This window comes from Aythya marila, assembly GCF_965140915.1.
Source record: "Aythya marila genome assembly, chromosome: 1".
NCBI lineage: Eukaryota > Metazoa > Chordata > Aves > Anseriformes > Anatidae > Aythya > Aythya marila.
The window spans coordinates 98,195,280-98,267,368 of record NC_139042.1 but is presented as its reverse complement, the minus strand read 5'-3'; the positions used below and the strand labels follow the sequence as shown (position 1 = coordinate 98,267,368).

General features: G+C 37.5%; 1 protein-coding gene across 3 annotated transcripts; it reads left to right on the top strand.

Annotated features, from left to right (window-relative positions):
* The first annotated feature begins 53,344 nt into the window (after positions 1 to 53,344).
* Positions 53,345 to 71,019, top strand: LOC309889609 (protein EURL). 3 transcript variants are annotated; one of them, XM_082782490.1, is made up of 5 exons: positions 53,345 to 53,380; positions 53,615 to 53,745; positions 65,726 to 66,262; positions 69,504 to 69,566; positions 70,039 to 71,019. In XM_082782490.1, the coding sequence occupies exons 2-5, from the start codon at positions 53,622 to 53,624 to the stop codon at positions 70,197 to 70,199; spliced, it is 885 nt and encodes a 294-aa protein (XP_082638616.1). In that variant the 5' UTR covers positions 53,345 to 53,380; positions 53,615 to 53,621; the 3' UTR covers positions 70,200 to 71,019. The 3 variants fall into 3 exon arrangements, with proteins under 3 accessions (XP_082638616.1, XP_082638617.1, XP_082638615.1); XM_082782491.1 differs by lacking the exon at positions 53,345 to 53,380 and having other exon boundaries at positions 53,387 to 53,745; positions 65,726 to 66,115; XM_082782489.1 differs by lacking the exon at positions 53,345 to 53,380 and having other exon boundaries at positions 53,387 to 53,745.
* The last annotated feature ends 1,070 nt before the right edge of the window (positions 71,020 to 72,089 follow it).

Below are 72,089 nucleotides of genomic sequence, written 5' to 3'. Positions count from 1 at the left end.
TATAATACTATATTATATTATAATATTGAATGGATAGTGTACATTTTGAATTACAATTAGTTGTGTTTTTTTCAGATTTAGCAACTCTAGATACAGCTGAGCTTCAAATATATGATTAAGTTATTAAGGATCTAAAATACTGTAATCTAAAAGAACCTTGCTCTGGGATAGATTACAGGATGATGCAGCTCATTATGTTTGCTGGCAACACAAAGGGGAAAGTAAACTGATGTCAGCTGCTCAGAAGAAGTTTCTTTCTAAAGAAGAAAGGGGCCCTTTTTCCCAATCAGTGCAAACATGAGGGGACCTGTATATGTAAGATTCATGCCATGAAATGCCATGAACAGATGGAATGAAAAGAATGACTACGCCATGCAGAGAAGATAAAGAAGATATGTGTCATATGTTCAAAGGAAATGTTTCCTTTGAAACATTTTTCCAAAGGACTTTGCTAATCTTTATAAAATACCATTTTCCAAAATGAAAATAATATTTCAAAAACATTAACTGTCTGTTTCACCCAAATTTCACAAGTCATCCAGCAATTATTCCACAGAAATTGGATCATGATCCTCTGTGTAGCTGTGAAGTTTTTGATTCAATTCCAGCAACAAAACCATCACCTTCTGTAATCACTTGCTGGACTATATTTTACATCAGAATGCTGCACAAAGCTAACCCCTCCCAAATCATGCTTGAAGTATGGACCCCAGGAGGGCACAGCAGGTGTTTCCAAATTTGTAAGTATAGTAGATCTTTGTTTGTTGCATAAATAATATTTATTTTAAAATGGCTGAGCTTTGAGCTTCCATGTAGCTTGGGGAAATTCTGGAAAGTAAAGAGATTATTATTATTATTATTATTATTATTATTATTATTATTATTGTTGTTGTTGTTGTTGTTGTTGTTGTTGTTGTTGTTGTTGTAATAATAGTAATAATAATAATTCAAGGAAATGTACTAAAAGGTGCAGCATGGTGAAGTAATTGCAAAGGTTCGGCACAGAAAACAGGTATCTGAAAGTCGATTAAGACCTTATTTGTGTTCTGTTTGTTCATTTTCAATATATCTCTCTCAGACCTTTGTCTCCATTGTGCTTTACAATGGCTTTACAGCCATTGTGGTCAATCAGTAAGCCATCTTCAAGAGTCTCAACACCTTAACATAAAGCAGTGAGTCAAGCATGTGGTTTCAGCCTTAATTCCACATTTTCTGACTCTAGCAAACTGTATCCAGTTATACCCTTAACCTAATTTCAGCACATTTTGTTGTACAGGAATATGACTTTACATTCTGCTTGTCAGTTGAGTATAGAAGAGTGGAGTAATGGTGTTTTAAAGTATTGTGAATCATGAATAAATGGTGCTGGAATATGCAAAGATTTTTCTTCAAATTTCAGTTATTGGGAACCTTTCATAACACTAACCCCACTGCAAAATGTGAATATTGCATAGATTAATCATTTTGATTATTAGGTTGTACTCTTTTCTGCCTCATCAGGGTTTGATCCTGAAAACCCTGCCACTAGAGATGCTCAACAGAAGAGTCCAGTACCCTTGCAAAAGACAAATTTTGGTTAATTTCACATCTTGTTACCTCTAGGTTTCATAAACAAGGGCATAGGCTCTTTGTAATTAAATATCATTACTATGTTTTTCTTAAGTAAGTTTGGCAGAAATTCATTTCACTAACTTTAGACATCTAGAGGTACACTGAACATGAGAGAACTCTTTATCTAGGTTCCCTTGAGAGCCTGTGGAAAGTCAGGAACTTCTCAGCAGCACTTCTTCACATCTGTAGCATGTATTACCCTGGCAAGGGATGAATCACCTGCTGGAGGTGCATGTACCTCTTGTCAATGATTCATTTTAGCCCTGAATAGGCTGAAAAAACATCTTCAACCAGATGTTTAACTTTTGGACAGGCTAAAGTCTGATGAATCCCATCTGAAAGCACAAAGTAGTCTTTGCTGTTTATTTTGCTGTATTTTAAATCAGAGGAGAAAGAGAGTTTACTCAGTAAGACCTAGTTCAGCTATTGTCCCTGGTGACTTCATTTTATGTGCACATTATATATGTGCCCACTTATGTGAATGGTACTGGTTATGAGGCAGATGATTCAGTCTCCCAGAGGATGTATATATGATACCTTTATACTGAAAGCAATCTGAGACAGGACCTCAGAGCTGGCTGAGATGGTAGTAATGCCATTCAGATAAATGTTTTGTGCCATACAAGCCCATAAATGTAGCTGAAATTTGTAATGATAATCAAATTAGCTTAGAATTGGTTTATTTTCTTTTGCCATATTTCATGTCTTTGATGTCAGTCCCATTCCCATATGCCATTAAAACAAAAGATTTTCCAATGCATAAATGTGGAATTTTTGGTAGCTATAGTAGATGTATGTAATATTAACTGGCATCAGCAAAAACGTATGTATAATTCCATTGTACCCAAAAGACAAGGAACAGAATTTACAGACAACAAAACTAAGTAAGCTGTGTAGCAGTAATTCCCTTTCTACTTGATCTAAAATTAATATGGATGGAGGTAAAATGAAACACAGAGGAAATGAGCACCTAAGGGACACACAAAAAAAAAGGGCCCCTACTGAAACACTGTGTTGATAAAGGAACCTGAGAGCTGAACATAAGACTCTAGACTTCATATTTATTTCATGCAAACACAAATATAGGCATTATTTCATTTTTATATAATACAAAATAAATGCAGCAACATAACCACTGTAAAGGGCTCCTAGCAAAATTCTTACTGAACCAAGTGGTAAAATCCCATTATTTTAATAGCATGTTTGTAGTGTGCCTGAATTTCATTTAATACTACTTTTTTTTAGTGGCCCTATGCTTTACTTAACACACCAAGAGGCAAATCATGCAAGACAGAACAAAAGGATATACACAATAGTTGGGTGTTTGTGCTACAAAACCATACAGAAAAGCACAGACCTATATGAAACATTCCATGCTCAAACTGAAGGATAAATGTTCATAAGCAGTGAAGAATAGAAACTTTGAGCCAGTGTCAGCTCAGTTAAGTATAAATCCCAGTTTTGATGATGTTCTTTTTAAGTATTGGTCCTACTAAGTTTTATGAACAAGAGATTGTTAGGACAGGTCCTCATCCTTGTGCCTTTGTATACTGCAGACACTAATTTTCTGAATAATCTAAATTACACTGTCATTTAAATTAATCTTGTAAAAGACATTCATATAGGGCAGGCTTTTGTAGTCATCTGCATGTTTAAAGATAAAAGCTAGTGCTATGCTAGCAATGAAATACAAACAGTCTTAATCAAGTTTGGTGACTAAATCTTTACCAAGTCAGAAACATTTAGAGACCCAGCCTATATGGTCTTGTTTCATAAACTGCAGCTGTCATTCCCTCAAAGCAGTACAATAGAAATAAAATATCCTCAACATAACAGGTAAATTCTGTTAGGAACTAAAATAGAATCCTGGTAAGTTAAGAATTGTGATGGCTACTTAGAGAGATTTTTCATGAAATGGTAGAGAACGAGACCTGATGTATAACTGACGCAATTGTCAACTAAATCAGTTTTTACTTTTACTTTAAAATTGCCAGATTCAGAGGTACAAGTAAGGGCTGAGTCAGAGCCAGTGACCACAAAGATAAGTCAAAGCAAATAGAATTTGTCCTTTTCAGCTTTACTGTTAGAGCATACACATGCAATGTTGTTCTTGATCAAATGCTTTTCCATCTACTTATTACTTGCATCAGGCAGTGCCTTCCAGGTCCAACTTGTACAATTTTCAGACATTGCTGTTTGTAATGAGCCATGCTAAAATAAACAAAAATAAAAGAACAGGTTCAGAAAATATAGGCTTCCCTAGCCCTAGTCCTTTTTGGATTCTTTGGCATACTCTATACCACTATACTATACTCAACTATACCAGAGTATAGTTGAGAAGTCTCTCAGTGCTCAGCCTGCAGCAGCCTTCAGTCCCTCAGGCAGGCAGCCTCACACACCTCCCTAGGGAGCCACGGAGAGGATCTCTGTCAGTGGCAGAGTTGTCTTTCTGGCTATGGGCGCTTTCCCAGAAGTACTATCCTATTCTTCCAGATGCTTGCATTTGAATTACCAAATGTCTCTGTTTGATGTCCTCTTGGGATTTCAGTTGATAAGAGATGATAAGACATGAGAGAAGGTAAAAGGCTAACTATCCAAAATTCAGCTGGCAGTTTGGTCATGTTATATACAGAATTAATACTTTTGCACAGAGTTCATAAATTCTGTAGGTGGTTGCCTCAAACCATCACATAGACAGACTTGCTAAAAATAATGAATGGTGCTTAGAAAGCAACATAACTATGTTTTCTTACAGTTAAGAGCTTTTCTTACTGTGAATGTTGAGGGAGGAAGATTTTTGTTTTCTTTTGATTTTATTTTGAGGGCAGTAAGTTTTCTTAATATAAAGGAGTTCTACACATTTTGGGGCATGGTACCAATAGCAAATGGGTTCACTCTTGGTGCTGAGAGCAAGTGAAACGTTACTTAAGTCTTCAGAATAGAAGCTCTTACATCACAAAATCACAGAATTATCTAGGTTGGAAGAGACCTCAAGATCATCTAGTCCAACCTCCCTGCCAAACAAGATTACCTAGAGCACATTGCACAGTATGGCTTTTAAGTTCTTTGCAAAAAAAATCAAAAGATAAAGATTAACAATAAATAAATAAATACAAGGAATTAGGAGTGACAAGTATTTAAAATCTCTTGCATCTATAACCATAGTGAGTTAACAGGTTAATTATTTTAAAGGAAGTGAAAATTGTTATGTGATGACAGTTTGGTATATTCACCACTTATGTGGACCATTTCTCCATCTCTTCCACACTTTATGAAGTTCCTTTTTAAGTTCCTTTTCCCTTCCTCTCTGAAATCAGAGTTACTGCAGATATTTCTGTTCACTCTCAAATGTATTCAGAAAAATTGGTTCTTGCAATTTGCACATTTTTATTGTCACTTCTATTCCAATAAAACCAAAACTAGATGGCTGAGACAGTGCAGGGTAGTTTCATATAATCAGTCAGAAAACCATTCAGATAATTCTCTCCAACTTTTTTTTTTTTTTAATTAATTTATTTATTCAGAACTATTTTGTTTCAAACATCTCTCTTTCAGATTGCTTTCTGAAATTGCTCCCTCATCACATGTTCCAAGGAAAGAAGCAGCATCAGAGTTGTCAGATTTCTAATAAATTGTTATGGATCAGACTGAATATAAAAGTGACAGCTCCTGTCACGCACATATACATGTGCCTATTAGCCAAATGGCTAAAAAAGTAAGGATGTGGGTTCATGGACCTGCACTGAATCTGAAGGTGTACAGATTTAGAAACTCAGGACTAGAAGAGTAATTTGCATTATCAAATCCTCCCTTGATCACAGGCAACCATACAGCAGATATTCAGGCTACAAATGCACCTTCTGCATGCAGTGCTCAAATGATATTTTGCAACATCTTTGATGATGTAAACTAATAATAGAACAAAACAACATAGTTTATGAGCAATTGTATACACAGGATCAGATCTGAAGACACTCAAGTTATCACTTACATTTCTGCAACAGCATTTCATACAGTCATCTTGTCTCCTTCACTTATCAAATGAAACACACCAGAAAAACTTACTTTGAGCTAATCAGGCCCTTTGGCTATGTCTGTACTAGTAAATAAAGGTGCAGACTCAGGTTGAAGCTCTGGCCTGCAGTTATCCAAAGTGCTCACTGTTGTGTGCTCCTCTGCATGGTTTTTGCCTGCATCGCCTAACACTCTTCCAGAGAATGGGGGGTATGCTTGAGGAAACATGCACAGCAGGGGATATTTCCAATATACAGTACAGAAAGGTGTCTAATTTAATTGGGTCCCTCCATCCACTACAAACCTCCAACATTATCCCATTAAGTTCTGCACTTTCAAACCTTTTACTCACCCTTACATTGTACAATGGGGCAGGCAAAAAAATTTCATGGTGTCAAACAACAATTCAGACATTACTTCAGGTACTTTCAACCTGAAAAATGCTGTTGTTCTTTTGTCTTAGGGCCACAGAGTACCAAGTGGAGCTAAAGAAATAGCAACAGTATGGATGCAGCTATGTCCTGACACTGGCTTAAGGGACAGAGAATGGTCTCTGGCTTTGTTTTGTGGAATAATATGAAGAGATTAACACAATTTACTGTGTATTTCAGCCAGTTTCAAGTAGTGCTGGCTTGTCACACAACCCTCTTCAGAACTGAGGTTTTTCTCCGTATTTTTTGAGAATGACAGCTCTGAACTTCAAAGCTCTGAAGTTCAAAGACAAATTCCTGGAAGCAAGGCATATATATTAGGGATACATGGTGAGTATGTTACATAAATACTACCATTACCCTTTTCTATGATAGTATTTGGACATAGTTGACACTCTGTTTTAACATGGTTCTTATCTTCCTAATTCCACTCATGAACAAGTTATTCAGTGACTTCAGCGTAACACCTCTGAATTGAGTCCCTGTAACTTCATCTTAAATCCATGCAAATAAAAAGCTGACACACCCATCTTTAATATTTATACTGTTACACAATCTTGTTGTTAACCTCACTGAAGAGCGTGAGATCTGCGAGGGCTTCAATGGATTGTGCTGCTCACTGAAATATTTACACCAGCAATGTGACAGCTTTCCTACAGAAAATAATCTAGCAGTCACCAACACTTTTATTGTCATGCATTATGTCAAATGTCTGAAAGTGAAGATTATGGCTCTCCATCACCTCTGGAGCAGGGTCAGTGAGGTTCTCTCTGCAGTTCAGCAGTGGCCAGTGCACCAGCCCACCATTTAATGACATGGAAATAGCCTTAAGATATATTTCTAGAGTCCATTTCTTTCATTGGACAGATAAGGCTATAAAGGTACTTAAATGGCTTTATTCAGCACATGCTTCAGATAAACACTAGAAAACCTCACATTGCCTGTCACTGTGCTTACATTAAATTATTAATGGAAAACCTGCAAACCAGAAACATTGCTGCTCATTTTGTCCCATATAAGCGACACAGTTTTAATAGTTTCCTAAATATTATCTTGGATCTTAATTTTTATTGTAGGGAATTGGTAAGCTATGACTTTAATTTTAAATCCAGGCTCCATAAAATATTGTATTGTAATAGTCAGCATAAGCAGAGTGGCAGGAAGGAAGGAATGAATAAAAGGAATATCAGTAGGTTTTTTAAATTAAATCACATTTTATGCTTTCCAGATGGGAGCAGTAGACTAATTCCCACCTGGTTATATTTTTTACCTATTCAATATAATTGAAAGGAGTATGAAAATAATGTCTATTTCTCCAGACACGTGCTGAAATGCAACTCTTACATAATTCTTACTTCTCATCAAGAAAACAACACCTTTTCTCATAGTCTCTCTGAAACATTTCTAGGCTAAAGAACTGTGTATAAGTCGTTGTTGAATTAATAATTAAAGTGGGCTGAAAAATATCCATTTATATTGTAATCATAAATAAAAGATCAGCATTGTTCATGTAGAGTATTCAAAACATCGTGGACTATACTCCTCAAGAGTCAGAAAATGTATGACTTGAAAACCTCTCATATGGAAAGGTTTAACAGTCAATTTGCCTGCAATTGAAAATTAATCGCATAGACACTTAGTAAAATTTTACAAAGTTTTGGATTCATTATCTTAGTTCTGCCTTTTTTACTCCCTAGTGAAAAATAACAAAACAAAAAAAAAAAAATCATATCTCACAAAGAGGTCATAATTTAAAGAAAGTATGATAGATCTCCAAATTTAAATTTCTGATGTTCCCCAAGAAAGGCTGACATCCAATAATTAAAAATATATTCCAAAGGGAGAAAATGAACAATGGTAGTGTAAGAAATTGAGAGGCCAGTTCTGTGCAAAAGAGATTTGAAGTCTTTGTTGCAGTTCAGAGGCACCTGTTTTTTAAGCAGACATTGAGCAAAATCCTGTTTACAGTTTCATTTTAGTGTGCCACTCTAGTGATACATGGCACTTTTCAGCTTTTCTAATAGGTCAGCCAAGATTTACCCCAACATGGCCTACATTCAAACACAGTTCTCAGTCAGCCCTTTGGAGGTAATGAGGCCATCAAAACACACAGCATTTGTCTGATCTCCAAGGAGCACAGGAGTCCAAGCCAGGCCATTAAACTTCAGGTATATAGGAGCCTAGGGAAGTGGAATGATGTTGAAAACTGAATTGAGCTCATGTCAGTGCAGTACACAGGAGGATGCTTTATAAAAGAGGATGACAGGTGTACATAAAAGAGAGGACCTCTTTGCTGCACTTGTACGAAGAAGAAAACTGACCAAGCAAAGGGTTGAGACTGTGGATTGTGACTGAAGGCAGCAATGCCTGCTGGTTCATCCCAGGTTAGATTAAGAGCTCACTTACTTAGGTCATCCAAGGCACATTATTCTTCCCAAATCTTTTAAAAATCAGCTAAGTATTATCTTATATCCTTTTTTTTATTTTTCCTCGAAGACATCAGTACAAGTTAGATGTCAAAACAGCAAGCATCATCACAACCCCAAAACCTTTGTTGTGGATCTCACTCTCTTTGATTAGGTTAACAGTGAGTGAGAAAAACTGATAATCATATACCATAATAAATAAATAAATAAATAAATAACAGAAAGGAGTATGGGAAAATTAGTAAATGAAACAGATGGCTGTAATGCATATCAAAGTGAATGACTTAAAGTAAATAATTAAAGCAATAAAATCACCAACACATTTTTTCCATTAAAGTTCTAATTAAAGTAAAGGAATGGTTCAGGATCCTTGATCTTAAATGTAATTAACATTGGGTGCCAGGAGTTGGCTAAACGATTACTATTTATCAATGTGCCTCTACTATAAAAATCAAAGTAATGGAAAAAAAAAATAAACCTCTGTGGGTCTGTTACACTTCCTTTAAAAAAAAAAAAAAAAAAAAAGTGTAGTTCCACTTGAGGGAACAGTCTACATTATGATGTTATTAGGAGGTCTGACCTAATATTTCAACATTTTCTAAAAAGTCAGATATGTGTACTAGGCTTAAAAAATCACACTACAGATCATGGACAAAAAAAATAACATATAAAACATTACTCATCGTGTGCCACAATGGCAGTTATTCTGGCCCTGTAAATTTTCTGCCTTCATAACTGCGTTATTGTTAGTTTGAAGAACAGCCTTTAAATAGCAGCTATTTAGCTGCTACCCTGTTTTACTAAGCAGCTGACTGCTAAACAAAAACTTGGGTAATGCTTAAATTGAGTCCACAGCAAATGATGCGAATTCAATGAGAAAGCAAAGGCTACAGTGTTGGAGAGGGGCAGGAATGAAATGGAAATGATAGATCAGAGGAAGCATGGCAGGGGGATAGTTCAGAGGCAGAGCTGAGCCAACCTCACAGCCTGCTGCCAAGACCAATTTCAGTGTCAGACCACCTCAGCTCTATTTATCTAACCACACCATCACAGAATAAGGGGAAAGGAAGAAATGCTGATGGAGAACAGGTGGTGGCATAGTAGAAAAAATATTTTCAGAAACGTCATTAGGAATTTGGTCAACAGTGAACAGATCCTTGTCCTTGTTAGACTTTTCAGGAGAGAATGATTATTTTTCTAGGTGTGTTTTTCTGGGAATCATTTAAACAGTGCACAATTGAATCTTTAAAAATTTCTATACTCTATTCTGAGGGAAAGGAATTTTCTCTAATTTGGCAAGAGTAATATGAGCATATTTAAAAGTATCACATAGTGTTTACTTGATGAGTATTGAATATCAAGAGGATTTTCATTTTGAAATTAAACTACTCTTTTTAGAAGCTCTGGTTCTGAGTAGGCTCTGCTTACTTTTCATCTCAGAGGAAAAAAAAAAAATCCTTTTCCTTACTTCTACTAACTAAAAGTAGAAAGATCCTGAAGAAAATTGTGCTTTGGACCATTTTTTGAACAAATATTCTTTAATTTTAAATAATTTGGCTGATGCTAACTCTGATGTGATGCAGCACAAAGCTATTTTTAATGGTAGAGGGAAACTGGAGAAACAATTTCATGTTATTGCTAATGTTATATATGGAGTGGTAATTCATGTCGAGAGAATGGTTGATATTAATAAAGAAGGGGGAGATTTGGGAGTGTGGCCATGGGGGCTGGAAAGCCCGGTGGTTGAGATAACATTAGACTCTTAACGATGAGGCCATCAGGACTATAAAAGAGTTTAGAGGGAACAAAGAAGGGTGATTCAGGAGACTCCATGCAGTTTCTTGTTCTCCAGATGGTTTCTTGTTCTCCAGCCATTAAGGCATGGAACTTTCTGGGTGTTTGCTGTTGTTATATTCAGAGTTGTTTGACCAATGAAAAGTTGTTTTGAAAAGTGCTTTATGGAGTTTAGAACCCAGTCCTAAATACAAATCTATAGGTCTTGTGTTCCAAATCTCTTTAACACTATTCAGTGTCTCATACAGAGCTGTTACCATCTGCCTGGGTTGCATAAAAACATGAATGGTGCTTCACCAATTTTCCGGGGCTGAAGGCCAGCCTTAAGGTAGGTAGTAAGAGCTCTGTTGTTAGGAGTTACAGGCATGTTCATAAAATGCCTGGCTTGGATCCATATATCTAGCTAGTGTTCTGTCCAAATCCCCAGGACACTCACCTCTCCATTCTTTGGGGCTGGGATTTTGTCCACTTCACTTTCAGGAAAGTGCCAAGGCACTCAGCTTTATCAGTTGTCACTTTCCTTCTACATTGGGCTTTACAGAAACAACCTGAGGTCTAAATTCTGGAGAACTAGGACTGATGTTTATGGTTTTGACCCACAACTTTGACACATATTTTTGGAGTTGCACCTGTATGTATGCAATGTGATACATTAAGATTTGAAATAATCAAGGTAATGTGTTACAGCAGAACAGGTTCATGAATGACTGCAGATTTCCATGCCATTATGAACCATTTGTGGTCTTCTGAGATGTATTTTTCCTGTTGCTGTTGTTAGATAGAAGCCTTCATTCCATACACACATAATAAAAATCCGCAGATCTTTACAGAAGGAAATAAAATTGACGTTTCAATCGGGAGCTTTTAATCTGGGGTACAGTACATTATTTGTTTAATTTGGGTACCTTAAAAAAAAAAAAAAAGTGTTTATTATCTATAACTTTACCTATGAAGCATTTAGCCCACAAGACTGGCAGTGTTTAAATGAATGATACAGAATTCTGTGATTCTGTAATTCTGTGTGATACTAAAAATAGATTTTAAATAAAAAGTAAACCAAAACAGCAAAGACACAAAAGAACAAACATTTAAGAATTTGATGTCTCAAGGTTATCAATATTTTACAAGTCTCTTAAAAAGCATTTGAGAAAGTCATACATTCATAGAGAATATGTAGGAAAGGCAAAGTTTACCTGTTAAATTAGAGTGTATTATTTCCCTTTGTTGCAATATTTTTTGCACTCAGTCTTCTCTGCAGAGCTATAAGTATATGTTAGTTTATACACTGCTATTAACTTGAAGTGCATTTAGGAGAAATACAAAAATAAGACCAGTGGTTCTGTCAGCCCTTACATTTTCTTGAGTGTAAGAGGAATTTAGAGTTGATAAAAGAAAATCAAAACATATGAAAACCAGGTTAGGTAGCCTGTTTAGTCTGAGAAAAATCTTTCAATCTCCTTAGACATTTGGGGCAAGGGAGAGAAGGGGAGTTATTTCTTAGGAAAAAAAGGAAAAGAAAAAAAAAAGAGAGAGAGATTTGGTGCATATTTAGTCATTCCTGTTTAAATATTCTGTGAATACTATGTCAACACAGCCTTAAATTAGTTCCAGTTGGTCAGTAAAAAGAAATCAAAATTAACTTGGCAATTTAATACAGTCACTTAAGCCTAATTCTTTCAGTGTTTAATATTTAATCTGATCTATACTTATTCAACCAAATCATTGGTACAATCAATAGCAACAGTGTAATTCTTCATTTCATTAATTTTGATCCTTTTAAGCAAACACAGGTTGTGATCATTTAGTGTTGGATCATTTAGTGTTGTAAGCTTTATTAATAAAAGGACAATGTTGAAAGGATAAAGAAAAAAATACTACTTAAAATCCACAGTAATGACTTCTAAACCCTGCAATATTCGGGCAATATTCTTGACTCTATTAATCCTCTTCTGTATTTTCCAAGATGTGCTCTGCCCTCTGCTAATTATATGGATAACAAGACTAGTTATTTCACTCCAGTGAGAGAATAGATTTTATTTAAGTAGTTCTTTGGCACCATAGCAATTCACTTCTGCTAACAAGTAAATGTAAAAGGATTCAATTTACTCAATTAAGAGAATAACCCGAGAAATCACTTAACATTATATATTAATGACCAGTTAATATTAATAGTTCTTGTTATTTCTTCCTCTGTAATACTCAGTAGTCCTGTGTGCTAAGGAGCACATAGTCATGCTCCAGGCTTTAACAATTTAAACAGAAGGCTGCATTTCTTGCAATTTCACACCATCAATGTCCATGTAAGTGACCTTAATAATTCTGACAATTTTACAGTCATTAATAACCCTTATATTGTAATGTCCCTGTGAATGATGGGATGCTTGAACCTTATTGTTTCACACACAGAAATGGAGATAAGGAATGTTTGGATCAATTTTGTCAAACATATGTGTTGAGAGCAAGACTGTAGGCTATTCTACTTGCCACTACACAGCTTTACTTGTAGTCGAGTATGGACTGTTTTAATTACTCTATTTGCAGAATTGGGATCTTAAAACAGCAAAGACTCCTTGACAAGTACAGAAAAAGAACAAAATCAGGTATGCTTTTTTATGTTGTTTATAAACAATGATAAAGGATAGCTCTGGCCCCTCAGCTTTTATCAGCTGGTTCAATCAGCTGTGTCTGGTTCATCAGTAATACACAAGTGGTTTATTTGCATGAAATCTAAAACCAAGACAAGCTTGGAAAAATATGGTTGCTTATCCAGACAACTTTGGCCTAGAAATAGCTAAAGAAGATTTTCTTGCTGTGTTTCCAGTGCAACTGTATCTTGGCCAGGCAAAGAAGAGGTTCCCATAGTATTTCAGAAGTGGTATTCCTCCAGAAACAGGAAGTGCAAAGATAGAGGACTGGGAAAAAAAAAAAAAAAAAAAAGAGAGAGAGACAGAGACAGAGAAGGGAATGAAAAAAAAAGCAAGCTCTACTGAGTTGCCACAAATGTCATAATATGCTTCTTACCTTAGCTGAAGTAATTTGAACATTTGAGTTATAAAGGTATAGACATTCGCAGAGTTGAAATCATATTCAATATTTTGGGAGATGTCTGCACTGTGAATCAGTCTCTGGCAACTTTATAGGTCAGATACCTATGGGAAATATGGGCATTTTAATTTCTTTAAATAAAACTCGCAGAAATAGGCAACATCATTTGAAAGGGTACTGCTCAGCTTGGTTTTGTTATTAATGGCATCAAACAATCGTGAATGTTTCAGAGAGAGAAATGCTGTTAAAACATAGTTTTTCACCCAAATTTAATAATGAAACGATTTATTGTATGATATATAGCAGCATCACGTTGTTATGCGTAGAACAGCCATAGCAGAGCAGAGAGGACTTTGCAGATTAGATTTATTCTGCACAGAAACTCCCATATAAACCTGCCTTCATACATTTTTAAGGCATTCCCTCCCCTCCCCTGATGCCAGCAGCCAGCCGAGGAGATGCAGCCGTGATGCCCTACAATCTCGTTCGCCCACAGGAGGGCAGCAGGACTGCGTATTTATTTTAGCTGCAGAACCTGCGGCCGCCTCCCAAGGAGAAAAAAAAAAAAAGGCTCATTTCTGCTCCTCAGATTTTGAAAATCTGTCCCGGACCCATTTTTTGCTAATATTGATTTGCGTGTATATAACTTTTGCACGCAGTGCAGTGACTGGGTATTATAGAGTTGGCTAGTGATGCACTGAAAGGATGTGTTTGTTTTAGGTTGGTTTGCATTCATAAATCAGTCATGTTGAGATATGGGTTTTCTCACATATAAAGGTGACAGATTTATGCAAAGTCTGCTTTCTAGGTGGTTTTAAAAGGACACCTTCGTGGAAAACATTCGCCATGTGTCTCCAATAGTTATGATTGTAAAGAATAACAATCTGAAAGCACATTAAGCCTTGCATTACAGGGAGGTGCAATACTGAATCTGCAGAAACCATGACACACACGTGAAGATCACATGCACTGACCTCCTTTGTCAATCTTACTTTCCTCTGACATGCCTGATACTGGTGACTGTCAGGAATAGGATTCTTGATCAGACAGATGTCAGGGCTGGTCCACTGGGGCAAATTCAGTCTTCCTGTTCCTGGACCTATTTTATAAACTAAACCTACAGTGTTGTAGCATACAGAGGAATTGAAATGGTCCATATGAATCAGTCTCAGGCAGCCTGGAGTTTCTAGACAATGTTGTTCCTGTGCCAGCTAAAGGAAGGACATCTGTAGAGCATGGATCATATTCCATTGTGTTAAGATCATCTCTTCCTGAACAGGAGTGACCAAGTGAGGCTTTCCTCCCCTTTCAACTGCCAGGTCACCCCTCATTTCTTTTAAAAGTGCACATATACTGGACAATATTTAATGTTATTGCTACATGTAATGCATTTGCTGGGGGGAAAAAAATAATCCTGAACTTTTCCAGCAAGAGCATTTCACAGTCTTTTGTTATCAAACAGTGCTCCTGCCTCCTTCCACCTCCCTCAATCTCTGATGGTGGAAATCAACTGCATACTTTGACTGTAGCCCCTTAGTTGAGCTTCGTAATATCTACCTATGTAACTCAAAACTTTGTAGACGCCTAAATTGCGCAGCTTTCCCATATAGGAGTCAAGTACAAGTGCCTTTGAATATCTCTTAAAGTACACTTACACAGAATTTAAGAGCTGTGCACAGATCATCAAACCAGTAATGATCAAGCTAAACTTGACACAGAAAACAATCCAAGTTCCTTAGGGTTATTACTTATGCTAATGGATGCAATTAAATAGCTTTGCAACCCACCCTGCTACATCTGACTAGTTTTGTACAGGGCACACCTTGCAGAAGTACCAGTGCAGGTAGATGCCATTTCAGAGATCTCTATTCTCCATTATGCTACAGGCTCTCACTTAGAAAGCTGAGGATCCTGTTTTTAATTTTGGTGATTTCCAGTTCAGCTCCCACTTACAATAAAGACTTCAGTCATTACAACATTGTTCTTTCTTTCATTATAAATCACCCTTTCTATGTAATTGGAAATCAGCTAATGGAATCAATCTGTCAGGTGAGGCGTGGCTGGAAGGGAAAAGACATGTTTCCTCATCCCATGTCCCTGGTCCACCCAGGGCTTTGTGCTCCTTACCTTTGTCAGGCATGTGCCTCCATTGTGTAAAGGGGTATTGTGGGGAAGATAGAGCCAGTGTTGTCTTTGAAGTTCATGCGGAATGGACAAGAGGCAATGGTCACAAGCTGCACTGGGAGACATTCTAAATGGACATAAGGAAAAAAAAAATCACTGTGAAGGTAGTCAAACACTGGATCAGTGCCCAGAGAAGCTATGGTATCTCCACCCTTGGGGGTATTCAAAACCCAAATGAGCACAGTCCTATGCAGTAAGATCTAATTTCAAAGATATCCAGCTCTAAGAGGAGGTTTGGATTAATGACCTCCAGAGGTGTATTCTAACCTACATTTTGCTGCAGTTTCCATTATTTTAATCAACTTGCTAATATAACAAGAATTTAACACAAATTCACCAACCCTCCTTCCCTCAGAAGAACAGATATTTTAAAATGTGTTGAGTTGGATCAAGGGAGGGTCTGCTGAGAACTGGAAACAGGGTAAGTGAAGTAGCAGGGGAGAGAAGGGAAATGGAGAGGAAGAAAATCAAAAAGTGCAGTGGTAAAAAGGAGATAGCAGGTTGTCTAGGACAGATGCAGGAGGACAAATTATATCTGTTTGGGACTAAATTTATAGCATAATGGACAGGCAATAACTGACCTCACAGGAAGCATTATGGTATACTAAACTTACTAAAATATTTCAATAAACTTGAGTCATGAGAACGAGTTTCATATGTTATTGAAGTGCTTTTAATCCAGAATAAATACATTTTATACAGGACACGTACTGTTGAACTACAGCTTGAACGTATCCATTCTCCCTGCCACTGCCTTATTGACTGTACACCCATCTAAGGCAGCTTATCGCAACCAAAAAATCTACAGAAGCCTTGGTTAGGGAACTGAGAGCACATCATAACAGATACATTTGAGATATATGTTCCTAATTAAAGTAGGAATGGCTAAAATCTTGTTCTTGTGCTCAGAATTTAGGATATTATGTTTTACTATGTTTCTATATAGGCACTGTACATGTTATTTGGTTAAGTGGACATTCCCCCTGGTCCTTAGCTCTCCCAAACAGATTTATTTATGCTTATTAATGGTTTGTCATATATGGAGTGGTAATTTGTGTCGAGAAAATGGTTGATATTAATAAAGAAGGGGGAGATTTAGAAGTGTGGCCATGGGAGTCGGCAAGCCCCATCGTCGATGATAACATCAGACTCTTAACGATGAGTCCATCAGGAATGTAAAAGAGTTTAGAGGGAACAAAGAAAGGTGATTCAGGAGACTCCATGCAGTCTGGGGTTGCTTGTTCTCCAGCCATTAAGGCATGGAACTTTCTGGGTGTTTGCTGTTGTTGTTATATGCAAAGTTGTTTGACCAATGAAAAGTTGTTTTTGAAAAGGACTGCTCTGGGGTGAAGGGTATAAGAGGGGAGCCTGTCCTCAGGTCAAGATTTAAAAAAAAAAAAAAGGCAACACGAGTTATGTCATCAATAAAGAAGCAGGAAAAAGGAAAGGAGTGAAGAGGAACAGTCTAGCAGAACGGAGACCAGGACAGGAACAGGCACATTGATCGCCTCATCAATGAGCGATCAGTTCAGCCAAATTCAGCAAACCACTCAGAGAAGCTCGTACTGAAAGTTGCATTGATGTCAAGGTGTGGGACTCTGCAACTAAAAATGACAAGGTTGCAGTGGGATTGCTCGGCACCTGGCAAGCAGTCTCTGAGGCCTTAAAGAGCCCTGTGGGGCCACAGTCAGAAACGTGTGGTTTGCCAGACAGTGAGGGAGCTGCGGGCTCCTTCACTGGTCCAACTGCTACGCCATCGCTCCCCCCCACCCACTACAGCCATCTCAGGCCTTTGCTGTTACGCCCCCTGCTGACCTGGACGTGCCTTTTGACCAAGGCCTCATTGGCCTTGAAAAGGAGATGGGTATGTTTTTCTTCCATCTGGGAAGAACGGGATACATAAGGCCTGAAGACTGAGTTGCTTGACAACTTAAAGTGAGACATATTGTTCAAAAGGAATGGAAAATGGAGACTTGTATGTAATCAAGAGAAGGAATGGAAAATGGAGACTCTTCAGTCATGGAACTTAAAGGATTGTTTGTTACCTTTTCTGATTGTATAGGCATACTCGGATTTAGTATGTAAAAGCAATGTTCTGTATATTTAGAATGTTTGATGTTCGTGTGTGCGTGTTGGTGGAGCGTAGACTCCCCACACACCCAGCACTTTTATACACCCACTTGCCTTTTATACTTTCTATGAATATTTCTTTTATAAATATTACAAAATTCAGATTGAGTTGAGACTTCATTTATAACACTAAGAAGAGCTTTGTCTTTCCTCATTCCTAGGAGATAGGAGAGGATTTTTCCCTCTGAATATAAATGATGATGCTTCCTGATACCTCACACAGTAAGATGGCTGTGTGACACCCAAAATACACATGTTTAAAGAATGCCATTTGCATAGTAGGCTTCCCTCTTTCTAGTGCTGTGCATGTCAAGCAGGTGCCTTGCAGTCAATTAGCACCTCAGCAGCGCCCAGCCCCTGGCAGGTGGGTGGGAGCGTAGGTGCTTCATGCTTCATTTGCAGTTCTTTCTGTCTTGCTGCTGAATTGAACCTCATAAACTGACATGCATGGACCTAGCAGAACACTTTTTGGCGTTTCCTTCCACTAAATGCCTTACACTGCCGACAGTGATTTTCAAGAATTCACCTACTATCTGTTTTTAGAGTGATATCTATTTATAATAAACACAGACAGGTATATATAGCTCTGCATGCCTTTTCTTAAACTCACATTAACTCAGATGTGAAATGACTTTTAAGATATTTCTTTTCTGATCATAAGGGAATAAGACATTAGCAACATGTACAGAAAACTAAGTTTTTTTTGTTGTTGTTGTTGTAAAAAAATAAAAAAGAAAAAAGGAAAACAAATCCATAGAACAAAAGTGAAAAGAGTTGAATCTTTATGGCAATTCAAAAACATTTACTTTCCTTGGCCATCTCTCTCAAATACTATTTCATGTAACAAGATTCCTAAGCAGTTCATTGTACAGTAAGATTTGCCCCAGCAGCATCTATGAAATGTCTCTATTTTGTACAAGTTTCCTTGCATTTTCATTCTTGTTGCTGTCTACTTTAACACCAAAAAATAGTTAAAAAAAAATAATAAAATAACAAAATAACAAAAATAAAATAAAAAAATAGAGTAAAATAAAATCCAGTTTGAGGATTAACCTGTTATAAATGAAGTCTCAACTCAATCTGACTTTAATAATATCTATAAAAGAATATTTATAAAAGGTATAAAAGGCAAGTAAACAGTGCTGGGTGTGTGGGGAGTCTACGCTCCACCAACACGCACACACGAACATCAAACATTCTAAATATACAGAACATTGCTTTTACATACTAAATCTTTACATACTTAAGGCCTCAGAGACTGCTTGCCAGGTGCCGAGCAATCCCACTGCAACCTTGTCATTTTTAGTTGCAGAGTCCCACACCTTGACATCAATGCAACTTTCAGTACGAGCTTCTCTGAGTGGTTTGCTGAATTTGGCTGAACTGATCGCTCATTGATGAGGCGATCAATGTGCCTGTTCCTGTCCTGGTCTCCGTTCTGCTAGACTGTTCCTCTTCACTCCTTTCCTTTTTCCTGCTTCTTTATTGATGACATAACTCGTGTTGCCTTTTTTTTTTTTTTAAATCTTGACCTGAGGACAGGCTCCCCTCTTATACCCTTCACCCCAGAGCAGTCCTTTTCAAAAACAACTTTTCATTGGTCAAACAACTTTGCATATAACAACAACAGCAAACACCCAGAAAGTTCCATGCCTTAATGGCTGGAGAACAAGCAACCCCAGACTGCATGGAGTCTCCTGAATCACCTTTCTTTGTTCCCTCTAAACTCTTTTACATTCCTGATGGACTCATCGTTAAGAGTCTGATGTTATCATCGACGATGGGGCTTGCCGACTCCCATGGCCACACTTCTAAATCTCCCCCTTCTTTATTAATATCAACCATTTTCTCGACACAAATTACCACTCCATATATGACAAACCATTAATAAGCATAAATAAATCTGTTTGGGAGAGCTAAGGACCAGGGGGAATGTCCACTTAACCAAATAACATGTACAGTGCCTATATAGAAACATAGTAAAACATAATATCCTAAATTCTGAGCACAAGAACAAGATTTTAGCCATTCCTACTTTAATTAGGAACATATATCTCAAATGTATCTGTTATGATGTGCTCTCAGTTCCCTAACCAAGGCTTCTGTAGATTTTTTGGTTGCGATAAGCTGCCTTAGATGGGTGTACAGTCAATAAGGCAGTGGCAGGGAGAATGGATACGTTCAAGCTGTAGTTCAACAGTACGTGTCCTGTATAAAATGTATTTATTCTGGATTAAAAGCACTTCAATAACATATGAAACTCGTTCTCATGACTCAAGTTTATTGAAATATTTTAGTAAGTTTAGTATACCATAATGCTTCCTGTGAGGTCAGTTATTGCCTGTCCATTATGCTATAAATTTAGTCCCAAACAGATATAATTTGTCCTCCTGCATCTGTCCTAGACAACCTGCTATCTCCTTTTTACCACTGCACTTTTTGATTTTCTTCCTCTCCATTTCCCTTCTCTCCCCTGCTACTTCACTTACCCTGTTTCCAGTTCTCAGCAGACCCTCCCTTGATCCAACTCAACACATTTTAAAATATCTGTTCTTCTGAGGGAAGGAGGGTTGGTGAATTTGTGTTAAATTCTTGTTATATTAGCAAGTTGATTAAAATAATGGAAACTGCAGCAAAATGTAGGTTAGAATACACCTCTGGAGGTCATTAATCCAAACCTCCTCTTAGAGCTGGATATCTTTGAAATTAGATCTTACTGCATAGGACTGTGCTCATTTGGGTTTTGAATACCCCCAAGGGTGGAGATACCATAGCTTCTCTGGGCACTGATCCAGTGTTTGACTACCTTCACAGTGATTTTTTTTTTCCTTATGTCCATTTAGAATGTCTCCCAGTGCAGCTTGTGACCATTGCCTCTTGTCCATTCCGCATGAACTTCAAAGACAACACTGGCTCTATCTTCCCCACAATACCCCTTTACACAATGGAGGCACATGCCTGACAAAGGTAAGGAGCACAAAGCCCTGGGTGGACCAGGGACATGGGATGAGGAAACATGTCTTTTCCCTTCCAGCCACGCCTCACCTGACAGATTGATTCCATTAGCTGATTTCCAATTACATAGAAAGGGTGATTTATAATGAAAGAAAGAACAATGTTGTAATGACTGAAGTCTTTATTGTAAGTGGGAGCTGAACTGGAAATCACCAAAATTAAAAACAGGATCCTCAGCTTTCTAAGTGAGAGCCTGTAGCATAATGGAGAATAGAGATCTCTGAAATGGCATCTACCTGCACTGGTACTTCTGCAAGGTGTGCCCTGTACAAAACTAGTCAGATGTAGCAGGGTGGGTTGCAAAGCTATTTAATTGCATCCATTAGCATAAGTAATAACCCTAAGGAACTTGGATTGTTTTCTGTGTCAAGTTTAGCTTGATCATTACTGGTTTGATGATCTGTGCACAGCTCTTAAATTCTGTGTAAGTGTACTTTAAGAGATATTCAAAGGCACTTGTACTTGACTCCTATATGGGAAAGCTGCGCAATTTAGGCGTCTACAAAGTTTTGAGTTACATAGGTAGATATTACGAAGCTCAACTAAGGGGCTACAGTCAAAGTATGCAGTTGATTTCCACCATCAGAGATTGAGGGAGGTGGAAGGAGGCAGGAGCACTGTTTGATAACAAAAGACTGTGAAATGCTCTTGCTGGAAAAGTTCAGGATTATTTTTTTCCCCCCAGCAAATGCATTACATGTAGCAATAACATTAAATATTGTCCAGTATATGTGCACTTTTAAAAGAAATGAGGGGTGACCTGGCAGTTGAAAGGGGAGGAAAGCCTCACTTGGTCACTCCTGTTCAGGAAGAGATGATCTTAACACAATGGAATATGATCCATGCTCTACAGATGTCCTTCCTTTAGCTGGCACAGGAACAACATTGTCTAGAAACTCCAGGCTGCCTGAGACTGATTCATATGGACCATTTCAATTCCTCTGTATGCTACAACACTGTAGGTTTAGTTTATAAAATAGGTCCAGGAACAGGAAGACTGAATTTGCCCCAGTGGACCAGCCCTGACATCTGTCTGATCAAGAATCCTATTCCTGACAGTCACCAGTATCAGGCATGTCAGAGGAAAGTAAGATTGACAAAGGAGGTCAGTGCATGTGATCTTCACGTGTGTGTCATGGTTTCTGCAGATTCAGTATTGCACCTCCCTGTAATGCAAGGCTTAATGTGCTTTCAGATTGTTATTCTTTACAATCATAACTATTGGAGACACATGGCGAATGTTTTCCACGAAGGTGTCCTTTTAAAACCACCTAGAAAGCAGACTTTGCATAAATCTGTCACCTTTATATGTGAGAAAACCCATATCTCAACATGACTGATTTATGAATGCAAACCAACCTAAAACAAACACATCCTTTCAGTGCATCACTAGCCAACTCTATAATACCCAGTCACTGCACTGCGTGCAAAAGTTATATACACGCAAATCAATATTAGCAAAAAATGGGTCCGGGACAGATTTTCAAAATCTGAGGAGCAGAAATGAGCCTTTTTTTTTTTTTCTCCTTGGGAGGCGGCCGCAGGTTCTGCAGCTAAAATAAATACGCAGTCCTGCTGCCCTCCTGTGGGCGAACGAGATTGTAGGGCATCACGGCTGCATCTCCTCGGCTGGCTGCTGGCATCAGGGGAGGGGAGGGAATGCCTTAAAAATGTATGAAGGCAGGTTTATATGGGAGTTTCTGTGCAGAATAAATCTAATCTGCAAAGTCCTCTCTGCTCTGCTATGGCTGTTCTACGCATAACAACGTGATGCTGCTATATATCATACAATAAATCGTTTCATTATTAAATTTGGGTGAAAAACTATGTTTTAACAGCATTTCTCTCTCTGAAACATTCACGATTGTTTGATGCCATTAATAACAAAACCAAGCTGAGCAGTACCCTTTCAAATGATGTTGCCTATTTCTGCGAGTTTTATTTAAAGAAATTAAAATGCCCATATTTCCCATAGGTATCTGACCTATAAAGTTGCCAGAGACTGATTCACAGTGCAGACATCTCCCAAAATATTGAATATGATTTCAACTCTGCGAATGTCTATACCTTTATAACTCAAATGTTCAAATTACTTCAGCTAAGGTAAGAAGCATATTATGACATTTGTGGCAACTCAGTAGAGCTTGCTTTTTTTTTCATTCCCTTCTCTGTCTCTGTCTCTCTCTCTTTTTTTTTTTTTTTTTTTTCCCAGTCCTCTATCTTTGCACTTCCTGTTTCTGGAGGAATACCACTTCTGAAATACTATGGGAACCTCTTCTTTGCCTGGCCAAGATACAGTTGCACTGGAAACACAGCAAGAAAATCTTCTTTAGCTATTTCTAGGCCAAAGTTGTCTGGATAAGCAACCATATTTTTCCAAGCTTGTCTTGGTTTTAGATTTCATGCAAATAAACCACTTGTGTATTACTGATGAACCAGACACAGCTGATTGAACCAGCTGATAAAAGCTGAGGGGCCAGAGCTATCCTTTATCATTGTTTATAAACAACATAAAAAAGCATACCTGATTTTGTTCTTTTTCTGTACTTGTCAAGGAGTCTTTGCTGTTTTAAGATCCCAATTCTGCAAATAGAGTAATTAAAACAGTCCATACTCGACTACAAGTAAAGCTGTGTAGTGGCAAGTAGAATAGCCTACAGTCTTGCTCTCAACACATATGTTTGACAAAATTGATCCAAACATTCCTTATCTCCATTTCTGTGTGTGAAACAATAAGGTTCAAGCATCCCATCATTCACAGGGACATTACAATATAAGGGTTATTAATGACTGTAAAATTGTCAGAATTATTAAGGTCACTTACATGGACATTGATGGTGTGAAATTGCAAGAAATGCAGCCTTCTGTTTAAATTGTTAAAGCCTGGAGCATGACTATGTGCTCCTTAGCACACAGGACTACTGAGTATTACAGAGGAAGAAATAACAAGAACTATTAATATTAACTGGTCATTAATATATAATGTTAAGTGATTTCTCGGGTTATTCTCTTAATTGAGTAAATTGAATCCTTTTACATTTACTTGTTAGCAGAAGTGAATTGCTATGGTGCCAAAGAACTACTTAAATAAAATCTATTCTCTCACTGGAGTGAAATAACTAGTCTTGTTATCCATATAATTAGCAGAGGGCAGAGCACATCTTGGAAAATACAGAAGAGGATTAATAGAGTCAAGAATATTGCCCGAATATTGCAGGGTTTAGAAGTCATTACTGTGGATTTTAAGTAGTATTTTTTTCTTTATCCTTTCAACATTGTCCTTTTATTAATAAAGCTTACAACACTAAATGATCCAACACTAAATGATCACAACCTGTGTTTGCTTAAAAGGATCAAAATTAATGAAATGAAGAATTACACTGTTGCTATTGATTGTACCAATGATTTGGTTGAATAAGTATAGATCAGATTAAATATTAAACACTGAAAGAATTAGGCTTAAGTGACTGTATTAAATTGCCAAGTTAATTTTGATTTCTTTTTACTGACCAACTGGAACTAATTTAAGGCTGTGTTGACATAGTATTCACAGAATATTTAAACAGGAATGACTAAATATGCACCAAATCTCTCTCTCTTTTTTTTTTCTTTTCCTTTTTTTCCTAAGAAATAACTCCCCTTCTCTCCCTTGCCCCAAATGTCTAAGGAGATTGAAAGATTTTTCTCAGACTAAACAGGCTACCTAACCTGGTTTTCATATGTTTTGATTTTCTTTTATCAACTCTAAATTCCTCTTACACTCAAGAAAATGTAAGGGCTGACAGAACCACTGGTCTTATTTTTGTATTTCTCCTAAATGCACTTCAAGTTAATAGCAGTGTATAAACTAACATATACTTATAGCTCTGCAGAGAAGACTGAGTGCAAAAAATATTGCAACAAAGGGAAATAATACACTCTAATTTAACAGGTAAACTTTGCCTTTCCTACATATTCTCTATGAATGTATGACTTTCTCAAATGCTTTTTAAGAGACTTGTAAAATATTGATAACCTTGAGACATCAAATTCTTAAATGTTTGTTCTTTTGTGTCTTTGCTGTTTTGGTTTACTTTTTATTTAAAATCTATTTTTAGTATCACACAGAATTACAGAATCACAGAATTCTGTATCATTCATTTAAACACTGCCAGTCTTGTGGGCTAAATGCTTCATAGGTAAAGTTATAGATAATAAACACTTTTTTTTTTTTTTTAAGGTACCCAAATTAAACAAATAATGTACTGTACCCCAGATTAAAAGCTCCCGATTGAAACGTCAATTTTATTTCCTTCTGTAAAGATCTGCGGATTTTTATTATGTGTGTATGGAATGAAGGCTTCTATCTAACAACAGCAACAGGAAAAATACATCTCAGAAGACCACAAATGGTTCATAATGGCATGGAAATCTGCAGTCATTCATGAACCTGTTCTGCTGTAACACATTACCTTGATTATTTCAAATCTTAATGTATCACATTGCATACATACAGGTGCAACTCCAAAAATATGTGTCAAAGTTGTGGGTCAAAACCATAAACATCAGTCCTAGTTCTCCAGAATTTAGACCTCAGGTTGTTTCTGTAAAGCCCAATGTAGAAGGAAAGTGACAACTGATAAAGCTGAGTGCCTTGGCACTTTCCTGAAAGTGAAGTGGACAAAATCCCAGCCCCAAAGAATGGAGAGGTGAGTGTCCTGGGGATTTGGACAGAACACTAGCTAGATATATGGATCCAAGCCAGGCATTTTATGAACATGCCTGTAACTCCTAACAACAGAGCTCTTACTACCTACCTTTAAGGCTGGCCTTCAGCCCCGGAAAATTGGTGAAGCACCATTCATGTTTTTATGCAACCCAGGCAGATGGTAACAGCTCTGTATGAGACATTGAATAGTGTTAAAGAGATTTGGAACACAAGACCTATAGATTTGTATTTAGGACTGGGTTCTAAACTCCATAAATCACTTTAAAAAAATTACTATATCATTTTGAGCAAAAATTTTACATGAAGAACTTTGCTGTGTTTCACAAGTGTTATTTAGAATTATTATGTAAAAAATTCTGACAGATCATGCCAATGTGAAGAACCTGTCTTTTTGTGTAACACCAACTGTGTTGCAAGTGATGTTGCTTCTCTCTCTCTCTCTTTTTTTTTTTTTTTTTTTCCCCTACTGGAAAGAACAAATGCAGAACTGAAGATGTCTTTAGAGGAGGCATAAGTGGTTAACAGATAAAGTGAGAAAGCAGGTGTTATTTTTCACAACCAGGTTAGTTGCCTGCTTACAACTTTCTGCTTTGGTTTTACTTCTCTCTTTTTTTCTCTCTTTTGTTAATTTCAGGTATAACATCTTGTGTTTTCATCTTCTTGTGACAAAGCAATTTGACATGAACTCTAAATCCATGAATTATTTGGATATAAGATTTAAAACAGCTTTTTAATCTACCTATCATCTATCTTCTGCTATGGTGATAGGAAAGGAGAATTTAAAATTATTCAGTAACCTGTATGGTAGCCCAACCTTATATCGTACCAGTTTTAGGTGTTCATTAAATTATCTTCCATGTTCTTTGTCATCCTGGAACTTGTTTGTTGGTCACCAGCTTGATCAATACACTAAAAAAAAAAAAAGGGGGGGGGGGGGGGGGCGGCAGGCGTTTCTGTCTGGCTTTCTGCTAGGGATTTAATACACTATCTTCACAGCCACTCAGTTGCTTCACTGTTGCCTACATTATACAGAGAAATGTGACAAATTAAATCTGATTTGCATGATTTCAACAGCTTTCTTGAGAAGTAGACTCAGCATTCATGTCCAAAGATGATCAAGCACTAATTTATCTGGAATTTACAGGGTAGGTCCTGTTTAACAAATTTGATTTCCTTTTATGATAAGATCACCTATGTAGTCGATCAAGGGAAGCCAGCTGATGTAATCTTTTTGGATTTCAGTAAAGTTTTCAATACAGTTTCCCATAGGATCCTACTGAAGAAAATGTACAGCATACAGCTAGATAAAAACATCATAAAATGGGTGAACAATTGGCTGAAAGGTGGGGCTCAAAGGGTTGTGGTAAATGGGTTTACATCAAGCCAGTCATAAGTGGGATCCCCCAAGTCTCCATTTTAGGGCCAATTTTTTTCGATGTTTTTTATAAGCAATTTGCATGTAGGACTAGAGGGTGTTTTGAGTAAATTTGCTGATGATACTAAACTGGGAGGAGTCATTGACTCTTTTGAGGGTGGAAAGGCCTTGTGGAGAGATCTGGACAGATTGGAGAGCTGGGCAGTCAGCAAGCGCATGAATTTTAACAAGAGCAGGTCCTGCACTTGGGACGGGGCAACCCTGGCTATACGTACAGACTGGGCGACAAGAGGCTGGACAGCAGCCCCACAGAGAGGGATCTGGGGGTTGTGGTTGATAGCAAGCTGAGTATGAGCCAGCAGTGTGCCCTGGCAGTCAGGAGGGCCAGCCGTACCCTGGGGTGCATCAAGCACTGCATCACTAGTCGGTCAAGGAAAGTGATTATCCTGTTCTGCTCTGCACTGGTGCAGCCTCACCTCGAGTACTGTGTGCAGTTCTGGGCACTACAGTACAAAAAGGATGTAAAACTGTTGGAGAGTGTCCAGAGAAGGGCTACAAAGATAGTGAAGGGCCTAGAGAGGAGTGCCCGAGGTCACTAGGCCTGTTCAGACTGGAAAAGAGAAGGCTGAGGGGAGACCTCATCGTGGTCTACAGCTTCCTCACGATGGGAGTGGAAGGGAAGGCGCCGATCTATTCTCTTTAGTTGCCAGTTATAAGACCGAAGGGAATGCTTGTGTCCTATGTCAAGCTGCAACAGGAGAGGTTCAGGCTGGATATCAGGAAGAGGTTCTTCACCAAGAGGGTTGTTGCACACTGGAACAGGCTCTCCAGGGACATGGTCATGGCACCAAGCCTGTTGAAGTTTAACAAGTGTTTGGACTGTGCTCTTAGTCATATGGTCTGAATTTTTGGGTAGACCAGTGTGGATCCAGGAGTTGGACTCAATGATCCTTCTGGGTCCCTTCCAACTCGGGATATTCTATGATTCTGTGATTCTACTTTCTACTAAGCAGTACGTTCTTTTCCGTTTTTTTCCCGGCCTTTGTCACCAAAGTAATTGCTAATTTTATCCACAGGAGGGCAGCAAGAAGTTGAAAATCCCGTGTAACGCATGGTTGTCGTGTTGCAGTGAGCTATTCAAATTTCTAATTTACATTGCAAAGAAAAGTTCATTTAAAATCTTATCTTCATCCCAAGTCATCAAAAGGAGTTCAGTTATCAGTCACCTTTTTTTCTTTTTCCTTTTTTCTTTTTTTCTTTTTTTCTTTTTTCTTTTTTTTTAATTTTTTTTCTTCTTTTTTTTTTTTTTTTTCTTTTTCTTTTTTCCTCAAAAGGAAAGATTTCTGAGAAAATGAATTTTAAAATGTTGAATTGTTTTACTCTATTCATATGTGACAGGTTCTACTCTTGGGTGCGCTGCAGTTTAAGTTCTTGGAGTCATAATATTCCATACGGAACAGATATTCCATGTTTCTCTTCTGAGTTGCTTTAACAACAAAAGAGAAGCAACCAACACAATTAAGACCATACCACACTCAAGCCATAAAGACCAACAGAAGCATGGGAAACCAGGCCTGCCTTCCACAAGGCACTTCAGCAAGTCACACAAAAATGGATCCTTGGAAACTGCCTAGGAATCCTAAATATTTTAGCCTAATCTATTCTAGTCTAATATTAGATATTTTCTGAAGAGACAGTTTAAAAATAGGAGAAAAATTAAAATATTATCAATTAAAAACCTCAATAACTGAAAAGTATCTTGTCTATTGGGAAAAAAAAAAAAAAAATTCCTAGAGATGTCCATTATAGAAGATGATTTTCACCATTATTCAGTTAGCTATACTTTTCAAAATGCTGTGTGATCCTGTGACCACCAATATTTAGGTTTATTTTAATAAATGCACCTTCATAATTACAATTCATACTCTTTTACTAATTTAAAGGAAGAAATCAAGACATTATGGCATGCTGCGGTAAAAGGTTTAATCCATTCAGGATTGTTCAAATGGTCTCCACTACAATTTTTATATGCATCTAGTTACATTGGGTTTGTGCAGTACTTTTAATGAAAGAATATTGGTTTTACTGATTCTAGTAAATCAAAAATGATGCATCCTGCTAGAGCTCAGTCAAGCCATAGCTCAGTCTAACTCAGCTTCTTATCATTCACATCTCTCATTTCTCTTGAGAAGTTCAAGCAAAGTAACCTACTTAAAGGAGTGCTGATACTTTCTCAGAACCAAATTCCGCATTGTAAATGCTTCAAAGTGCTAGCAAATTGCTTACTCAATCAATAAGTGCACAAGGTAGAGAGGGCTTCAGCTTGAATATTGTTCCATGTTATCCATTGTGTGAATTGCAATCAAAGTAAGACCACTGCTCAAAGAAAAGCGATGTAAATTGAGCTGCTTTTGTTATACTGCTGTTACAGCCTCAGCTTCTGTTTGGTTGCTGAGTTTCAGAAAAGTCACAAGGTTCAACAGCTTTAGCAGGAAGCGCTTTTTTGATTCATACAGGTCTTTCTTTCACATATCGTGTCTCAGAGCCCATGCCAGCTCTATCCTGTATAGAATGAATCCCAGCACAGCAGAGACTTCAACATGTCAATTCTCTCAACATGAGAATTGCTTAACATGCAGTGTCCAGAGCTATCCTACAAGACAATATAGTGACTCTATGCTTTGTCTTCATTTAACTAATGTGCCAATCCCTCACTCTGGACCATTGAACACCTTTGCAAAATGTTTTCTTGTCCTGGTATTCAGGATCAATTTTGTTAAATAATCTAACTACGGAATTTGGCTTTGGAAATCTGTCAGAAACAAAGAAACAAACAAACACAACTCTGGTATGCAACATTATTATCTCATTTTCCTCTGTTTTTTTAAACAAAATTGGCACAGAGGCACTGAAGGGACAGAATCTACTTTTTAGGAACATGACATTGCTCATAATTCATTTTGTACAGGCTGACAGAGAAACTCCAAATTGGCAATTATTGCTGCACATTTTACATTTAAATATCTGACTTATTTGCTCATCAGTGGATTCAGTCATCTTGTATTAATTAGACATTTTTTTTCTGTTATTCTATACACAAGCACATATGTAGTATGATATTTAAGTTTGCCTGTGCACTAGAAGAAGTGTAGCAATAAACATCTTACAATGTTTTTTTTCTGACTGGTAATGATTGAGCCTGGATCCCAATCACTGCCAAGCCATGAGGGAGTACATATTTGCTATACTTGGGCTGATATTTCTCAGTTTAGACAGCTGCATTTGAAGTTGCATTGTCAGTGAAAATATAATAAGCTTAACTCAAAAATTGCTGAGCCCTTTTAATGAGTCCATGAGAATGTCAAACATAGTTTATCCAGTTCTCAAGTGCACATCCTGACAAATCTAAAAGCTGGTACTTTCATCAAAGCAGTCAACTACCGTCCCCATGGGGCTTTAGTATCACAGTGTCAGTGCTTAGCTCCAAGTACGTAGGATCTGCTGTAACAGATAAAACAAGTGGTCCATCTGGCCCAAGAGTCTGTCCCTGGCAAGGCCTGGCACCAGAGACCTCCAAGGAGTCTCTTTTGTGGACAGCTATGAATAACTTCTTCAGCAAGTGTTTCTTCTGATTCTTCTCAAATTCAGACATTTGGTGATTTGTACACTGACATATGAGTTTGTGTGTCCCCCATAATGAAGGAGTTTGAGGCTTGCTTGTTCTTTTCTTTAGTGTAACTTGTGGCTCTCTGTATTATTCTTATGATATTTTGTTCCCTTGCTTTTAAATAAGTTGTATAAGTGCCTATATTTTAATTTTTGGAAACAAGTTCCAAGGAATAATGTGTGTGTCTGTGTGTATGTATTCTGCTTCCCATTTTTTAAACTACCATGTTTTATTTTAGGGGAGGTCTATGTCCATATACTTTAAATATCCTATATATTATCCTATATATAAAGTATGTGTTTGTTAAGCCTTCTCATACCTCTTTGCTTTGTAGTCTAAAGCACTCTGACCTACTCATTCTCTCACTGTAAAAATAGTGTGTTGATCATATGCTGTATTTCTCAGTATTGTTTTAATTTGAATATTTTATTTGTGGGTTTGGGGTTTGTTTTGTATTTATTTTGACAATATGACTGGAAGTCAGCAGAATACTTGGGATGACATAAGCAGATGATGAAGCTCTACAAGGAGCTAACTTACTCAGGGAGAAGAATTTCATGATTTAGCTGATCTGAAAGAAGGAAAGGCTGCAGTAGCCTGTCTTCACTGATGTACTTATTTCTCAAGTTAATGGTCATTTTTTCTTATTCTTCATTCCTCAGCCCTCTTAAAAGCAATGGAATTTTACAGTTCAGGAGGGCCAGGACTTCACATTTCAGGTGCAGTTCATTCCATTTCAGGAAGGAAGGAAGGAAGGAAGGAAGGAAGGAAGGAAGGAAGGAAGGAAGGAAGGAAGGGAGGAAGGAAGGAAGGAAGACTGTCACAGATCCATTCTCTTTTAGCACCTAGGATTATCACAGCTCTTGGCCATTTCTGGATGCTGTAACATGTCCCTTCTTATGAGATTCGATATTGGAAAGAGAACACTCTGCTTTTGCTCTTAGGTAAACAATAGTTAATCTTTTACAGAGGTCTTACATTTATCTCCAGACTAATTACCATTAGCTGCAGTGTATTACAGGATGGTAACTCACAGTGCAGAAATAATGTACCTGGATGGCTGAAATGTAATTTAGTTATGTCAACAGCAAGTGAACAATGTTCAGCCTCAAGAGCAGCAATGTTATGCGTGTACTACACAGTATAAAATAATTCTACAGATAGTTGGATCTTGTTTGTATTTGCAGCATTTTTCATGATGGAGACGAGACACCCTTGCACCGGAAAAGTGAAAGCAGATAAACTTACCTTCTGCTAGAAGTTTAGGAATAAGCAAATTAACAAATCCATGTATGTATCATTGCGCTGTGATGCATTGAATGATTATGTAAGAACATTTGCGTTCAAGCCAAGATCTTTGCTTGAATGAAAAAAATATCCTCAGTGGAATCAAATGAGGCTATTTGATATAAGTATAGAAATCAATTTAATATCTCTCTCTGCCAAGGGCCTCTGGGTTTAGGCCTGCTGCAGTTGAGCTCTCATTGGGCAGATAAGGCTCATTGTCCTGTCCTTGTAGGAGATTATGGGCTACTTCTGTGGTCCTGCAGAAGGCTTCTCGTCAGCACAAAGACCTAAATGCTCTGATAAGTCACTTTCATTTATGCACAGACATAACATTACAAACACTTCTAATGTTATTTCCAATGCTGGAGCAAAATCCTGCACTCAGACTTGTGTGCAATGGGATCATGCTGCGGTTGTGTGAAGAGAGTTTATCCTTGATACAATTTTTTTCTCTTCCCACTGTTTCAGTGGGAGGAAATTGCAATTAATCTTCTTCAATTTCAAAGGAGAAAAAAGTAATTATAAAAATTATAGTAATTGAGTCATTCAGCTGCACTTCAAAGGATTTTCTTTCTTTAATATCCTTGCGGAAATGTAGTTTCACATTTCCTAACAAAATGTCATTCCACCTACATCACTGGTCTTCTTAAAAAATGAATCTTTTAAAAATGATTATGGACTGACTATGAATTCACTGAAATCAAAGGATACAAGCCAATGACTATGTTGTACTCAGTAGTTCTTGATGTTAAAATAACAGCAGGAGGTTACATAAAATTGAATCCATATAGCTGGTGTAAATGAAAGCATCTTTGAGCTTCCTGCATACCCAGGGCCTGGACTGAAATTTCAGTGAAATCGTGGGAAATTCTTCCTTAACTTAATATGGTAATATAATGTCCACAGGTTTCATGACAACAATGCTTCTTTGATCAATAGACCTATTAAGCCAAGTTTACTACAGAACTATGTTCTTTTCCTTGAAATAATTTCTTACCACTGTCATAACCCCAGTGCCTCCCACATTGCTCTCGAGTTCCCTGACACTTCCAAGGGGTTGCAGCAGAACACTGATTGCTGCCAAGAAGAACAGAAAACAATGTTGTCCTCTTGTGTTTTCCACAGTGAAGGAATTAAAATCTTCTGTTTGATCGCTGATTTTCACCAAACTACTAGTAATGACATGGTGTATTGGAGACTTTGAGACTTTTCTTCAATTTTGTTTGAGCTAATATGTTCAGAAATTACTTGATAATGGTGATGATGATTATAATAATAATAATATAATACAGTTTAAAATGTTATATATAATAATAGTATAGTACAGTTTAAAATGTTATATGCATACTTTTATTATGCATACTTTTATTATCTACGCCTTTCTGTGGTGTTATACTACTATGTCACTGCCCCTCTGAATCTACCCCTTCGGATCAGCTTAGGGACATTTTTGTACGTTTGCTAACGTGCAGTATCCTGTGCTCTGCTTCTCAAGGCCTGTTCTGTTGTACCAGGGTTACGTTATGTTTCCCTAAGTTGCGTCCTTGTGTTAGTCATAAATATTTCATTCTGTACAGAATAGCTGCTTGTTACGACTATCTACATAAAATTATGCAAAGATAAAAACAATAACAACAACAACAACAAAATGATAATAGCCAGCAGGTCATTAGGAAGACATTGTAATATTGCTCTTACATCTAAACCTAGCAGAAACAAAGTTCCAAGCAGAACAGGACAGGTTTAAAAAAACATGGCTTCAGCTTTGAGGTCTTGCAAAGTCATTACAAATGCTGTGGCAAGATACTAGCAACAGTTTTTACCAAGCTACAAGGCTGCAGTGCAGTATAATCACTGAAAACAGTTTTCATTTGAAAAGCAGGGTAATGTAGAGAAAGAGATACAGCAAATTGCTTGTTTTCTTTCTTATAGTTCTATATATCTTTTGTCTGTAAGTGATTTGACGGAGGGAGGGGCGGGGGGGGAGGAAAAAAAAAAAGAAAACAAACAAAACAAACAAGGTTGGTATGAGTAGGAGGATAGCCTGAGTACACAACAGAAATAAATGTCTAATGGAAGTCTCAGAGATGCAGCAATAAGAATATAGAACAGCATGAAAAATTGCTGCAACCTTTCTCCTCACTTTTCCCTGCTTTCAGTGCCCATAGGTTAGGAGATGCCCAGTCAGCTGTGCTCCTGGGGTTTCACCTGCAGGTGCTTCTTCCTGGTTCCTCTGAGATCAACATCAGAGATTTCTGGGAACCACAGATCTTGCTGGACCAACTTCCTTGGTTCGCTCCTCTCATGATAACTCTCTAGATCTGATTCTCTCATCCTGGAAGTCAAGGCACGAGGTGTTTCTCTAGCACTTGCCTTGCCAGCACTGCAGCACACCCAGCCAAAACAGCAGGCAGCCCCATCAGTCACTCCTTCACCCCACACCACATGCTTAAGCTTTTATTCCACCCCCAGACAGACCAGGCTCTGGGAAAGCGCATCGCCAGGCCTGCTATTGGCCTTCCTGCTGGTAACCCACAGCACCAGCTGCTTGATCAGGATTTCCCATTTGACATGGATCACAGTATGGCCCCTACAGGGATGCTGGGCTGATATTAAAAGAGCAGGCCCGACCAAGAGCCTGTCCCCTGGAAAGGGCCACTGTCAGAATGCCCCCGCAAAGCTCAGCCCTTGAAGAGATCTTTAAATCGGGAGGGCGCTGCAATTGCATGCAGTTCATTTCCTACTGATCCTATTCCATAAGTGGACAACGGATCTGTTGGCCGTTAATACGGATTTTTGTGCTAATCCTTCACAGAGACTAAGGCAGCTGTAGGTAGGTGAAGGCGAAGGAACTGGGTTAGGAGAGATCCCTGGCAGAAAGCTGCTGTGAATTTTCTTCTCATTTATTCCATTTTCTACATGGATTATTCTTCAGACCTAACAAATAGGAAGTAAATATAGTTATGGGAAGGAGCTGCAGACTGCAAAGCTATTTAAAGTTAACAGAGACTGCTTTTCATAGTCTTTGTGTGATGCAAGTAACAATTTTGACACTTTCAGTATATTCAGAAAGTCCATTTCCAAATGAGAGCAAACTTCCTGTGGTTTTATGGTCCCTGAAAGCCTGATCTCTAAAACTGATGAATTACCAATTAAAAGCAGTAATGGCAACTGCAGCAAAGATGGGTAGCAATAAGATCTTCTTTGTTTAAAGAAGAAAATGAAAAGTACATTTGCTTTCAAGAAATGGTGATCCTCATAAGGAATTAAGAATAGCTTACCTCAAGCTCCATGGGGAGCAAATGGAAGGCATAATAACACTTAAGCTTTGGGAACGAGTCCCCTGTGGGGCTGGTCTGCTGGAAAGATCTAGTTCATTATCCGTTGAAATGTAAATGTTATGTCATCACTACAGGGGAAAAATGGAGTGAGCCTTTGTTTTAAAAAAACGGGCTTCATGTTTTCTCTAATCTAGCTGCAGTAAAATTAGCTTCAGTCTTTATTCTGTCGTAAATTTGTGCTCCATCATCTAAGCTTTTAACTAATAAATTATGTTTCTACACCTCTGCAGTGAAGCAAGTCTTCAAAATGTTACCTTAGTCTAAACTGATATAATATTGTTCTCCTTAAACAGCAAACATGATTTAAAAAAATAGACCTGTCTTAAGTTTTATTTTATTTTTTTTTCACATTACTGATGTCGCAAAAATTCCTCAGAGGGGGAAGAAGTGGCCTGTGCACAGAAAATTTCCTGTTTTGAGCTTAGCTATCTGTTCTTCACTGGCTTTGCCTCAGCCATCATTGTAAGGGACAAACCAGGTTTGTGTCTGATGTATAACTTGAGCACGGTGCGTTATGATCATGCCTGCTTCCACAGGTCCAGTCCTTTGTTTACAAATGGACATCACAATACACATGTTTGTTAAGGCACCTTGTGCACAGCATATGAATTAAAATAAGATCTGAGGTTTCTTCTCTCTTGCTCCCAGTACTTTACATCCAAACTATTTACCACAGTGTGCTTCATCATCTTCAGGAAAATAATAATAATAATAATAATAATAATAATAATAATAATAATAATAATAATAATAATAATAATAATAATAATAATAATAAAAAAATAAAAAGATTGCATTGGCCTATCTTCTGTTGTAACTTATCCTAGCAACAATGGCTGATAGCTAATTGTAAGTTAATGACCAATATTGAAATGCAATTATCACTTCTCCACTGCTCTTATTTTTATTCACTATATTAAGTAGAAAATCTGTCTTGCTGAATTTGTATATTTCACAGGCAATTTGATGTAAATTTATCATTTTAAAGTTAAAAAATATTAAATAAAATGTATCATTACATTAAATTTCAGCTCAGAATTTCCTGGTGTTATAAATACTAAGTTTAAAGTTCCTTCATAACAAGTTTTTGTTCTGTTTGATTACTTCTTTTGTCAATGTTGTTTAATTACATGTGATATTGTTTAAGCAATTCCTTTTTAATTCTCTCAGAAGATCATGTTCATAAAAAAAAATAAAATAAAAAAAAATATGAAGAAGTTGAATAAGACATTGTGAATGGCATTTGTAGTGTTATACATGCAGGAAGATGCTATAAATAGAGCAGCTAAACTCAGAGACACACCTCTTGCTATGCTTTAATCCCCCTGCGAGATGCTGAGTACTTCTAAGTACAAAGCTCATAGAAATCACTTGATTTTAAGATGATCCATGCTTATATTGCAGAGTGAGGGTAATGACAATGTTGCTACAAGACTGCTGAAGAGAGTTATTTTGAGGCATACAGAAACAGTTTGCACTGAGCTCTGTGATATGGTTCACAATGCTTCCTCCTCTATTCTGAAAAAGCCTTGTAGAGAAGAACAGAGGATGCCCAGTGAACCATGGCACCATCTCCAGTGCAGTGCGATTGGTGCCTAAGCATGAATTTCTCCCATAGGGCTTCCAAAAGCATCAGCTCTTTCCAAGAGTAAGCTACCTTGGTGACAGCCAGAGTTGAAATGCCCTCAGAACCAGTATTGAAAGCTTCTGTCTGGATCTTCATAGAAAAATTCCCATCCTGGTACCTTCAGAAGTTCAACATTTCTTTTCTTGGTTGTCAGGTTTTCAGCGAGTATAGTGCAATCTTGCTCTTCATCGGGATATATAAGCCTGCACTTTAGCTTACAGAAAATACAATATCACACACATCCCAAGGACAGGGGATTAAACAGAAATGTCAGGTGTTGTGAGAAAGGGGACACTGAAATGTGAAAAAGAAAAAATGGTGAAACGGAAAAAAATACTGCCTATATCATAGCTTCTTCTCCTTTGTGTGTATGTGTGTGCATGTGACAGTATGATGGTAAGGACAAAGTAACAAAAAAATAAGAGAAGAATGGAAAAAATCAGTCAGAGAATCCAATACCCTACTCTCACAGATAATTACATAATTTCTTCCATAAACTTCTGAAACTCCCATCAGAGAACTATCTAGTTGTGGTGGTGTTTTGTTTTGTTTATGTCTGGTTGTGGTTTGTTTTTGTTTGTTTGTTTTGTTTTGTTTGTTTGTTTTGTTTTGTTTGTTTGTTTTGTTTTGTTTTTTGTTTGTTTGTTTGTTTGGTCACACTTCTTTAAGTAACTTGTTTTTTCTAAGGATTAGAAACATTCTGCCAGATTTCAAGCCAAAATGTACTGTGCCAGTTTATATGATTTTTTAAAATACATCCACTGTTGTTCAGTTTGAGCCTTTCCTACAGAATTCATCTGTTCAGTTTAACAAAAAGGAACAATTGTATTCCTTCAGGCCTTCCTACTGCAAAATAAACAGAACAAAAGCTTATTTTCCTACCTGCTAATAAACCTGTTATAATTAATAGGAAGAGAGACACATAGGGCAAAACCCTAGTTCTGCCTAGAATAATGGCAAAACTATAATTTATTTTGCTAGGTTTAGAGTGTTATCTATCACATCCATAAAGCACTCATAGGTCAAATAATCAAAAAAAGGACAATGCAGAATCAAAGATGAGTATTTCTGTCAAATGCAGAAAAACATATCTTATTATGAGTTTGTGTTTAGTAATTTCTAGCTGTATGAATAGGCAAGTATAATCAGGACTTTTCTGCTAACTCAGAGGCTAAAACCTTGACAAGCCAAATGAAATAAGCAAACTGTGAATGCTTTCTGTTAGTCTTTTTGCAGTATGGAAGCAGAGATGGAGCTTTTTTTCTCAAAAGGAGATGAGCGGTGAATACAGGTGGCTCTGTATAAAGATTGTGGACTGCCATGCCTATGTGGAGCACGCATCAATCAGAGTCAGACTTATGTTCTGCTCATATATGAGCTGCATGCGAGGCAAATATGCCAAGGTCACCATTGTGCATTTCACTCATTCCCAAAGACTTCTTATGTTTTCTTCTCCCCTTGGAAAAAAATAATCCCCTTGGATTATTTTTAGAAAAGAGAAGAATTTACAATGCCTTAAAATTTTCAATATGGAAAAAAAAAAAAAAAAAAAAAGAAAAGTATCTGGAAAACATAAGTTTTGCCTCTTCCATAAAGAGAAGGTGGCATTTTCCAAACTATAAAGAGACAAGAAATTAGATAGCATGCAAATATTCAATAAATAATTGTAGAAGATCTCCGAATCTGTTTTTCCTATAGTTATTTTGTCCTTTATTGTAGTGATGGAGAATGTCACCAGGAACTGTAAATTCACTCAGAACTGGAGAGTGAAGAGTGTCTGGGAGTTTTATAACACTGATTGGAAGAGTATTTTGTAGCAATCACTCATATACGAAGCCCGACGGCTATTATGCCTTCTGTTTGCTTGACAGAGTCCCACAGAGCCTACCTGGAAGATTGTGGAGTTCTCATTTCCTAAGATGGAAGAAATTACATTTGGAAGAAACCCATAAGGGACTTCCAAACTCAAGGAAGTAGCACAGGTCAGGCAGCTAAGAAATCAAACAAGAAAAGTTAGACATAAATAAAAAATTGTGGCAGAACTTTTGCTACAGTGCTTTGTTATAAGTTTCCAAGAGAGAAGTAGTTTTGTGCAGCAGGTCAGAGTTGAAGGAGGAAGAAAAGGTAGGTTGCTTTGACTTTCCTCCCATGAGTATGAGCGTGTCATCTCGATTTAAAACATCATTTTAAGACATCATTTGGGGAGATTAACTTGTAAGTTACACAGTGCTTTATACTAATCAAAATATGTGAAGAAAATTAACACAAAGTCTTTCGCTCTTCTCAAGGGAGACAGTTTTTAGTGTTGTTTCCAGTTGATTTAGCTTTTAAATGAGTAAGGTTATAATTGGTAATTAAGCTGGCTGCATTTTTGGCATACAAATGAAGATGAAAAGTGGAGTTGCAGCTTCTGAAGGGAAAATGAGAATAAGCATATGGAAAGTAAATGAGGCTAATATGACACAATTCACAGCTTCATTAACATCAGTATGCAAGTCAGGCAGGCTCCTCTTGATGTTAACGCTACACATGCTGAACTTCATAATCAGATGACAAGCTCTGTTGCAACAGAAAATAAAAAGGTAGCTACTAGATGAGAAATAGCCTAAAAATAAAATAGTGACAAGGCTCATTCATACTCTGAAATGTAAAGCTGAGCCAGAGTCACACTACTGACAAGCAGAAGATCTGGAATTCTCCAAATCTTAGATGGCATATAAATTATGGCTGTATCTGCTGCAGTTACAAAATAGCCTTGGATATCATTATTCCTTCTGTTTTATACAATAAAACATTTGAATATTTAAGTTTTGGTCAAATTTCTTTTACTAACACACTGATTGAGAAGCCAAACTATTTGCAGCAAGAAACAGAAAGTGGCAATACATCCATATGACAGCAAATAGAAAACAGAAAGATAAAAAATGAACGGATTGCTAACTTTGGGCCAAAACCTACTGAAATTAATAGGAGTCTTTCCATTGACTTCTTGGGGTTTTATGTGAGTGGCTGTATGAGTACCTGGCAAAACAAAAACTTGGGCCACTCCTGATAGAAGTTGCTTCCTGATAGTGTATTGTACCTCCTGCTGTACTTTCCTAGTCCTTTCAGCTATGTTCTTCCTATTTTTAGTTCCTCCTTACTTTATTCAGCCAGGCAGTCTTCTCTAGGTTTTGGTATTAACAGTTCTTTCACACTTTTCCCAAGATGAACAGCTGTATTCTGGATCCTGTTGTGTGCAAAAAGAAAGAACACAATGCCTTGTCCTCTCTACATTCAGTAATATTTTGATACTAGTCACAAAACAGATTTCTAAACACTAATAAATCTCCAGCTTGACAAACTTTTTCTGTTAGCTTTTTAATAGATTGTTCAAAAATGTGTGCTAGGTAATTATATCAGGAATGATAGCAAATGAGTGAAATAGATTTAAAAATAAATAAATAAATAAAAATAAAAAAGTTCTAACCAGAAATATTAAAGCTTGTAGGAGTATCTTGCAGACTTGTGAAATGTTAGGTCTGAATCCTGCATGTCTTGTGAATATAAACGTCATTTAAGTAAACCTGCACTGAAAACTAAGAGAATTTTCATTCAAATTTTGTTCATGATCCTCAAGATTTCATTAAGCCAGTTACTAGCTTTCCCTTCAAAAAAGAGTGGCAGTGTTATTTGACATACCTGCTTGTTAGTTTACTTTGCCAATAAAAATCCTAAGGAAAAAAATGAATAAATTTCAAATTATTTCTCACAGTAAGACCATTCCATATGGTCAGTACATATTCTTCCTTTATATATATATATATATATATATAAAAATAATTATTTTTAATTTTTTGTCAGTAAAGTTATGCTTTAATTTTTTTTGTTTGTTCATTTGCTAATATATATGCAGGTGAAAGAAAGAAAGAGAGAGAGTAATAAAGAGGTATAGCAGGTACAGTAAGGAAGTCAGAAGAAATAATGTAAACATCTCATCCCTGTGCGTTTGTTTGTTTTGTTTGTTAGTTAGTTTGTTTGTCTGTTTCTTTTCTTTTGTTTGTTTGTTTTTTTCAGCCAGTGACCTTGGTTGGCATAAAATTGACTTCAATTAGTAGATGTTGCATCACTCTGATGTAAGAGGTGGCCTTGTGGGTTGTAGATACAGCTAACAATTTAACAACTAAGTTGCGAAAAGAGGTGTCTGGTCTTTTTATGTTTCAGACTTCATGCTGATTTGGAGGCCACAAACTTTTTCAGTGAAAAAGAGCCTAACTAACTGCATGTAGTTAGTATACAGCTTGCTCAAGTAGGTCAGCACCATTGTGCTCTTACTGTAATATGTCTATCCTTTCAGTACTCTAGTCCATAGGGTAGGATTTCTGTTTACTGAAATATAACTTTATAGATGATACATATCTACAGGTAGCAATCTCCTGTAGTCCATTTACATTTATGGATTCTGACAAGCATGACATCACAGTTAAAAACTTTTATTCTTTTCTGAATCTTATGTTTAATATAACAAAGAATTGTTATGCTTTTGATTCATCCATCTTAAATGTTTTACCTTTGAAGTTGTTGAATAGAAGAAGGAAGAATCATTCAAACAACATGGAAAACTAGCAATGATTTGGAATGATGATAAATATCTTCATTGGATCAACCACACATATGAGTCACTGCAATGAGTAATAATGTTTGAACACTAAAATGCATGAAAAATATCAAAACTGAAATGCTTTTTATTATTTGAATCCCATCAGTTATGTGGTGAAGAGTCTGAATGATTTTTTTAAAATTGTCTCTGCCAATTTTAACATGCTCTATATTATTTCAACATGCTTCTAGACTATACCTAAGATAAAGACATTTTTGAGAATGAGGATAAATTTTCCAGAAATTCTTAAACAGGAAATTAATGACAGTATAGAAGATACTGAGAGAATAAGAAGAATAAAGAGAATTAGGATGACAGTTGGTATGAAAAAAATAAATAAAAAAAAATAAAATTAAAATTAAAATTAAATAAACAAATCAAACTACTGTGTTAAAATGGAAAGACAGGGAGCTTTGTGCTGTGATAGGTTCAGGAAGGAACTGAGTGCTCATCCTGCTCCTTAACTAACAATTGGTGAGATTGCACTTGTAAAACTCTTCTGTCAATTGGTTCCTCAGAGGCAAGGAAGAGTAAAATACAAAATTCTCTCCTAGCATAGATGTGGTCACACTTGCTTTTGGAGATTTCTGCCAGTGGGTGAAAAACATTAAAGAGCTGGCTTGTGTCACAATAGGAGTTTGATCAGTTTAAGAAGAGGACTCGGTTCAAGTTTTCTTGAACATGAAAACGTTTACTACTTTGTTTAACAGCAAATGTTACTATTTTCTGAAATATCTTTTTCCATGTGATACATATATAATGATGTATCTCAGCTATAAAAAATGATCTTTGATAACTGCCAGTATAAAACATTGTCTTTTATGTATATATTTATATTACATATTATATAATATGCTACATTAAAAAGGGCACTGTATAAATGCTTCTATTTCCTCTAATATCATTATATAGCTATCAGGCTAATATTTGCAATCAATAGAATCAGATAATGAAAACCTAATTCTTTGTTATTCTGGGCTGTGTACAAACATTGATGTCAATGGATGTAAACATTGACAAATTAAAACGGTACACTGAGCACTCACTACTTTTGCTAACATGGCCTTTGGCACAGGGCAATGAAAAATGGCTCCACCATATTGTTAATACTCATTTTTGTGGGTCGCCTGTTGTTTATTGTTTTCCATTATTTGTTAAAGTTATAAGACAGGAAGTATGTTATGATGACAAGACAAGCATCATTCAAACACTGTTAAAGTCATGTGGATGTTATAGTTTAGGTCCTTGGCTGAGGTTCCATGTAGGAGTGAGGAAAATTATCGTGGTTTTTGATACACTGGATCAAATCAATATCAATAATATTCAGGAGCTAGAACTAGGTATTTTAGGATAGACACAAATTGATGACCTTTCTAAAGTCTCTAGCAAGTAAAAAATCCATGTGCTTGAGAAAAGAATTTCTGTATTTCATTCCCCAGCCTGGGTTATGCATGGCGTCAGACTAGACTACTGCAATCATCTTGCTGTCTCTAAATGTGAATGACCTACAGCTAATATCTGTTCAATTACCTGAGTATTGTTCTCCATAATCTGGATAGTCTGTGCTTTAATGGATTACCACTTGGGTGGCATCATTGTCCATAGCAGGGGGTTTGGAACTAGGTGAGCTTTAAGACTCCTTCCAACCCAAGTTGTTCTATGAATCTATGATCTTCCAAAATTGTTTGGTATGCAATATTGAGCTTGTTAAGTGGTTAAGGAGACAACTGGTATTCACTTTGTTTTGTTTTGTTTTGTTGTTTTTTGGTTGGTTGGTTTCTTTTTTGAGAATTTTCTTTAAAAGAAAGTGAATTATGTGATCTGGAATGCTATCAATCCTAATGGCTTTCATAGCTTTAAGTATAGTATTTAATATAATATAGGAAATAAGATACATAGTAATCACCATTGATAGTATGTAAGTAGTGCTATAGAATATAAGAGTAACAAAGACAATTTAGCATTAGTTAATAAGAAAATATTACAGTATCCAGAAATATCAGGGATACAAGAAAGATATAAGTTTAGGCTTTCCACAGGCATAAGATTATTTGCAATAGCCTGTAGGTGAAGTAGCAAATAAACTTGTAAACTAATCCAGCATAAGTCATTTTGTACTATCTTCTTTAGGTTAAGATAGTACAATCATGTCTGATTATATTTTTATATAAATAATATTTTTGTATTATTGATATATATATATGATCATATATATATGATATATATTGATATATATATAAGGACAAGTTTTCCCCTGTCTTTAAATCAGTTCTAGACCAGATTTTTCTCCCTGTGGGAAATTTTCTCACTAGTATTTTACTAAATTTTTTTTTTTCACTTTATTGAATAATACATCCTTTACTTTACTCTTGATCTACTTTTCATCTTTCACATTTCATTTTCATTCTAATTTTACATAGTCATTGTTTGTTTACATTTCATACTACTGAAGAACATGAATTTGTTGTGTGATATCTGCATCACAGATATGCTTAGTGAAACTGGTAAATTTCAATATATTGCATGACTATTAAGTAAAAAACTTCTAATCTATTACCATGAGAGCCAGATCTCTTCAGTGAATGTTTCCAGAGCACATGTGATTTCCTGGTTAATTTCTGGAGACCAACATCTCAGAATACTTCACTGTATATTTCTGAATAGCTATGTCTGTCTGCTGAAAGAATTCATCTGTCTATTCATCTTTCAGAACCACCATTAATTATTTTCAGATCTTTCTCCAATTTCAACCACATTTGGCAGAGAGACAGAAGTCTCAGTTTTTGTTTTTGCAAGTTTAATGAAAACAGGAACATATGATGGAAAGAACTTAACAGTACCCCTTTGCAGAAAGACTGGAGTGTGAGGTTATTAAACATTTATTAAGTACTAGAGATGTGTGGAGAGGAGAGGAGAGGAGAGGAGAGGAGAGGAGAGGAGAGGAGAGGAGAGGAGAGGAGAGGAGAGGAGAGGAGAGGAGAGGAGAGGAGAGGAGAGGAGAGGAGAGGAGAGGAGAGGAGAGGAGAGGAGAGGAGAGGAGAGGAGAGGAGAGGAGAGGAGAGGAGAGGAGAGGAGAGGAGAGGAGAGGAGAGGAGAGGAGAGGAGAGGATGACTTTTCTATGTCTTAAGATATTTTAGGGTTAAAAAAGAAACAGACATAATGCTCATTAAATGGAACCAGCAGGCATCTGATTTGAAATGGGATTAGTTCCCCCATCCTGCTGTGCTGTTTTCATGTACAAGGATGGATTAACAGAACAGGTTGGGTTTGGGCTTTTTTTACCCCTCATTTCAGTTCAGGACTATCAGTCACTGCTTTTTCATGACTTCACTGACTAAAACTTTTAATTAATCTATCAGTGGAAACTAGGCCACTGTCAACAGTGAGCCTAATACTAGCTGACAATTTTTGGAGATTAAGGCTTAGCCTGTACATACAGTGATGCAACATTTTTATTTTAATTAACAAAAAAGAAGCAACTAAACACAGTCTTTACTTCTCATTAAGTTTAATAGAAGCAACATGAATTTGGCAGAATCATGGAACACTACATTCATTTTTCGGTCTGATAAGTTGAATCAGTAAAATACTCAGAAATTTAGCATGTTCAGGGAGGGGGGTATGAAAGTCAGTGACCACCTGGAGATGAATCAGGTAAGGAATGTGAAAAGCAACAAGAAGGGCTTCTACTGGTATATTATCAGCAGAAGGAAGACCAGGGAAAATGTGGGCCCACCACTTAACAGTGCAGAGGGTCTGATGACAAAGAACATGGAAAAGGACACTGTACATGATACCTTTGAGTACTAATAAAGACCAGGCTGCGATTCAGATGGACCTCAACAGGCTGGAGAAAGGGGCTGACAGGAACTTCATGCTGTTCACAAAAGAGAAATGCAAAGTCCTGCACCTAGGGAGGAACAATCCCATGCTGGAAGAATAACCAGTACAAATGGGTACTGACTGGCTGGAAAGCATCTTTGTAGAAAATGAATTGATTTTTCTGGTGGGCAACAAGCAGAAAAAATTCCAAAAATGTGCCCCTGTGGCAGAGAAGAGTACAGTACAGGAGAGATATAGAGCTACTGGAGATAGTCCAGCAAGGGGTCAAAATGACAGAGGGTTCAGAGCATCTGTCATATAAAGAGAGCTTGACAGAGCTGGGACTGATCAGCCTCAAGCATTGAAGGCTCAGGGAGATCTGATCCATGTGTATAAATATCTGATGAGGGGAGTAACGACGATGGAGGCAGACTTTTCTCAGTGCTGCCCAGTGACAGAGGCAAGAGAAAAGACACAAAAAGATCACAAATTCTGACTCCTGGCTTCACACAGGACCACCCAAAAATCAAACCCTATGTCTGAGCATGTTGTCCAAATGCTTCTTGAACTCTAGTAGGCTTGGTGCCATGGCAACTTCCCTAGGAAGCCTGTTCCGGTGCCTGAAAACCCTCTTGGTAAACCTTTTCCTAATATCCAGCTTGAACCTCCCCTGATGCAGCTTGATGCCATTCCCTTGGGTCACCAGAGGGATGAGATCAGTGCCTGTACCTTTGCTCCCCCTTGTGAGAAAACCATAGACCATGATGATATCTCCACTCAGTCTTCTCTACTCAGGGCTGAACAACCCAAGTGACTTCAGCAACTCCTCCTTCATCTCATACATCAGCCACTCCTCATACATTTTCTACTCTAGACCCTCCACCATATTTGTAGCCCTTAAACACCATCTTTGTTTCACTTAAGCATACAGAAAAACTTTTTCATTTTGTGGGTGGTTGAACACTGGTACAGGTTGCTCAGAGAGGCTGTAGAACTTCCATCCTTGGAGATACTCAAAACTCAACTGGTCATAGCCCAGGGCTGACTCTGCTCTGAGCAGAAGCTTGGAACAGGCAATCTCTAGAGGTGCCTTTCTGTCTCAGCTGGTCTCTGATGATGTATGTGATTAGAAATGTTCCAAAGCATGTAGCACCCAGACAATTCTCAAATCAGCAGGCCATGTTTTATTGAACAAATTCTCTTGATTGAGTTTTCCTGTCTCACTTTCCATCTTCTCATATGTTTAGGCATCAGAAGTGAATTTATAGTGTTTTTTCCTAACACTGTGTTAGGGCACTAACTGATGTAAATAGTTTCTGAGCGTATAATTAGTGCAAATGCACCACCAGAACTGAAATGAGGCAGGGCTAAGTCAATACAGGGATGCTAGCAGTGATGCTACAGTGTAGTTATGTATGTGTAGACAAAAAGTCTTTATAGCAGCGAGCTTCAGTGAAGTTTTCTGACAGGTTGATCATCTATACTAATGCAAATTCATATGGCTGCGAAGTGCTGTTTCCTTCAGCATTTCCACTGATGCCCTATGGATTTTTTATTTAATTGAAGCAGTAACTTCCAAGTATGTATATATACATGTATATATAAAACACCTAAATGCTGACAGCAATAAGAGGCAGGAATACGAGCAAACATAGTCACTGGATAAATGAATTTCCAAAGAGGTTGATTCTGCTGTACCAGTAATTGGAATGAGTGTTGCAGTGAACAACTCAGGCACTTCAGCTCAGGTATATACTTGCTGACGAAAACACTATCACCACAGAAGCATCCTACAACACAGAGGATTATTCTCCTTAGAACATTGACTGTAGAGAAGAAATACTTCAAACAATGGCATTCAAAATTGTCTCCTTTTTGACAAGCTTCCATAAATGTTTTTAGTATGTTGTATGAATTCACACATTGAACAGGCAGATGATTTTTCCCATGTTTATTGTTATTTTTGTTTTTATTTTGTTTGGCCTGAACTTTAACTCTCTGAAACAGAAGAGGGAAGGAAGAAGTTAACAAATCATCCCCTATCAATACCCTGTCAATGAGCAGATTCAACATTAAAAAATAATAATAATACAGAAGGAGATCAGTATGAAGATGTAATTCTTCTTGTGTTTGCTGCTACAGAAGATTGCAATATGAACACAGAATAGCCTGGTTTTGTATTCAGAATACAACTAATGCTATCAGTATATGTATAGAGCATTTGCTATGATATTGAAACACCTATATACTTCAAAAGCAGTACCTGAGTCTTGTCTAGTAGACAGTGACATACATCTTACTGCTCTCTAAAGAACACAACTATCTTATTGTATGCTTTTCAGGCTGATATTTCAACATGTGGAAAGCTATTAAAGACCACTAAAGTTCTTTAATGCTGTGGGTAGGTGTGCTACTTAGTGGTCCTCACATTTGGTAAGGCAGTGGACATTTGGCTGGCATGTCCCTGGATAGTTCACATGTCATACATGTATATGTGTTAGCCTAAACTTGAATAAAACCTTTACTCAAGCAGCATAAGACTGCAGTCTACTTAAGATGGTTTTCAAGACAACAGTTTGGCAACCAGAAGGCTTTGGTAACAACCTTGTAAATATTTATAATAAAAAGAAGATGAGTTTATAGGATTTCAGAAATACAAAGTGAACAACTGGATAGTACCAGTGAAGATAATGAAAGGTACAGAGCATGAAGACTGTATTTTGCACGTTCAATTCTGGGCAACAACTCTGTCCAGCAATGCAGAAATAAGTCTTGGGTGAATAACAGCACGAACTAATTTCTTCAGAGTTTGTGAGGAACTTCCAGCAAAGGAGGAGGCACGTTGTAAAAAGGCCAAAGGTGATTGTATGAGAAATGCACTAACAAGACGGTGAAGACTAGTATTACTGACAGGGAATACATGAGGGCTGATGCTCAATGAGACAATAAAGCTGATTCAGTATAGAGTCAATTGATCAGAAACTTTGAAGAGGACAATGAGTTTGCCTTTGATGCTGATGAAATGAAAAGCCAGAAGAGAGACAGAGACATTATGTCAGCAAAGAAGATAATCCTCACAATGCAATTTTCAATGAACTTTAGAAGAACACAGTGAAAGGCACAGGAATTAGAGAAAGAAGCTGAGAACAGATGAGGTGTGAAGTGACAGGGGCAGCTGAGACAGTCAACAAGGCTGAATCTTCTCACTGATATGTAGGAAGAAACAAATAATATAGACACAAACTTTATGTTTAGATCCAGAGACAGCTATGCTGCCAGAAGTATTCAAATTAATGGCCTAAATGACTGAAAAGATAGTTTGTCATTCACAATAAAAATGGGGAGAAAGAGAGGTCTGTGAGAGAAAAACAAAACAAAACAAAACAAAACAAAACAAAACAAAACAAAACAAAAAAAAACATGACCTGAATGTATTGTGCCAAGTTAGCTGTGGTAATTTCCTCAAAGAGGTGGCAAAAAGGTACTGATTTAGATCGGGTGAAGAAAGACAGATCAGCAATGTAGATGTAGAACCATGAGTCACCAGAATAAGACATGAGTTAATGTCAAGTTCATGGATAAGACAACTAGAGACAGAAATCACGGCTGTGAGAACTTCGGGGGATACATGACAGATCATGATTAAAAGCTGCTTGACAAGAATCCGCTTCTTTAAGAGAAATAGCCAAGAATTAAAAGGAAAATCAAACACACACCAAAAAAAAAAAAAAAAAAAAAAAAAAAAAAGGCTATATGAAAACCTTACTTTAGAAATGATGGAATGACTTACACTGTCAGAAGATACTGACTGAGAGGTCAAGGAAGATTAAGGTGGAATAGAAGTGTGCTGGAATTTGGGTAGGAGGAAGGTGTCCTTCACTTGTAAGAGCACTTTCAGTGATTGGTAGAAATGCACAAATTTGTAAATTGTTGGGTTATCAAGGAGGAAAACAAGGCTGTGCCAGAAATAAGGCTGTGGCAGCAGAAAATACATTCAGTTAAACTGAAAAGAAAAAAGTTTAAAAAGCTTTGGTTTATCACTAAGGGGGCAAGAGGCACTGCAAAGGATAGCTAACTCTATGGATGAAACATCACTTAGAAATTAGACAAAGTGCTATGTCATCATTACAATTAATCACTGAGATCCTATTAGCATTAGGAAACCTTGTGTGTTCTAAACAGAAAATCAGGAACAAGTTACTAGGAAATCTTTTACCATAACGTGAGGGCAGAGAATTAATTTCTCTCCTCTGTCTGCTGTTTATGACTTGTTTGAACAGACACAGACTGATTTATCACATCTCTGACCCACTGTAGCCAGCAACCTGCCATAAGCCTTTGCTTATAAGGCATAAATATTTGTTGCTCCACCTTCACGTTCTGTGACTGAGGAATATTTTTACATTGGCTCAGCTTCCTCCTTTTTGTGGCCTAGCAAACATACACAACTGGAGATTTCTTCTTCTAACCTCAGAAAATACAGAACATGTTTTTCTAGGGACTGATTTTTCACACTATCTGGATTTTTATTTTTTTTCTGGGGCAATTGTGAAGCCAAAAACCTTAACAATGAGCAATCTACTTTTCTAGATTGGTCAGGGCTGTGATTAGACCATTGGTACTGTGGTTAGCTTTAAAAGCTTTCCTCGGCAATGTCTTTTCAAGTTTGGTGTTGAGTTTGCCTACCGTCCAGAACAGGCCTACATCTCCTCCTATCACTGAACAAAACTAAATTTTCACAGGTGAAGATCTCACTTTAATGAAGTCATGTAAGTGAATGAGTGGAAGAAGATGTAAGTGATACATACTGGTGGTGTGGTGTGACCATGAAACTCTTGAGCCATAGAATGACACAAATGCTCCATAGAGCGAGCAGTGGAGGAATTTCCTGGTTTTGTATAGAAGAGCAGGAAGGAAATTGAGAAAAGGAACTGGAGGAAAAAAGCAGAAAGAGGCTGGAGAAGAAAGGCTTAGGCTGTCATTACCCATCTATTGATATAGTCCATTTAAATAGTTTCTGCTGCTGCTTTCCACTCCTCCTACCACCTTGACACAACATCTGCTGTGCCAAAATGAATGTTTGGGCAATCATGCAGTGAATTGTACAGGAATCTGGTTGATATTGGTTACTTCAGCACATAACTTAAATTAAAATAGCAGGAATAAAGAGGATAGAAACAGGGAACACTTAAGCTGACACTGCTGCCAAGAGGACTATGGGATCATAGCCTGAAGGAAAGGCATAGAAAAGGGACTGGATAAATGAACAGAAGGACTGGAAGCAAGGGCTAAGACTGGTGATGCTGCATCTAACTTAATGTAATTTCAGACTATGGAAAGGTCAGTCACATCCCCACCCCAAAACCCCTTACTCCAAATCTAGCAATAATGTACCTGAAGTTATAGTCATTTCATGAACTCACAGAGAAGTCTTGCTTTGTTTATTTTCCTCTGCTGGGTCACCTCAGTGACTCGGTTCACCTTGGAGCAGCCTTAAGATCATCAGATCCAATGAAAATTAAATGGCCGAATGAGGGAGAGAACTGCCTCTTTGCAATTAGATTTTACATCACACACCAAGAGGGGCTAAAACTAGTCAGTAAAGGTTTAAAATAATACATTACAGAAAAGGTTAAACACTGAGTGAAGTTAAAAGAGAAAGAATGTGAGTGAAAGTATAAGAAACAAGAGATCACAAAAGAAAAGAGTCAAGACGGGATATAGCAAGGTATTTCTATCTCTATATATTCAGTCTTCCAGAGGTGAAAGCTAAAATAAGCAAGGAAAGTCTGGAGAACACAGGAACATCTGATTCATTAAAACAGGAACAAGTAAAAGAAACTATGGAAAACAAAATGAATGAAAAACAAAACAAAACAAAACACAAACAAAACAAAACAAAGAGTTGGAGACAATGTACTTGTGTTTATTAGCTGCAGACAGAGAACTACCTGAAAAACTATGATCCATAGAAATGCCTAGAAAAGCCTCAGCTGTCTGACCTATAGAGGAAAAAAAAATCCCTCAACCCAGGGGACAGCAGAATGAAGAGAACAGAGAATAAAGAGAATGAAATCAAGCTGATTTGGGAATGTTACTTTTTAGAGGTTTTCAAAGTGGGAGTGCTCACCTAGACTATGAATTCCAAATTCAAATTCTTTATAAACTTTTCTCCTTTCCTGCATCTCTTTTAATATACACACTCATATCTACACAGGTACTTTCATTTGAGCAACGCTAATGCTATTCATTATCTCCTCTGGGAGTTTGCTGCAGTATCTTTAATAATACCTAAGCATTATTGTTCTTCTCCCTGGACTCCTGTTTGACACTGTATTTTTCAGTAAAAATATTTTTTAACTTTGGAACTTCTACATCTTCACTTAGAAAACTGTATGCCCTCAAAAGACTGACAAAAGCCTTCATTACTAATTTTCAGCTCTTTAGAGTGAAGATACCAATGAAGTCAAAGCCATGATTTCATGATACAGGGGACAGAGTACTACTTTCAGCTGCCTTTCCACCACTGCTTGTAGGGCCATACTGTGAAACAAAACAGTGAATCGATCTGAGTTAGAATTAATTTTCTTTCTTTTAAATCAGTTATCCAGTCCCTTGTGTCATCTCATCAAGACTGAATCATGGTGAGGAAATAGTGTGGGAACACAACCAAGCAGCTAGGGGAAGGTGAAGCCGTGGGAATTATTAAAACATGCCTACTGCCAAAGCCTCCCTAAAATGTAAACACAATCTTAATAGGGAGGAGGAAAAGAAAGAGAGAGATGATACAGATTTGTTTGTTACTAAAGTAATTTTCCAGTGTAAGTAAACTCCTAGCTAGAACAATATGCACTGATGAAGCAAGGGACTCGGGAGGAAATATGTATAGGTATGCATACATACGAACAACATCATAGGCACTAATTAAGGTTGCTCGGGGTTTTTGTTTTGTTTTGTTTTCATAGTTTTGCACCTGAAACTTTTCCTTTCACTATTTTCAATGCAATGACCTCTATATTTTAAAGTAATTGTTTTTACAAGGAAAGCAGTTCAATTGCCAAGAGCCATACTATCTCCCACATGTCATTTGTTAACAAGATTCATGGCTTTTTCGCCATTGGATTTCACAGCTGCTGGTACACAGTAGCAGTGGGGTGTTAAAACTCAATAGTCTTTGGATTTACATCAGATTCTGGAGGGGAAAATACACCCATATTTATAGATACTATAATCTTGTCATCTGCCCAGTTTCTCCTTTCTGTTTTTTGTTTGTTTGTTTGTTTGAATTATATTTTAAGCCAGGCTGCTGCTTCTTTGCCACCCTTCAGGTGTATGAAAAAAGCAGCCAAGGGAAACGCAATCCCTCTCACAAGTCCAGCGTCATGCAGTGGGAAAAACAATTGGAGGAAGATTTCAGGAAGCTCAGGGATGAAGTATGTTCTGCTGCCCTCCCACAGAAGCAAATCTAAAGTCTATGCACTACTTAAAAGCTGTGGAGCAATGTATTAACACAGAGTGACTTTTTGTTTGATTGTTTCTTTTCGATACAGTTGCAGAAATGCCCTGAGAAAATACAGTGAAAGAACTAACAGACTGTAAACGATAAGGTGTCGGAAAATGTGTTTCGAAGGAGGAGATTCTGGCAGATTACACATCTCTTTGCTACACAACCCTACTGACGTCACGGGACCGTGCTGTGGGTGCTTTCCTCACACCGGGGAACTTCCCGGGAAGGCCGGCGCCACCAGCCGCGGTTTCGCGAGCAGAGCTGCCGTGGTTTTACTTTCCACAGCAGTACCTGGGGCTTGCCAGCACGCCCAGCACGCACACTGGCGGCCCCAGCGCTGGCCGTGTCCCCGGCACGCTCCGGTCACAACTCCCAGCCGTGTTGTCAGGGAACTTTCTCCTTCCCTCCCTCCCTCCATAGGCACAAGGAGTGTGAGGCAACAGCAATCCCCAGGGACCAATTTTTTATTATTTTCCTCAGAATTATGGTAAAACACCATCGCCACCACACGCTCACCAACCCCCCCCCCCACACACACACACAGGCCCTGGGCGAGCCCAAGCGGCGGCGGCGGGCAGGGGCGCTCTCTGCCGGTGCAGCCGCTCGCAGGCCGGGCGGCCGCCTCGTCCCGCCCCTCCCTCCCCGTCCCGCCCGAGCCCTTGGTGTCGTCCGGAAGCGGCGGGCGGCGCCGTGGGGGCGGACAATAGCGGGGCACCGGCAGCGGCAGCGGGCGGGCGGCGGTGTTGGAGCGCGGCGGTGAGCAGGGCTGGGCTGGGTTGGGCTGAGCTGAGCTGAGCTGAGCTGAGGGGGGACGCGGGGCTGGGGGCTGCGGGCTCGGGGCTCGCCCCGTGGGGGTCCCGGCCCCGTCGCGGCCGCGCCCCGCGGAAGAAACTTGTCCGGGACGCTGCCTGCCGGGGGGGCGGGGGTTATGCCGTTGTTTCGCGCGGCGGCCGTTGTTAACGGCTCGCGTGTCGCCCCCCCCCGCCTCAGGGTCAGGATGAACGAGGAGCAGTTCGTCAGCATCGACCTGGACGACGACAACGTGTGCAGCGTCTGCAAGCTGGGCACCGAGAGGGAGACGCTGTCCTTCTGCCACGTCTGCTTCGAGCTCAACATCGAAGGTAGCGGGGGGTGCTCCCGGGGCTCTCTGGGGCTGCGCGACCCGGGTGAAGCTCGGGGTGGGGAGCACGCCGCGTGCAGTTTTGCTGCGGAGCCCGGCGGCTCGTTAGGTTTCCAGCCGGCGTGGTTCTCCTAGGCTTTCTAAGAGAGCACCCGCTGCCGTCGGGTGTGAGGGTGTGCTCGTGTTTCACCAGCTTCTGTAGCCCCGCGGTGCTTTACCTTCTGGTGCTGAGCCCCGGGGTCTGTCCTGATAGAAAGGAGCGCCTATGCTGCCTTTATTCAAAATCTTTTGCTCAGTGATCAGAGTGGGTTATATATGAAACTTACACTGTGAATTTCAAAGCAAAGTTGTTCTTGGAAGCAGATTAGTGTCTCCTTTGAAGTAAAAATAATCAGAGGTCTGTTTAGTGCTTTCATAAGACGGTAATACATGCAGCGTGATAAAGACTGGATTCATAGTCGAACTTCCTTAAAATTTGCAGAGCGTAAAGTAGGAGTTTGGTTTCTTAAAGACTGATCTTGTGTTGTCACTGGCCTCCAGAACAGTATGGATTGAGTAAAAACTTGTATGCTTCTGGAGCATGAAGCCTCATTTTCCCAACTGTCGTGGTTTAACCCGGTCAGCAGCTAAACACCACGCAGCCATTCGCTCACCCTCCCCCCTCCCTCTCTGGGACGGGGGAGAGAGATGGAAAGTGAAGCCCGTGAGTTGAGATAAAAACAGTTTAATAACACAAAATAATAATAATAATAATGATAATAATACAATGATGATAATACTACTACTAATAATAATATGTACAAACAAGTGATGCACAATGCAATTGCTCACCACCCGCTGACCAATGCCCAGCCTAACCCCGAGCAGTCCGGCCCCCTCCCCCCGGCTAGCCACCCCTATATATTGTTTAGCATGACGTCAGATGGTATGGAATACGTTTTTGGCTAGTTTGGGTCACCTGTCCTGGGTCTGTCCCCTCCCAGCTCTTACTGCACCCCCAGCCTGCCTGTTGGCAGGACAGAGCAAGAAGCTGAGATATCCTTGGCTTGGTATAAGCATTGTTCTGCAACAATTAAAACATCGGGGTGTTATCAGTACTCTTCTCATCCTAAGCCAAAACATAGCATTCTACCAGCTACTAGGAAGAAAATTAACTCTGTTCTAGCTGAAACCAGGACACCAACAAATTTGCCTATCTTGCTCCTTGTCTTCATGTCTGAAGTAAGTGGCAGGCATGAATGAACAGAATAGAACAGAGATTTCCTTTCTTAAGTCAGATAAGGTATGTTTTGTTTTGTATTTTCTTTTAATGCATAAACATTGTCTCTTGATTTTTTTTGGACAACAAAGTAAGTTGTTCCTCCTTAAACAACCAGTTCTTTTGGCGTTTGCCAGTTCTGTATGCGGGTGACCACCTAGAGTAATCTAAACTGGTACGAGGCAGTTGAATGTGAAGATCTTAAAGCTGTAATGTGAATATTCTCATTTCTTGGTGACAGATAACAGGATATGGTTTGTGTGATATATGTGAGAGTACACTGAAAGTCTGATTGAGTCTTTCTGAGGGGGAGTACTGTGAGATATAAGCACGGTGCCCAGTGAGTGGTCTAGTTTCTTATTCTGAAACACAAGTATAAGACTGTCTGGAATACAGGGGACTATAAGTGTTACGTTCAATATGCTGCTTCTATTGAGCATCTTACTTTTAATGCACGTGTAAGTAATAGAATTGTGTTATCACCTCACAGAAACTTGAAAAATATATTAGCAAATTGGAATTCCTTTCAAATATTGACCCTGTACTTTGTCTTTTAATTAAAAGTTGGGGGTTTAATTAAAAAAAAAAAAAAGTATCTTTAAGGCATTTACTAATAGAGGTGATATATATTTTAATATAAACAATGCATTCATGCTTGAGTAGTAGTCTTGCTTTTGTTTAGAAGAGACATGCTTGTATACCTCCACTTTATCATAGAAAACTCTGAGCAGCTGTCTAACCTAAACCAAGATGTCAGTGTGCTTTAATTTGCTTCCTGTTTTCAAATGATAGGTTTGCACCAGAGTTAAGACGCTTCTTTCTGTAGACTCTTTAATTAGAAAAAAAATGTGTTGCTATTGTTAGAATTAAGTAAGCCAGTTAGATTCAGAATCTATTTTTGTAGTGGAAGTTGTGAAAAAAATAAAATAAATTGCATTAAACATTGCTGGAGCTATTTAAACAGAGCTATTTGTGCTCTGTTTGAAAAGCTATGGACTTGTCAAAGTTTCTTGTAATGGATATTACTTTACAAAATAATCATGTTTTTTAGCTGGAACCATGTTATATTTATTTTTCAGAATTCTAAATAGACTTGATAATAGCAAAGGCGTAGTGTGTGCAGCAGTATAGTCTGCATAATCTCCCAGATTTTCACTTAATTTAAAAAAAGACAACTTGAACAGAATACTGATGAAAGCTCACCTGAAACTGAGGCCATTACGTTCTTAATTTATTTTGCATAGTTAAAGAAAGGTATTAATATCTTGGTCATTGCAGCATCAAAATACCACAATTTCTGATATTCTGTCTTATGTGCTCTTCTTTGAAAAGATGTACTGTTACTTTTATAGGGAGAGGAGGCTTAAGATCAGCAGAGGCTGTGTAAGTGACTTTAGAAAGAATCTTTAAAAGAATTTTTAGCTGAACACTGTATGAGCCAGTTCTTTACCGTATCCAGGGTCACATTCCTTCTACTTCTGGCACATCTGTTACATTCATCTCCTGTATTTTCCTATAACAAAAAGAATGATTTATATGTATCTAGAAGAGCAGTATTTTGAGAGCCCTGGGTAGGGAATGAAACAGAAAATTCATAGTAACTCTGAGTATTATACTGCATATTTTCATACCAACTTGCTGCTTATATTGTAAGAAACTTCACATAATGACTTGTTGCACAGAATCAACTGACTGTAAGTTGTGTTAACTCTGTAAATGTGCTATCTATCCCACACATAAGAATAAGTGTCATTCTTGCTAATAGTTTTTTTGAAATCATATTTAAAAATGCAGGAAATTAAAGCATATATATATATATTTGTTGTTCAGGTATGTTTTTAAGTGATTCAGGAAGTGAAACAGGTTATTTCATGTTCATGCAACAGCTAGGATACTGCTTAAGGATTGCTTCTTTTTTGTATTGGTGTGCATCAAGGGATATTGCAGGAGCTGAAGTATTCCTGCTGTTTGCAGCAGCCAGTGTTAATTTCTGTATAATGTATAAAATTCTGGAAGTCATTTCCTCAGTTTCCTTGTTCAAAAGGATTTAGTATTCTAGTGCTTTAGTGAAACCAATGAGAAAATTCTGTTTCCATTCCTGCCAGCATCTGGTTCTTTAAACCTGTCTGTGGTAAATCCAGACACATGAAACGAACCTAAGCCAAAACTTAGCTGCTTAAACCCCATATAAAGCAGACTTTCTCAAAGGTATATAAACAAAATGTACTGTACAACAAATTGCACAGTCTCCAAAACAAAATATAGTACATAGCTGCACATTATACATGTAGATAACTACTGGTGTAAGTCTGTATTTTGGACATCTGTGAGTAAAAGTTGTAAAAGTTTGTGTGTAGATGGTGATGTCCTTGATTGTCCTGGTTAAGTAAGATGAGTATTTAGAAACAAATCTAAGAACATCCCAGTGTGTAATGACTGAACAGGCTTCCTCCTGGATCAGTACTGTGATGTATCTCAGCCTTTACTTTCCTGATGCTTTGTGTTTTTTTGTAACCTTTATTATGGTTGGACAATAGCTTAGTAATGATGCATAATTGAAATAAACATTCAAGTTCTTTTTCCAATCCTTTTATACAGGCTCCTGCACAGAAAGCTTAGTCTGTGGTCCGCATTAGCTAAGTAATCATTGAGTTACTGAACAAGGAAAGCTAGCTCTGTTACTATGAAAATTCTGGTTTTCAATCAGAAATATTGTCTCTGTAATAAATTGTTTTTGAATACTAGATTTATAATGTTTAAAGAGATAAAATTATAGTTTAGGCTAAGATTTGGTGGTATAGTTAATTCACATAAACTGTTGGTTTGATTGCAGCTTGGAGTTCAGCTGTGATGTCTGTCACTGAATTTATTCAGGAGTGGTGTGTATGGATTGTAGGGCCCATTTCTCTAAAGTTAACTGGAAGATTGTTAGCAAAATAAGGAGAAAAGGGAGAACGGGTATACAGAATAAACAGAAAGCCAAGATGCAGGTTTAAACAGTCTCCTATTACTTGTCATCAACTATTGTTGAGGAACAGGGAGAGATGGCTGTAGAGGAGAGTTTAGCAATGCTTCTGCTGTTTTTCAGTCTAAAGAATGGGGGGGACAAAAGGGCAGTGTTTCTGTCTATTGTGGTTGCCCTTTCAGCTCATTTAGTTTGAGGATTCATGCTCAGGGAAATCGAATGGATTAAAATACGCGTAAATACCTCATTTATTCCCAAACTAGCCAGAAGGATGGTGATCAGGTGACTTAGGATGTTAGGATACTAACATAATTGCTTAGACTTTAAGATACATAAATCCAATGCTCTGGGAAACAAAGCTGGTTCTGTACAGCAGTTTTAAAGTTGTAGATAGAGTTTAGAATATACAGGTGGTGTGGGTCTGCTGGAATTGGATGTTGGCTTCTGTATGCCCTGTACAGGCAAAGTGAATGTCAGGGATTGTTATGTACTGTTTTGTTTTTCTGAGTAGGTGCAACAGTAGTAATCAACCATTGGAACAGGAAATGGTTTAAATTCATGTTTAAGTAGATTGCATAAGCCAGGAAATGATGTGTTGTATCTCTGTTTGAGACCAGTTTCTTCTCAAGAACCATTTCATTGTAGCATGCAAAAGTGATTAAGTGGACCATGATAGTAAATACATAATACTAACAACAGATCTGAAGTTAGAAGTGCAGACTGGATTATGGTGGTGGAATACAGACACACTTATTTCTTGTGTTTGTATATAGATATAAACAAAAACACCTATTAATGGTGTCCCTACAATCTGCTTTGAGATGCCAATTGCAGGAGTTTCTGTTTCCAGGTTTCCACGTGACTATACCTGTTTGTGCTGTGCTCCTCCTGCTAGAAGGATGTAGCCATCTAGTCCACATTTTGCACAGCATGGAGAGGTGCCTGGAGTGCTGGGCAGTCGTGCTGCCTGTGGGGCTGCTCGGGGTTCTTCAGATACCTCTACATGGTAACATGTTGTGCAACATGGATGTGTCCCTCATTGATGCACGCTCTGTGATCCTCCAAACAATGTGTGGGGAAATCCCAGCTTTGGAAGCTTAATACCCAAATGTATTTGTGCAGACATCACACTCGGCTCTGAAAATTTCAAACTTTGTAATAATCACAGTTTAATTTTCATTATTTGTCATAAATGGTGTATTTATCTTACCCTGTTTTATGCTAGCATGTCATAAGGCAGGATTGTTTAAAAAGTGTCAGTTTGGGGTTCGTAAGAGAAATTAAACTATAATGGATGGGAAAAATCTGTTTGTTTGAGCTGATTTTTATGTACTGTTTTGCTTATCTGTCGCTGCTGACTATGATAACATCTTGGAGAATACTAACTGACAAGTAAACCGGCTTGCTTCCTTTTGTGTTTAGAGGTGAAAAACAGCTGAATTGTAAATGACAGGAGTTGAAACCAAAATCTATATTGCAGGCCTTCTAATATGAAAGAGGATGTAGGGAGTAGATAACACAGTAGTTACACTGGTTAATGTTAAGTATAGTTACGTTTCCATGATCCTTTAAAGTGTGGAGAGACTCACAGCATCTTAAGCAATTTCAGCATAAGATCTAGTGCATTCTGGTCTCAAGATTGAGGCAAAGGTGCTATAAACAAGTCTGTCTTAGCTTTTTTGTATTTTAAGGTCTATAAAATCTTGTGTAATATTCTTATTCTTCATTCTCAGTGTTCATCTTTGAAAAATGTGGTTTTGTTCTTAAAAGTTGCAAGTACTCACATTTTTTTCCCCTCTTATGCTGTATAGAAGAATATCTTGCTGAAATATGGAAGAATATCTTACTGAAATAAATTAGGTGCAAACTGCTGTCTTACTTTCATTCTGTTCTAAAATACATCTTTTTTAAATGCTAATAAAATAACAAATAACTTGTTATTCTGGCAAAAAAAGCTAAAAACTTTCATCATTGTCCTTTAGGGTAGACAGATGAAAACTTGTTTTAAGGTAGCATTTATGGTCCAGGGGCATGACTCATTTCTGCAACTTGAATGGACTTGTGGAACTAGCTGCAGCTTCCAGTAAACCTCTTAGCTATGAGTTCAAGTTCAAACATGGTTGGAGATGCTGTTCTTAATCCTTTGAGTGCCATACAAGTATTGCCGAGTAAATAGAGCTGTGTGGCTAGTCCTAAAACTGTTTTTGAACTCTCTTAACTTAGGGAAGTTTGTACATGCAAGTATGTAATATGAGCAGGTAATGTTACTTTGGCATCATCCCGAATACAGAAATACTGTCTCATGGCTTCCATTCTCTTCTAGGTCAGCTTAGTAGATTTCTCTTATAAAGTGAAACATCTCTGGCATAATCTCTGGCATAGTTTCTGTAGTAAAGTTTTCTGCAGAATGCATCAACTCATCTCATGTAATAGAAAAATCTCTTCCTAGATAGTAGCTTATAGGGAATGTGAGTTTTGAAAATATGCTTAAAGGCTCAGTTGGATTTATGTTGTCCTATATAGGATGTTTGCTATGTGGCAAAGTACATGTAAGTTGATAGAAATGTAATGGGAGGTCTTGATTACACACTTGATAAATGGGGAGCACTGGCTTTATCAAACAAAAATGAAGAGAGAATTTTAATTTATGAAAAAAAGATAATATCTAGTCATTACTGGTTGTCTGCTTTTGGAATTTAATGAATGGCACTGGCATTTTTCCTTCCAGCTAATCTAACAAATCAGAAGACTTAAATGAAACTGCATGCATACACTTGAAAATAGCATTTGGCTTTAAGTCCTGTGAGGCAGATGTATTGGAGATAAGTCTATAATGGCCCCATTTTTCAGTGTTGGCAGAATTGTACAACTGAAGAATAACAGGTCTCCCCACCCCTTGTCATTTAGATGTGAGAGTGACTTGCTGTCACAGTTTGCCATGGGCTGGTTTTATTTAATGCATTTTGAATAGGTCTCGGGGCAAGAGCCCTCCTCTTACAGCAGTCTGAGTGATCTGACTTGTAGATGGACATGAATGTTTATGTCCATGAAACAACATCTTGGGAAGCATTTCCTTTCGTTTCGCATGTCCTAGTCCTGCATGCAAGAAAAAATCAAAATTGAGCTTGTCTGATCTTAATGTTTTCAATGGAGGTGAGCAGTTGTTCAGGGGCCGTTTCAGAGGCCAGTTAAAGCATTGGTGTTTCAAGAGCAGTACTGTGTAGTCACAGAAGACAGCTGGGGAGAACAGTAACTGGAATGTTTCAGGAAGTTAAAGCCAGTGCATCCTGTGAAAATCCCAAGAACTGACTGATAGACAGTAGTCATACATCCACACTGTGATACTACTCGTTGTGAAGTACAGAAGTCTTACTTTGTTTTATTTGTCTCTGTGTTCATAGTGTTAAATAAAGTAGTCTGTCCTCTAAAATTGAATTATCTTTGTGTCATTTAATCCATGTCAGTTTACCAGGTGGTAGATTTTCTGAAGTGGTGATGAAGAAAAATATGGAGTATTACTTCTTAGTAAAAAGAAATAAGCATCTTTTCTGCCTCATAAAGCTGATGGTATTGCCCAGAACAGAAGGACTTATGTCAAAGGAAAGTACTCTTAGTTGCTGTAATTCTGGTAGGTTATTGCTAGTTTGTGCTGGCACAGCAGCTACTGTGAATCCTCAGATCTTGGGATAAAATTCTAAAATGGTAGTGGCAGATGTTATGCATATCCTCTGTATGGGAAGGGACTGTCACCTTAGTACAGCAGAGAGGATTGTTTTTGATTGATTGTGTTTGTTAACATAGAAACTCATACCAGGTGAAAGATGAAGCAATTCTGCTAGCCTAAAGACAACTTCCAAACCACTTCTGTAAGTTTGCTGTTCCCTATTTTATTGAAGAACATCTAGATGGAACTCCAGGGTTCTAACTTCTAAGAGGAGAGGGTGGTTGTAAATTCTGATTTGGGATGGGATTTTTATTCTTGTAGATCGGAAGTTTTTGTAATAACTGGCCCCATGTTTGGAAATAATGCTGTTATGGCTAGTATCCTGTGGCTTATAAATAGCAAAACTTAAAACTTCTGAAGGAATGTTTTTTTTCTTCTATAATAGGTGTGCCTGAAATTAGCAACTGTTATTACTGAATTCTGAAAAGTTCATTTCTTTGAGCAGCATGTCTCTGGAGTGGGAAAGTTAACGACGCTCAAAACTCTAATGGAAGATAAACTTAACAGTAGGAGAGACTGCTAAATTGCTTTAAGTTCATGTCAGAGACATAAAAATCAGATGGGGCTTCATAAAGCCATGCTATGTTTTCTCTTGTTCTGTATGACTGATAATTGTGTGTTTTCTATTTTGAGTACTCTTACACCCTCTGGAAAAGAAGAGGTCATGCCTAGAAAATGGTTCAATTAAAGAATGCTGAGACTTTCAGTGGTGTGGGGGTTTTTTCTTCCTGTTGTTGTTTTATTCATACGATAGTCCTCTATTTTGCTGAAAGCAAGATTCACAGCAATAGGGAATTGTTTAACATCTGCAGTGAAGATGAAGTGTGTGAGCCTTGGAACCTGATCTGTGTCCCTTAGCCAGCTGCATTTCTACTCTAGGATTTCCTATACACTTTCTAGTAGAATTTGCTGGGGTTTGTCAGCACCTAATCTAGGCTGGGATTCTCTGCTTTTGTCTTCTGAAGGGTCAACCTCTGAATAAATGTGTTTGGAGTGTTCTATTAAAAAATTATCAGGATAGGGCTTCTTAGACCAATATATGAAAACTCTATGTAGTGCAACATACTTTGTTCAAATGAGTGTTTCATATCTGTAAGTGTTCTGAAAATAACTTCAGAGAAGCTTTTGATACTTCTATATCATTAGCAGCCCCGTAAACTATTTTAAGACCACAGAGCTCGTGTATTTGGCTTCAAAAATTCTATATTGGAGCTCAAGGTTTTTACCTGTGCTTGACTATGAGTGCACATTCAGTTTTGTGTATTCAGTATCCAATTTTAAAAAATATTTAATATTCTTTTAGAATGTTTTTTTTTCATTGTACTCCTGTTTCTTATTTGCCTTTCTGCTGTTTTGTGAAAAGAAGATATCATAGTCTGTCAATTGATTATTAGTACTTACTAGTTTATTTTCACACATTCACCATTTAATGTGTAAATCCTAATGTCCAAAAATCAAAGAGAGCATTTTAAAAGAACAACATTTATAAATTTGTTTGCTCTAATGCTGATTAGAACTTGTTTCTGGACAAGTAATGTGTTACTGTAATGGAAATAAAAAGGCAGAAAGCCTCAGATCTATTTTTTTTTTTTTTAACGTATTTTAAGTGAAGCTGCAGTATTCTGTCATTTGTTGTGCAAGTGTTTCTTTTGTGATTGCCTCAGAAGTGATAGTGTGCATACACGAGGAAGCGTAGCCTGACCTGCTTCTACAGCCATGCCAGACAGAGGAGCTAAACGCAAGAGGCTATGCCTCAGAACTAGTGCTGGGAGTATTTCACTGAACTAGCAAGACTCTGTTCTTGTATTTTTAATAAAAACAGTGTTGTAGTTCTTCCCCCAGTTTTGGGAGGATGGTGGGCTGGGAGAAGGGTAGAAGTAAAACAGGTGGTAGAACCTGTTAAGAGCCAGGAGCTAGAATCAGTCTGTGCAAAACTGTGTTTGCCCCAGCCATCCTTAACTGTGCTTCCTGTGGTTCCTTTTCGTATCTTTAACCAAATCTTCAAGTATTTGCTTTAGGTGGGATTTCTCTGTCCTGTCACTAGAAGACATTGGCTTCATTCATTCATCTTGCGATGAAATTAAGTTGGTTCCTGAGAGCTACTTTATGGAAAATTGTACAAGACTTTTTCCTTCCAATCTGTTGAAGTTTTCTGTAAGTTTAAACCAAACAACAACAAAAAGTACAAAGAATCACTTGGGTAAAGCAAAGAGCATTGAACAAATTAGTTTTTGTCAAGTTTGAAATGTGACTGTCTCACAACTTCAGTTGACAGTGTTTTCTGTTTCTTCATGGCTTAATGATTTAGTTTATATCATACTACCCAAGTTAAACAGACTTGCTATAATCATACTGATAAGCTCTGAAGATAAATGATTTGCCTTTCCTTGTTTTCACTGGGAATGTTTTTTGTTTTTGTTATTATTTTAAATTTTTTGGAGGGAGAGAGGGGAAAATAGTCATTGCAAGCAGACAGATCACTTAGAGCTAAGAAAAGGTAGTGGATTAGTGGATGGTTATTTGCTGAAAGAGGTTGAAAGATTTTTGAGGTGCTGGGTAAGGATCTTGATTTTATAGCTATAGAGATGACACCTGTACTTTGTATTTTGTTTCCTTCTTGAAAACTGCCTCTGGCTAGGATTTGTTTTTTTGTTTGCTTCAATACTTAGTTCCTGGACAGAAGGAGTACCTGTTTTCATGACTTTACCTTTATCCTCTGCTGCTGAGCACAAAATAAATTTCACTGTCGTCATCTTTCATTGCCCATTCTTGTCATTTTGACCTATAAATTGTATGTACGCTCTAACAAACAAGGCCTCAGTAACTCAGTAGCACTCCTGAGTTTCACTGATGTCTAGAGAGTAGAAAATAAAGAAAAATTGTAATGGCTCATCTCCCTGTTTTACCTCCCAAATACGGAACATCAGTTACTGCTACGTGAGAGATTCAAAATAAAGTGCTTGGATTTGTTTTCAGGACTTAATATTAAGAATCTTACCTTTGAAGACATCAGTAAGCATTGGGCACCTTCAAATAGTGGTTCTCAGAAATGCTTCTTGTTGTAATCAGGGACATAATTGTGTTACATAATTTTTTGTTCACATTGGGACCTTCCCAGGTAGCGTACTGACTGAGGTAAGCCAGACTGCTCAGTATTCTGAACTCGGATACTGAATCTACTGCATAGGTAAATCTGAACAAAAATAAGTATCCACTGAAGCTGAAAAGTTATTTTGTAGTGGAGTACTATTCACTTTATGAAATAGTAATTTCTCATGCCATCTGTCTGAACAACTGTTGATCTTCACAGATTGTGTTCCTTTTTACAATGTCAATCACTATCAATTACTTTGAGGTTTCAGTAAATTACCTGCTGTAGTTATTTAAATAGTCTTTGAAGGAGGACAAGCAAAGAGGAGAACAAGCATCCATATTACATGGAATTAATTTCCAGACAATATAATGTTGGCAAACGTAGACAGTGCTAGAATTCAATTCTCAACCTGGGCTACAGGCTTGTACTCCTGCAAAATAATAAACTGTGACCGAAGTCTGAATTATGTTTAAGTACTTGACAAAACCTGGGCGCTGCAGTATTGGTGGACCAAATGGCTCATAACATTATACATAGAAGGCGAGAGCATGAATGGCTGTTAACAGAATGCTCTTCGCTATTGTTCAGTGGAAATGTCTGATACGTAGTTACTTAGGGCAAATTATAAATGTCTGTTTCATCCAATATACGTGCGGCTGGCAGCATGCTTAATCTGTGTTATCACATAGGAGGCACATGGAGGTAACCTGTAAGTCTGAGTCCTGCACTAGAGATTACTAGTGTGAAGGATTTGAGATTGGGTGGTATTTCAGATCATTTAGGTTATCATCACATACCAGGCTTACTTCAGTGATGGGACTATTAATATGAAAGCATCAGTAAATGTTTTATTTTATTGGTTGCTTGTGAGTAAAGGTTTTGAAAAATTAGTTTGAATAAACAGTAAGTGAGCTCTGCTTTTTTTTTATTGTCTTTACAGGAGTACCAAAGTCGGATCTTCTACATACAAGATCTTTAAGGGGCCACAGAGACTGCTTTGAAAAATTCCACTTAATAGCAAATCAGGACTGTCCACGGTCAAAGCTCTCTAAAAGTACATATGCAGAAGTAAAAAATATCTTGAGCAAAAAAATTAACTGGATCATACAGTATGCACAAAACAAGGATTTAGACTCTGATTCTGAAAGCTCAAAAACATCCCAACATCCATTTTTTAACTTCAGACATCAGACTGATAGGAAATTACTGCCGCAGTTTGACTCCCCAGTACCTAGATACTCTGCAAAATGGATAGATGGAAATTCCGGAAACATCTCAAGCTGCTCACAAAGTCTTTTAGAACAAAGAGAATCCTCTGATTTCAGACTTGGTATGTTACAAGAAACAGGTGCTACGTTCTGCTGCAACAGTGTTTTGTGGTCTAATCACAGCCAAGCCCAGAAACCCGAAAAAGCTGAAAGTGATTCATGCACTAGTGTTCCTCATCACAGGCATCCTCATTACAGCAGGGAAGAATGTAAGTGTGTATCTATCTATTTACCTGCAGCCTCACAAGTGGGGGGCATCTCCTGAAATATCCCTTGACCACTATATGTTACCACAAGGCATTAATTCACAGACAGAAATGCATCTTTTAACAGTTTAGAATTACTGTAAAATCTGTGGGAAAATGTGGTTACGTAGTTAAGTAGATAGTTTTCGTGGGTGGAGAAGTGGGTTTTTGTTCATTTTCGTATTTTTTTTTTTTAACTTCCCTGATAGTTATACAACAAAGCAATACACGGCCTGTCTAATTTATGTTTTAAAGAAAAGATACATTTGACTGCAGTCTGTCTTTAATACGTCAGTCATGACAGTCACACTGTGCTTGTGCAGACTATTAGACTCCTGAAAGCAACCATCTTGTTGAACATCAATAGTGTCTTGAGTTACCTTTTGGACGGAGCTGCCTTAAACAATAGAGGAAACTAGAGGTAAAGTAACAGAGCAAACTTGTGAAGCAATGTACAGAATTAAACATTCTTAAAAGCAGCAGACTCTCCACGTGCACTTCTAGTTTCGTTTGTTTTCTGCTTGTTGAGCATAAGAAAAAATAAGTTTTCCTGTTATTTCAGGAAAAGTGACTGGAAGAGTCTTCAGACATACATCTAGGTTATTGGAATCTTTGGAATCAAGTTACATAAGATGTGTCAAGTGCAAGATCCTAGAGATCCGTACAGTTACCTTGATGCTTCTAAACAGTTCTTAGTCCTAATCTAGCATACATTAACTCTTACTTTTGTAAATGAGGAAAGTAATTGGAGAGTGTTTTTGAATTTCAAAAGACCTGAGAAAGAAGATGAAAAAGCTAGTAAAATGTTCAGTGGAAAACTTAGATAATGGAAAAAAGGCAACAACAGAATTTGGAATGAGAGAGTGAGAGAAAGGGGTGCTATAAGATTTGGAATTGGTTTCCTTAGACTCCCATTTTTAATAAACTAACAGAACTTGTCCTTGTAAAGTTTGATTATTTCTCATTCTTTACAAGACAATTTTAACTGATGTATGATGTTTTTTATTGTATTTGTTGTAAATTAGCAGTTGCAGTGCCATAAATCAAACCAGATATGCTGTGCTGTTTGACCACCTGTCCTCTGGAGTCATAAATTGGAATTAAATAAATCAGGACAGCATTTAACAGAGGAATTATGAAAGCTTGACCTGGTTTATGGGGTTATCTAACTGAAGTTAGTCACTTTGAATTTATCTCTCTGATCTCAGGACAAAGGAACATAAAACTCTTTTTGAGCACAATAACATTTTTTTCCTTTCTGCTATGACTGCATCATATGCTTTTAAGGCATTTTTGCTTTGTGTTTTAAATAATGTTAAAATAAATTACTTATCTTTTCTGCCTTGTAAGATATTCATTTGGAAACTTCGTGCTTATGTAAAGTTCATTTAAGAGAAAAATCTAGTAGGACCATGTATGCTGAAGTTAGGTCCATTCTTATTGCAGCACCAGCACTGTAACAACGTAATATTCTATTTAAAAAAAAAATGTTGCTAATGTAACTGTAAATATCTTGGTCAGTATTTTTTAAATTTCCTCAGCTGTGCATAGAAAAACTTATTTAAATTTAGTATTCTATTCCTGTATCAGAATTATGGGACATAACACAGACCTGTCCTGATACACACAAAGAGGAGGGAAATGTGTGAACCTGCCTACCTGCTGCAGCTAATGAAATGTTGATGAAAATAATGAAATAGAAAGTGACTTCCTACCTCTGGGTATAGAAAGAAGGGAAGACGTATTGATTTTATTTCCTTTGTTCTTTTAAAATTATTAATTACCATATTAAATCTGATCAGACCTTTCATGGAGATTAAAAAACATCAACTTAAAGTATGGTAATTTGTGGGAAAATCTGTTCTATTGAGTTGAAGGTTAGGAGAAGCACTGCTGTAATCGGCTGTTGGAGGAGACAGGTGGAACTGTTCCTCTGTTAAGTGGCCTTATGTTGTGAGCAGCTACAAGCAGGCTATCTTAGCTCTTGCCAACTTCTTTAGTTTGGCAATAATAAGAGAAAGTTAATAACCCACAATTGCAAGATGTGAGAAAGATTGGAAGAGAAGGCTTAGCATAACAGAATAGTCTTTTGGGCAAATAAAAATCAGCCTCATCAGAATTTGTGTTTTAAAATTAACAATACAGAAACTTCTGGCATTCAAAAATCCCTGAACAAAAGCTGTGTGATTGCAGTATGGTCTCTGCCCTGTGGTGTGCAGTGTGTTTTGCTAAGCTGCAGCACTAAGAGGCAGGATTTACAAGGTCTTAAAGTTTGTTTCAGCATCCTGTAACTTCCTGTGGTGGCCAGGCTTGTCAGTTTTTACCATCCAGCCCTGGGGCATTTCAGCAGTAGATGTGGCACCAAGCTCTGCCCACCGCACCTGGGTTGAGGGACTTCTAGGAAGGAGGCCTCTGCTTCCTTGCTTGCTACTGTTGATTGAGAGCTGTGTAGAATACTTTCAAAATTCCCTACTTGAAGGTTTAATATGCATTTTCTCCAAGGATGAGCAATGTGCATGCCTTAGAATAGCCTTATATATAGGAGGAATTATGAATGATGAAGAGGGTCTTTTAGTTCTCTCTAGGAATGTAACAGAAGAAAGTGAGAAATAAACTTTTTATATGTTAGTCTTTGCTTGTATCAAACAAAGATTTTTTTTCATTGTTTTTCATTGTTTTCATTGTTTATCAAGTTACTGTATGGAAATTGTATACAGTATTTCTATATGCATAAGGCACAAAACTTTATAGGTAACAGATGTAGCTGCATGATAAAAAGTCTGTTCAGAAGCAATTTTCTAAGGGCTTGCAAATGTAGCAGAACTCACTTCAGTATTGTCCACTTGCTTGCAATTAAACGGTTGTACTTGCAGGGAAGTGTGGAAAACATGTTCTGCTGTCAGAACTGAAGTCCAAGAAATATTAAAAGGGGACATGCAATTCTGATTCTAGATACTTGTATTTTGAGTGCTTGAGCTTGCATCTTCTTGATGCGAAGGAAGGGGCTTTCTTTGGACTAGATACTTGTCTATGTCAGCATAAGAGAATTTTCAAACTTTCCAAAATTACTAATAAACAATGTGGCCTCTAGTTTACTGTCACACCTGTTGATCATTTGAAAGCAAATAAAAACAATTTGATAAAATGACAATCTGTTTAGAGGTGTTTGTTACTTTAGAAGTGATAATGGATTTTATTCTTACAGTGAACACGATGACTCCCGGAGAGTTAAAGCAACTTAATGAAAAACTTCTCAAGCAAATCCAGGGTGAGAATTTTTCAGTACTCTTTGTTTTGCCTTTGTGCTGCTTTGTGGTAAATAAAATCTTGTTTAAAAAGAAGTTGTAATGGCTTTGCTATCAGTTAAGTTTGGAATTGAGATCACTTTACATCCAATCACTACATATAGCAAGAAGCTTCTATGTGCTTTATTATGTAACCTTACTGGGTGAAACAGATTTGCACTTAATATGTATTTTTGTTATACATGTATTTTTTGCACTGGATTCAACTTTATTTCAAGTTACTAATTGTTCCACCTTGACTTGGGTCACCTAAAACAAAACTAGAGATCCCGTTCAGTTTACAATGCATATACCAAGCTGTGCTGGAACTAAACAGTGTTCTTATGAGTGAGCCACTTAAATACCTGTGCCTTTTAAATAGTAATGTTCACCATTACTTGTTATCCCTATGAAAGTAGAGTGGTGAAGTGCATTAACCTAATGATGTTCTTGCAGATGTGTTTGAGGAGCTGACACAGCAAGTCCAAGAAAAGGACTCTTTGGCCTCAGAACTGAATGTCCGTCACATTGCTATTGAGCAGTTGCTGAAGAACTACTCCAAATTGCCGTGTCTACAAATGGGACGTGCAGGAATGAAAACAAATGTCCCCATATAATGGGGATACAACTCATATCCCCTGTATAGCTAACTTTCCCTGGTGGCTTTGATAACTGCTACACAAATATTTAGAAGCTTTTGAGGAAACTTGGGCAGCTTGCTCTTTGCATTCCTAATCCATAAGAAGTCTTATTCCACTTTGGTTTTAACAAAATAGGCAAATATCATAGATACTAAAATAACTATAGTAAGACCTATTCCCACTCTGGATTTTTTTTGCCCATAATGACGCATGAGCCTTGAACTAAATTTTGTTTTGTTGATAATTGTTTCTAACAAGGAATGACCTGAAGCCTGTAAATCTGCCTACTTTATACAGAGGAAAAAAAAAGTTCTGATCAGATCTGATCATGTTACATCCAAGAGAGCTTTAAGGGAAGAACAGTATTAGTGAAACACATTTTCTTATTTATTACAAGCAATATTTTATTATTGAAATTTTATACTAAATATTACTATTTTAGGTACTTTTTCAGATCTCTTTATAAAATGTCTGAATTACTCTGTGTAATGTTTATGCCTTGTGTATGATTGTTTATCCTTTTTCAGGTCAGTATCTTTCATGATACAATTTAAAAAAAACTTTTTTCCCAAAGAGATAAATTTCACATGTTAATTCACATGAATTTCACATGTGCATCATTTATTTTTATCAAATTTATAAGTGAAGAATTTAGTTCATAAGATGTTTAAAAAAAAAAAAGAGAAAAAGCACAGCACTTCTGTTTAAAAAAAAAAAAAACATACTTTGGATTTAATACATAAAAGTTGTTTTTGTATGTGTGAAATTTTCAATGCTGAAAAAATGATTTCAAAGAAACTAAATAAATTTGTAATACTACAAAACCGTGTTGTGTTTTCTCTGATATTAGATTCCAATGTGATAGTATTTCTATTTTTACATTCTAAAAAAATAGAGACTATTCTGTTTTATAACTTTTATCAGTTAATCATACTGAAAAATTCAAGTTAATCTTTGCTGAAAAGACTGTAGAGTTACATTTGTATAAATGAAAGTTAGAGAGTTGCCCTGAAAAAGTCAGGGATGGAGAGGAGAGATTTCTCCTTCCCCTAAATGTAGTATTTGTGCTTTCTGACTTTAATGACTTCAGGTGAAAGCAGGGAATGTTTAGTGGGAAGAAAGGTTTAGATTTGGTTTTAACTTAAACTTCAGCTTAATTTGCACTTTTGTTTTTTTGGTTCCTCAACTTGACATCTGAACTACATAGGACAGGTTTATTAATGCTTTTCTTATGATGCAGTTCTGGATGGGCACTCTGAGGGTTTTGGAGCAGCATGAGAGAGGATGCAGAAGCAGGGTCTTGAACTTGTTTCTCCAAGTATTTAATGGTGTAGGAGGGTAAAATATGGGCGGTGGTGTATTGTTTGCATGCAAAAGTGGTCCTATAAGTAAATGTGTACTAGCTAATCCATGATTATGGTTGTCAGAGGATGGATTAATCTCCATATGCAAGTCTATTAATACAATACTAAGATAGCTGCAAGTATAATGTGAGAGCAGAAATACCATCATTGCTTACATCTGTGAAAACAATCATCACACAAGCTGAAACAGATAAATCTAAATATCCCCAGCTGTCTGATTAGAATGTTGTGAGGATTTAAATTTCAGTTCACATGGTAATGAGAGGCTCTGAAGGAGTAAGTTGTACTTCCACTCCTGATGTTTGCTTCTGTAGGAATTAGAAGCATAGCATCTATATGGAGTCCTTCCTAATGTCTTTCTATGTGTTTTATTTTTGTTACATTAGATTAGGTTTTTGATGAAAGCAAGGTGAGGGAAATTATTTTGTTTTTAAGGTAGAGTATCACAAGGAAGGACAACTTCTAGGGCCCAGAAGCCATGGAAAAACATTAATTGTTTTTA

Coding starts and splice junctions, on each gene's coding strand:
- LOC309889609 (XM_082782489.1), top strand. CDS start 53,553: ATGCCGTTGTTTCGCGCGGCGGCCGTTGTTAACGGCTCGCGTGTCGCC. Junction 66,263..69,503: donor TCATTACAGCAGGGAAGAAT/GTAAGTGTGTAT, acceptor TTATTCTTACAG/TGAACACGATGACTCCCGGA. Junction 69,567..70,038: donor ACTTCTCAAGCAAATCCAGG/GTGAGAATTTTT, acceptor ATGTTCTTGCAG/ATGTGTTTGAGGAGCTGACA.